This window comes from Epinephelus moara, chromosome 14 (assembly GCF_006386435.1).
Source record: "Epinephelus moara isolate mb chromosome 14, YSFRI_EMoa_1.0, whole genome shotgun sequence".
NCBI lineage: Eukaryota > Metazoa > Chordata > Actinopteri > Perciformes > Serranidae > Epinephelus > Epinephelus moara.
The window spans coordinates 14,747,559-14,819,647 of NC_065519.1; the positions used below are offsets into that span (position 1 = coordinate 14,747,559).

Sequence of the window (72,089 nt, forward strand, 5' to 3'; positions counted from 1 at the left end):
GCCCCTTCACTCTGACATCTCTCCACTTCGTGCATGTATAGGTCCTGTTTGTGCATGTTTGTGTCTTTCAGACCTGTGTGTAATTGACAAGCAAGAGTGAAAACATTAAATTTCCCCTCAGGGGGATTAATAAAGTGAGTAAACTTAAACTTAAACTTAAATGTAATGTGTCTGCAGGGTGATTGAGCATGGTCATGTTTTTGGTGAACCGTGAACTTAATGTTTCCAACTAATTGACATGGACGTGAGTGCTCACTCTTGCAACAGTTAACAATGCTCGCACACTTGTTGTCTGTTTTGTTGTGTTTTCCCCTAAATCTGAATCAAACTGTTTTCTTTACATAACCACAGAGGGCGCGATACACATTTTAAGAGGAAGGAAACACTATTTGACAGGGCAACAGACTTCGACACCTGTGTGGTTAGTGCAACTAGCAATTCAGTCAACGCAGCTACTGGTACAGCTAAAGTCAGTTTATATGAATATTTGTTTTATTATTAAAACAGTACCGATTCCAATGAAAAAAATCTCACATTTAATGCAAATTGTGACTGCCAGGTCTGAAAATAGAAGTATGACATCAGCCACATTGACCATGAATTAGAAACAACCCATCGAGTTAGAGCATCAAACTAGTCTTGGGACATATCTGCGAGTAAATAATGATAACAAGATTGTTTTATTTAAAAAAAGGGAAGAAATTAACATGAACTAGTCTTTTCAGGACTATGAATGTGGTTCAAAATTCTAATTGCGAACTATGAACGTGAAGTAATTCATTTTAATCTGTGTGAACTGACCTTTGAGCTAGCTCTTAAGAAGTGTGAGCGTGCACAACACTAAATAAATTGTAAATAAGGTTACAAATCATGTTTTATTTTATGTTCTTGGGATTAGTATGAGAGTAAAAGTGTTTACTTTAACAGCTAACAGTAGAAGGCACCTATGTTTGTTTTTCAAGTATAAAACCAAAGCCATAAAACAAAGATAAAGACCTTTAATGAAAGTAAACAAGTTGCTTTAAACAAAAATAATGCTGTAAAATCAACTTGCGAAAATAACCTTCCATGGCCTGTTAAAGAGAAGATGGGGATGAAAAGTGTTTTCAGCGAGTTGCTGTAGTGCTGGAGGGCCAGCCAGCACACCTGTTCAGTGGGAGATGCGAGGCGGGGGCTCTAAATACAGGCCAGAGGAGCGTCGGGGGGCCAGGCTGTCCAGCAGCCATCTTTTCATTAGCCGTATCTAATGAAACTGCACAGGGCCCGAGGAAGAAAGGCCTACTGCAGGGACACCCTGCCCTGCCCGAAATTACACCAGAGACTCGCCCACAAAAGAAGCATTCCGTCCACACAGCGACACTGGCACTTGACACCAAATTTTAAACCCACGGGTTGTTTCTTCGACAAGTGGAAATTTCCACTGCGATCCCTTCCCAGTCGGGGAGGCTCGGTGAGAGAAACGAGTGTCGAGGGGGTTTAATCACACAGTCAGTATGTAACCCCCCCTCTACACACACACACACACACACACACACATACACTCCATGCCCCAGACCCTCTGTTCCTGTACGCTTTGTTTGGGAACAGTTGTCAAGATGGAAATATCTGATACTCTTTCTAATCACTCAGGCAGCAATTACTGTTATTAAGCTTTCTTTGAGAGGCCTTCATTGTTTTTCTTCTAACACCAGTGACAGACACCAGGGGTGCTAACAGCCTGAATGGAGCGAGCAACTGCACATTTGTAACCGTGTACTTAAGTGTGCGTGTAAAGGCAAGCACACACACACACACTGTAAGTTAAAGGAAGCTCAAAGAGGGTGAGAATGACTAAAACCCTAACAACTGTCAGTCATAATCAGTGTTTTTAGTTGATGTCCTTTGGCTAGCAACAACAGTGTTTTCTCTGTCCTAAATGTGACCAAGCTCACCTGAAGAGGCAATGAAGGGCTGCAGCTAAAACTTATTTTCATTATTGATTATTTTCTTCAATTAATTGACTAATCTCATATAGGCTGTACAGTGTGAGACAACAGAGAAAAATCTCCATTTTGATGTCTTAAAATTGCACATTTGTTCCAACTTACAGCTCAAACTGCAGCTGGAACCATCAAATGTGTTGGTCTTCTTTTGATTGATAAATGACAATATAATAACAAACTACAACCACTACAGTATTTTTGTACACAAGCTCCAAAAATGTATCTACCTATTAAATTGTTTTTTGACCTTGAGCCCTTTTTATTAAAGTCTTCATCCTTATCTCTTTTAATTTTGCTGTCATCACAGTACTATGAAAAAGTCAGAATTAGTTGAAGTGATACTGAAACAATTTGAGAGAAGCACACACATTGAAATGTAAATGTTTCTTTCACCCATCTTTTTAAATTTATTTTGCAATTCTGTTTTGTTTGCACTGCAGTTCCATTATTCCGCCTGGTCGTTCTTTATAAATGTACGATTGTGGAATGGGGAGACAGAGTTGTCTTACCTTTAAGCCAGCAACAGAGGTAGTAACGGCGCCAAATCGACGTCTGTGTATAGCAACAGCCAGCAGGACAGGACGGATGTGGCATTTCTGACAATGTTTTATCTGTGCAACCAACTGCCAGGAGGTTTATTAGGCAGGTAGCAGTGTGAGGCTAACTCAAGGAAGAACAGCAGCCAAAAATGTCGGCAAATTGGGGAAACAATGAGGTCAGGGAGCTTCTTACACTCCGAGCGAAGGACGAGATCAGCTGCCATATAACAGGGATGCTAAATAGTTATTACCATATCACGCCATTGTTATTGTTTAGAAAGTGCTGCCAACACCTAAGTTATATGTCACACTAGAAGCTGACACTGTTGTGTTACACGTCACGCCTCTTGTTTCCGGAACACCAGTTTGTTGTCTCAAATCACACACCGGGGCGGCATGATGCTGCTGTTGTTTGCTTCTGTGTAAAAATCAAAAGCAGCTTGAAGAAGGGACTTTGTAGCGGCCCTATAGCACAATTACTTTGTAAAAATAAAATAGCTTAGGCATATAGAGACAGGCTTTCAAGTGTATTTTATTAATATTAATTAACTTTCTTTTTGAAGCACTTTCCAAAGTTACAAAGTGCTTTACATATGGCTGAAGCAGGATTTAAAACATTTCAGGCAAATAAAATCAGACAAAAATCCAACAGAAAGTAAATGGAATTGAATCAAAAGAACCCAAACAATAAAGATAAATGCCACCAATGAAATAGTTAAGTGACTGGAATTAACTGCCCTGAAGATTTTGAGCCTTGAGTGTAGTAAGTGTAGTAAACTACTTTTCTGTCAACTAAAGCAATGCACTTGTTTTATGATGAATTCACCTGTGTGTGAACCCTGCAGAGTGACATCCTCCTCTACTGTTACCATCTCTACATGCACTGTACTGCACCGCACTGTGTGTCTCTGTGAGTATGCGTTTTGTGCCTGTGACCCCAAGGCCAAAGTATTCCATCGATGACAGCCTTATCCCCTCAAATGCACCGTGTAGCGTCCCGGCTGCCATGTGCTCGCTCCGAGGTGTGTGTGATGAGTGGAGATGAGTCACAGACAGGGGTGAGAGGAGGTGTCACACAGATAACCCCTACAGATGGACAGCGGAAAGGGTCTAAGGTTTCAGACCTGTGTGTTGAGTGTGCGTGCGTGTCTTTGTGTAAAAATGATATACCCTGAAAAAGGCTGTAATAAAGAATGTGTGTGTGTCCGTGCATGTGTGTGGAAGTATGAGTGGGAGAGTGAAACAAGAGGCCGTGACCTGGAGCAGCACTGACATGAGCTATCATCATGATAGCCCCTCCTGATTCTCTACCAAACAGAGCAGAACAAGAGAGCGTCGACTAACTCTTTCCAGTTTGGGACTCTAGCGCGGTGCAGCGTGACGCATCCTGTCCTCCACACATGGTCCATAGACACTTGTTCTTGTACAGTAGAGTAACACTGCTGTTTTTTTGTTCTTTGAGGGTCAGTTCCACCAAACCACAGAGTATTTTTACCTCAAGTCGTATCTAGTCTTGCAGATAGTTTTGGTTTTATTTGTAGATGTTTTGAGATCTCCACAGCTGTTCACAACTACTGACGCCACCCTAATATGACGAAAGTGAGCAGAATTTCCTTTGTGGTGTTCAAGGCATTTAAAAATTAGATTTGAAATTTTCAAGAGCAGCATGTGCTTGCAGAGGCAGTGCCCCAGTTACCGACCTCACTCTTGACAGTTTTGTTTGTCTTCTGTTGGTATGTCAAAACTTTGGCAACAGGGATTGGCAGTAAATGGATAAAATATTAAATATTTCAGAATGCGTCATGCCGGCAGATTAAACCTCTGTTCTGTCTCTTCTGGGCACTTATTTCTGTTTCAATTTGACTTTCACTTAGATATCTCTTGGTTTTTGTTGTACATGTTATATGTTAACCAAGCTAAAAGTACTCAGTGAGGTACATTTGGATGCAATTAAATCAATATTTTATGATCATTAACTCACCTGACATGATAAAGAAAAAGTTGTCAGAGGTATCACATGGTTGGATGTACCAACAATAGAGCACAAAAGAAGTTGGCAGTGAAAGAAATTTTACAAAATTAGAAAATACATCCACACGATAACATGAGATAGCTGTTTTCCAGTTTCGACAGTATGGAAAAAAGGTTCTCCAGCTCCATGTTGAGGGGTAAAAAACATTATGGTTTAGTGTGAGAGGACCAAACCTGAGGGAAAAATGATTTAGCTGGCATTACAGCTGGGACAATTAGCCAAGTAACTGATTTGTGGATCAACAGAAAATTCAAGATATCGAGGGGGGAAAAAGCCAAATATTTGCTTTTTCCAGTTTTGAAATTAGAGGATTTACCATTTGTTTATATTTTTGATCATGTTAAATTGAATATCTTGAGAGTTAAGCAGTTGTGTGTGTTTTTGTTGTTGTTTTTTTACATCTCACACTTAACATTTAGAGGAATTTTGTGGCGTCTAGCGGTAAATGCAGATTGCAACTAGCAAAAACTTCTCCCAACTAAAATTTCTTCAGTACGCATTGTTGAGGAGGTTTTTACCACGAGTGCAATTATCCAATCAAATGATTTAAACCGGTAAAAACGCTGAATAAAGCAGTTTCACATTACAAATCTATGGATCTCTGACACAATTTGGCTCGTCAGTAACGGGCTGCTAGCCTAGCACCTGTAATATTTGCCCGCCTTTGTCCTTTGATAATTTAAGATTCAGAAATTCAGAGGTTTCTAACGGGATTTGAATTATCCACAGAGGTCTCCTCCTCTCCTAAACAAACTGAGTTGTTTGTTTTAAACCAGTAAAACCACTGAACAGATTACAAACCAGTGTAACTCCAACAATGCTAGGGGCAGATGGGGATCCAGCTGTGGTGGCCAATGTGAAAACACAAATGGCCCTACAAGAGCCAGTGTTCGATTTGTTTGCTCTGGGCTACTGTAGAAACATGGCGGTGCAACATGTTCCCTATGTAGATAGAAGTGGCTCATTCTAAGGTAACGAAAACACATCAGTTCTTATTTTCAGGTGATTACACACACCTCGTAGACATGGCCTCAGTCAAAGTACAAAACTGCTAACTTACGTACAGTAAAGACGCACCTTTGTTACTTACCACCTCTGGCTGCCATTGGAAAAACATGAACATGTGAAAGACCTCAATGCAGACTGACCTCAAAGTTACGCAGCAGTAGTTAACATAACCAAATTAAAATATTAAATGTATAGTGTGGATTTTTTTTACGTGAGGTAGACAGACTTAGGCTTTGGTCATTTACACCTTAGGTCCACACTAGCATTTTCAAACACCTAAAATGGAGACCTTTGAAAATGCTGCTAGTTTGAAAACTCCATCTGGATGGGCAGAGACTTTTGAAAATGATGAGGCAGACACCCATGTTGTATCATGTGACCCTTTGCAGGAGAAAACAAATGAAATCAGCCTTGACTACCAGAGGTTAATTCAACATGGATAAAGAATTACAGGGGTTTCTGACCTTGTTGTCTGTGCTAGCAGCTGTCTTGGTCAGTTAAATTCTGCATTTTATAGTGTTACTACTGCCTACATGTGCAGGAGGCAAGCTTTTATTAAGAGATGTGTGACAATTCCACATCTTCACAAGTGGTATCAGCCCTACATAGAACGGACACAGGCACACGCATGCTCAGTGTATGTGAATGTGCGTGTTATTTGGGATGGAGATTAGAGAGACTGTTTTTGTTTTTAAAAAAAAACCTCAGTGGATGTAGCCTTACTCAACAAAGATTTCCCAGCCAGTCAGCATGACATCATGTTAAAAACATAAAAGATTTACAGCTACAACACAATCAGGTTTTTCTTGCGGCTATTTCTTGTGTCATGTCTCTCAGAAAGTTAGAACTACTTTTTTGTCCAGTCGCATATCACTCCACCAATGAGCTGTCTGAGAGGGAACATGTAGCTGCCGGCTCGAACTCTTAAAAACAGGATTTACAGTCACCTTTTGTCAAAACTGAACTGTGCCTTTAACTTTACGGAAACACAGAAATCGAATTTTCATTGGTTTGTAATGTATTTTGTGACATGTGACTGGTTTACTCACACATTCAGATCTCTAACATCTGGTGACTCCGAGGGGGGGGGGGGGGGGGGGATTTCAGCGATAGAGGTATGGAGTGCACCCACTCAAACAAGGCAATGCGAGCGAGGATCATCTTCCTTTGTTCCTGCGGGGAGGTTTACTATCTATAAACACTCGGCTTTTACGGTGGATGGTCCAAATAAAAAGCTTTTTGAAGACTTCACCCAGTCAATTAGTCGAGCAGTGTCAATAGACCTGCTGCATAATGACTCACCTGTAATTGCGTGAGAACGAGCACTTACAGGAGACTGAATGGCACGTCACATAGGAATGACAAAGCCCTCAATCTGTTTTTTAAGGACTCATTCTGTAATAGACCCCAACCCCCCCCCCCACCCCGCCTACCTTCCTCCACACACATTTATCTCTCTATTTCCTGAGGTTCTAAAGACTCACGTGGCTGATGACACTCAATGAGGCATTTTGGGACTTGCCGTCAAACACAAACTTTAAGGGCTCGTTTGGAGGCTGGTAAACTGAACAGCAGGCTCACTGGGTGTGCTGAGCTTATATAAACGTCCCTCTCTGAGCCTTTTAATAAACACGCATCCTCTGTTTGTGTAGGGTAGTGGGATAATGAACAGGCCAGACAATTACCATAACTGGCTGATGGTATCTCGACTTCAGGAGGAGATCAGTTGAAATGTTGTAATTGCTCTGTCAAGCTGCTGAAAAGACACCCCCCCTTAACCCTGTTTTTCCTGAACACACACACACACACACACACACACACACACACACACACACACACACACACACACACACGTACCTTCCCCCCTTCAGCCCCTTCTCTGCTGCCTTCAGCCACTTCAAAATGAAATTCTTCTCCTTCTTCTCCTCCTTTAGCAGCCTCCCTCGTTTTTGATGCTGATATGCAGGCATCAAAGAGAAGCCCAGTGGCCATTAGAGGGCCTGAGGGTCTGTGCATGCTCCAGTAGGAAAAAAACTAACAAACCTGACTTGTTAGCACAAAAAAAAAAAAATCAGCTAATGTTGTAGCTAATGTTGACACATTATACCAGTCAAAACATTTTTAAAGTTTAAAAATACATTTTCTATCTTTGTCCTGTCACTGACACCAATTATTATGACCCTAAATTAGTGGTTTTAAAGTTTAAAAGAATCCTGTTAATGAATATACTGTCAGCTTTCTAATTATCTGCGCCCCTGTACATCAGACACGATGATGTACAGGGCACTCTCCACGAAACAATGCACAGCCAACGTCCCCCAGCAGTTCAAAGGAGTTCCTCTCTCTAAACATTATCATATAATTTGGGCCAGCCGTCAGCTTGTAAATAAGTGATGTAGAAGCCTATTGTGTGATGGGGCACAGGTTGGAGACAGGCGTCTTTGCTCTGCCGGCATGAGCCGCCGGAGACAAAGGCAGGAGACAGAGCGTCTAACCTTTGATTCTTCTGAGGACTCAGCCGCCTTGTGTCAGGGGCAGGACGCATCGGCCACAATCATGCCCCCAATGTGGGGACGTCAAGAACAATAGAATCACTCTCTCACAGTCGGGCTCAACAACCCGCCCCGGCTGCAATTGGATTAGCGAGTGTCCAACCACCACATGTTAGCCTAATTGACATAAAAGTGAAATTTGAGAACAATAAGGCCCTAACCCGAAGGCTTGCTAGCTTTGAAATGGCATACCATTTCTGTAACAGCTTCTGCCATTGAAGATCGGAGGGAAATTGAGAAAATGTGGAACCGCAGGGTGATCATTTCCACTATTTGTCTTTCTTTGATGGAGTGTGAATCATTCAAAGTTGGTGAGATGCCAGATAATTAACCAAACCAGTTTTATTTGGGAAAGTCAGAGCATCAGAAAGATTCCTCTGCTTTTTCTTTTGGCTAAAAAACGACTTGAACACATTTAAAAAGCCACCAAGATACGTTTCAGGCTCCGAATTTAAATCCAAATTGACTTAAATTTTTACAACCCCTTTAAGTATTGTTATTACAGATATTTTGCAAAGAAGTAAAAATGGATTTGTGTTAAGGGGCCTACTAAAATCAGATTGTTAATGTAAAGAGGTAAATTAAAGTCAGTGTACATTTCTGATTATTTCAACTGATATCACTGTGACACGTAGTGCTCTAATTTACTCACATAGACAAAGGGTGCATCTTGTGATCAGCTGGAATGTGTTATTGGAAACAATTCATGTTTTTATTTTTTTCTCCAAAATGTATATCATATGAATGCAATAAATATTACCAGTAAATAAACTTTACTTTTTAGATTGTTTTTACTATTTTCTCAATAAAAAAAACCTTATACAATCTAATGTACATTATGAAAAGTTGTACAGCTTTTTCATGTTTAAAATAAGGACTCAATTTATTTTTAATATGTAGATATAAATATATATATTTTGTCAAAATATATGATCATATTGTCAAAGAAACAAAAAAAAAGTGAGACAAACATACACGTCAACATAAAAGTTATAAATAAGGGTCCAAGTGAACATTTTTGGGAGTAAAAGACCTTCTGGTTTGTTTTAGCGTCCATGTTGCTTTTTTCATGTCCAAGTTGTTTAAGTCTGTGTGTTAGCGGCAGCCGCAGCCCTCCACTACCATTTCCTGGTAGTTTTTTAGGACCACCTTGTCATGTTCGTCTAGGTAGAGCATGGAGATGGCGCTGAGCTCTGTTGGCACGCAGCAGGCCTTGGGAATGTTGTTGTTCACAGAGTTCACCAGTGTCTGAACAATGGCGTGGTTGGTTGAGTTCAGATGATCCGCCAGAGGGAAGGGACATTCCCCGTGGCAGTAATAGGCCTGGTAACCAGGGGGCGCCACTATCCAGTCATTCCAGCCTACATCGCTGAAGTCCACATACAGTGCGTGGCGCCGGCAGTTACGGTTGCGTTTACGGCCCCGCTGCTTGGGGCTGCGCTTGGTCCGGCGGGTCAGCGGGTGACCCTTCCCGTCATGGCCAAAGGTAACCAGGAGGGGGCGTAGCTGCTCCCAGTCCTCGCCAGGCTCCTGGTGTAGCGAGCGGCTGACGCGGACGTGTCTGCCCTGGTGGCGCGGCGTCTGGTTGAGGTGCAGAACCTCCACGGCCAGCCCATAATTGGGGAGGCCTTCACGAGTCCAACGCAGCACTGCGGGGCTTACGTCAAAGCTCTCCCAGCGCGACGCGTTGTGGCGCACAAGCCGCGTATCCAAGAGCTGCGTGATTAGCTGCCCTGGCCGTGGGGGCTTCAGCACCTCATACACGTTTATCCGGTGAAGCCCCTGGTCGTCTGAGAAGGCGTCGGCGATGGCCTCGTCGATCTGATGACGGTAGAGCCTCAGTTCGGCGGAAGAGAGCAGCTCATCCTCTGGAATGCTGCTGAGGTTGAACAGGAAGCGAAGGGGCGCAGTTTCTCCATCGTCCAGTTCATGGACCCTCTCCATGTGCTCTGAAAATGAGAAATGAGGGACATTTCATTAGCTGCATAATTCCTTATTGTTTGGAACTTGTAATGCATTGTGTAGAAAGTAAATTGACAACTTTTCTTCATATGTACATCTTATAAATTCAGGTGAAGATACTGTATCTCTTGTATACCTTCAGACTTAAACTATGAAACTAATTTCACACTCTAATGTGGCTCAATTGACACAAAAGAATGTACATCACGCACACTTTTCAAGGCCTCTGGGATATTCAGGCATATAAATATACATCATCCACGCTTCCTTATCTATCTATAAGGATTATCCAGCCCTTCTCTCAATGCCTTTCCCTGAGCACTTTGCTGAAACATGCATTACAAGGAGGGTGGTGATTAACGTACCACAGCTACAGTATAAACACAGTGGAGGCTCCCTGTTCCACGCTCTGTCTGCAGATTTCTGGCAAGATCACCATTGTTGGGGAAAGGAATGTTGTGTCTACTATTTTCCTGCTCAATCCACCCCTGTTATTTCACACCCAGGCCCTAATCTTACCCAGGTGGTTCTCATTATTAAAACCTGCTGTGTTTTTGATTAGCTCCGCAGTTTGTTCACTTAAGACGTTTATCATTTTCATCATGAATAATCATTAAGGAGTCAGACAATACAGTAGAATCTCATTTACATGAAGCCCATGGGAACGGAGGTCTTGCAAGCAAATGTATTCAAATCCTCAACCAAAGCTTAGTCAGAATGTGAAAAGTGCACACCTTCTCAAATACTCCGCAGTTTGTAGTTTAATTCACAAAATCAGTGAAAAGAATGAAAAACAGGGAGATGTCACCTGTTGCACACGGCCAATAAAACACATCTTTCTTGCTGGGCTCAAGATGAACTGTTACCTACCCTGTAAACATGTCCCCTCACCTAACAGTCTGTAACTCACGGTATTTTGGACAGATCAGTCCACTGAATAACACTGTCGCACAATGGTGCTTCCATGGAAGCGAGCACTCCCACTTGGAGGGCCTCAAAGCATGTTATTAACATAGTTTAGCAAAGGAGAAGGAGGGTAAATGCCTCTAGAGAGCAGTAGAAACTAATATACACATATGCGTGCACACATACATTGCATCACAGGCGGAAGTTCCTCCTCCAATGGCGGTGCTCTTTCTTCTTATCTAACCTTGGTACGTTCTGCCACTAGTAGTGTGTTTGACAAGCCCCATTAAGGCTGACTCATCCCTCCTTCCTCACTCCTCCCCCTAAGGGCGGACATGTTCTGTAGCCCTAAAGCTCCACGGTTTGCTCAGTTCACCACGCTTGCTAAGTCCGGTACATCACCTCTGTCTCTCTGCCAAAGATTGTTCTCAAGCATTTACCCGACATGTTTCAGTCTAGCTTTCCAACCTCGACTTACATTTAACAGATCGGGTACCCTGGAGTTTCTCAGACCCCAACTGAAACCTCTGCGTTTGTCGCTAAAACTAAGCAGATCCAAGTCACAATAAACAGAAACCCTTCTAACGTTCCACTCTTTCTATCACACCAGCTCCTGAGACTGTTTTTCCATCTCTACAGAGAGCTGCAGCGTCTGCTTTCAGCACCCACATTGTTGGCAGTAGGGGCTTTATTTAGAAGGCTGCAGAGTAGCATTAAAGATAATTGCACGTTGAGGAAGGTCCTTCTAAAAGAGCCCTCCATATAAACTGGAGACATGAGAGAGGAGCACACTCCAACTCCAGGCCAAGACCGGGCTTTTTTAAGCTGTGTTCTGCTGGGTGGGGTGAGAAGTGTAAGTCAGTAATATGATGGTATGCTTTTCCTTCAGCTGCTAACCAAACATGCAGACTTTTGTCAAATGAGGCTCTTGAGAGCTTGTCTAGCAGAATTTTTTTTGCCCCTCTGTAGACAGTGTTTGGTGACCACATCCTTAGATTCCTTGGTTATGGTGAGATGGGTGGAGCTGCCTTACAATCATGTTTCAAGGGATGTAGGACATGTTTTTTTTACACTGAATACTTAGCAGTCCTCGCCCATGCTAATGAAATACATTACTACCAAAATCAATGGAATGCCTGGCGAGAATGAGCATGGCGTCATGTTTCTGTGCTGACATGATGCATTCATCATCTTTCTTTCTACTAAGGACAACATTTTCGCTTTATAGTTGTGCTTTTAATTCCCCTCTCAAATATGATGCCAAGATCCTCAATCCTTGTCCTTACCCTCGTGGTGGAAGCCCCTCACAGTGTTGGCCCGGCTGGCTGACCTCTCTGGGTACTCAAAAGCGATATCATGCGCCCCGGCCTCCTCAGCCTCCCCCGACTGTAGCCGATAGAGGTCCAGCAGGTAGCGAGGCACGGTGGCCGAGCGGCTGGGCCGCGGCCGCTTCTTGAGGCCGAACATGTGCAGCAGCGTGGCCTCGAAGTCCCGCAGCAGTTCATGGCTCTGAGCGGTCGAACGACCCTGCAGGCCCGGTACTTTCTTTTTCCCTTCTTCAGGTATCAGACTAGCATGGTTGCTCTCTCCCAGCAGGACTTGGCATATTAAAATGACCATCAGCATTCGATTACCAGGAATCATGATGTCTCTGGGGGGAGCAGCAGAGATAGAAGTTTAGAAAAGAAGAGGGGAAGAAAACACAAAAACAGAACAAGAAGAGCTTCCATTGTAACTGTCTGTCCCTGTTCTACATGTCTGCACCAGCTCCAGTACTCCTCTCTAACTGTTTCCACTGAGGGCAGACTCTAATTGGTTTAAATAGGCCAGTCTGTCTTGTTTACAGTAAAGCAGCCCCCGATCAGATAGACAACTTGCAGTTTATCTTTGGCGACATCCTCCAAAGGTAAACAGCTGGTTCAAGAACCCAACTTTTTTGAATGGAATCTGAGGGCCATTCCTCTTCACTCCCTCCCTTCCCCCCGCCGTCTCCTCCCTCCTCCAGTATGATTAGACAAATAGAAGAGGCAGCCCTGGGGTCAGAGCAAATTCTTAACTCGATAAGGAGTCTCCTCTGAACAAGCCATGGGGCAAACCAAAGAATATGTGCCACACATTTAACTGGAAAAAACTCTTCCTCATACAAGTGCCTTGCCCAACACCCCATAGGGACTTTCAGTTAAAGCCTGACTGCATAAATCAGTGACTCAGTGGACAGAAAGGAAAGAGGGGGGGGGTGAATGCGAGATGCACGGCAATGTGTCACATGCCACAAATTGAAATGGCATGGTCCACTTACTTACCGACAGAAAATAAAGCATGGGAAAACAGTCCATGTTTGTTGGGAGCGGGCAATGGACACGTTCTTCCAGGAAATGTTAGGTGGTGTTGGGCGGCAGCAGGAGAACGTTGGAGTGACCCTGTTCCTGAAAGACACGGATGAAAACACAGAGGGATTATATACTGAACACAGTTACAAACACTGTCACATGTTATTTACTTACAGAGTAGTAGAGAGTATTTCTGTGTCAGTGTGTGTGTGTGTGGGGGTAAAAGAGAGACCCGGTGTCTCTTTAAGGCTTATCATTTTGGCTCATGGGCAAAGCTAGCTATTTACTGTAACAGGAATGTAAGGAGGTATGTGCCACAACACAGACAGCAGATCCCAAACGCCTTACACTCACCTAAGACTGAAAACACACCTCATTACACTATTACATCTGTTCCAGGAATTGATAAGAAACCCATTTCATAAGCAAAAACCAAGAGCAAAAGATAAGTTTAAAAAAAAACGAAGTCTGAAACTATCCTCTCATGTTCACACACAAGACCAAAGAGCTGATAACAACACTTTGATCAGGAGGGGTAAAAATCTATATCCAAAACAAGAGCGCTGTTTGCTTGCAGGAATCAAGTGAACTCAGTCAACCTTTATCCCTCCAAGCGACTGAGATCACCCATTTCAGACAAGGAACTGAATACATGTATCTCAAAAGGGCCTCATCTCTTAGTAACGCTTCCCCACTTGAGGGATCACACAGGTTGAAGTGACGCTGATGACAGGCCTTCTGCTCTTTGACATCACTGTCATCAGTAGGAGAGTTGTACATGCAGCACTGGTGTATGTAGGTTTTTTGCAGGGCTCTCAATCATATATATAACCACAACAAGTCTTTGGATCAAACTCTCCAACTGAGATCGTAAAAACACCTAAAAATAAAAAAAGGTTAAGTCTTAGCCGTCTTTTTTTCCCCTCTGCTAGGTTTTAACAAGCACAGCAACATGGCTCTAATGACTCAATTCTTTTTACGCGTCATTAAAATGTGCTAAATGTTGTTGAATCATACTAATAAAATTACTGATTTTTTAACAGAGTGACCACAACAACAGCCCCACAGAGCAGACATTTCTACTCCGGAGCGACGTAGGTCTTTGGTCATCATTTGGAGCCTGTTCCATTGGAGAGCACCCAAGCATTACTACACAGTGAGGATGCACATTAACAGGAACATTATGTGTGTGTGTGTGTGTGTGTGTGTGTGTGTGTGTGTGTGTGCATGTCTGGGTTTGTATCTGTACGATTATCTTGGCCCCTGCATGGCTCACTGTACATGCAATCAAGGATCTTTTTCCTAACAGCATTAGACTTTGACCTCCGATTGACCCCCCCCTTTTCTCGGTCATGACACTAGATCCAGTGTGTGCGAAGAAAGAGTGATGTGTGCTGTGTGTGTGTGTGTGTGTGCATGAGCTAAACGGGCTTGTCCGCGTGCACGAGTGTGTGCCACCGCTTGCATGTTCGTGAGAACTGTGGCAAAGAGAGAGGAGGGTTCAGAACATGATCAGCTCTATTACCCATGGGGTGGGGGGATAACGTGTGTGTGTGCGTGAGTGTGTGCGTGCACATCTCTTACAACAAACGTTCATTGTACAGCGAGGGCCTCTCCCATGATTACAGGGATTCATAGCACTCAAAAACACTGACCATACAGAACATCTTGTAACTGTAACCAGCCACTGACAAAGCTGCAGGCTAAAACAGACAGACACTCAAAGTGGTGCGATGATGATGAAAGAAGATGTAAGGCAGACAGGGAGTAACTTTCAACTCCAGAAAAAAAAAGTCATCGCGTTCATTTTGTTGGCCTGTTTTCACCAGTTGTGGTAGAAAAAAAGCAAAACACTTGGAGCTACACCAAACTCTGTGCTTTTTTTTTAAAAAACAGTTTTCCATATTTATCAGCACTGTGGACTCTCAGATCCCAGATTGTGAGGTATTTTAAGAAGCTTCACACTCGGAGGACGTCCGAACCGAGCGACAGACAGAGGCACATTTTGCAACAACAAACGCAGACCAGGGTGCAATTAGGCCGGAGCAGTCAACTGCCCTTGGCTTTGCTCGATCCCCCTTGGCCTCTCCCTCTCTCTCTGACCAGAGATAATGTGATCAGACTATGCACATGGCTCTTCAGATGTGTTTCCTGAGGAATTTGACAGTGATGGTGGGAGGGAAGACGAGAAGGAGGGAGGGAAGGGAGGAGGGCAACAGGTTACCACGGGAACAGCCAAATCTCTGGCCTGATTTTTATCATTTTCGATGCCAGTAATCGGTTTACCAACACGTTTATAGTCATGGGAGTTGCGTTTTTGTGCTTCTCTGGTTTGTGCTTCTAAGCTTCAGATCACACACAGTTCATAGTGACTCTGATGGCTACTTCAAATAGCCAGTAGTTGCAAAGGAAAACGGACTTTAAATGGTCTGTTTAACTTCCTGAAACAAATGGGTTGTAACTAAAGCTGGAAGTATATTAAATATTAACTGTGGCTTCACGTTGAGCCAGCATGCCCGACCAAATGCAATATCCTCATTTGTGTTGAGAGAAATAAAACAGACCTGCAATGTCTCTTGTTGTTGAATAGTGCAGGTTTGGGATTTTATTTGCTCCCAGTGAGCAGTTCAACAGTAAGAACATTCACAGTCAGTGAGATCACTGAAAGCAGGTTAATGGTTTTGTTAGCTGTAGTGGATTCTAAGAGGCAACAACTCCGATAGAGATGATGAGCTGCATGAGTTTTATTTGAGATTTCATGTGTAGATCTTTATTTTTTTGCAGAAGAAACTAAAATAATCACTCTGGAGATAAATACTCTCAACTGATTGGCAGGTTTGAGAGTGTGAAATAATATAAACAGGCCCAAAATATCATCAACACCTGGGCCAATTTATTTTCCTGAAATGACCAAAAGAAATTAAACCCCCTTTGCCAGACGCACGTGATTTTTTAAAGTCATAATTACACGAATATAAAATGTTTTCTCACCCAGAGTTTGGCGAGTCTGTCTCTCTGCACTACAGCACAGAAACTTGAGTTGAAAAGTGAAGGAGTGTGCCAAGGACGCCATGCGCCTGCAGGCCGCAAAACGTTTTCTGTGCTGCAGCTTTACAGTATTAAATGACGCAATTCCACTTTATAATCATTTGTTAGAAAACATGTGAAAACCTGTGACTCCTTACATTACAATGCCGAGCAATTACAAACCGGAATAACATCTGTTGTGCTAATATAACGTGCTGGCACCGACTGTTTTTGCAGACTTTGTCATAACTTGACAGAAATGTGCCGTTTAAAATCTGGCTCAGTTACGCACGGTGTGTTCCTGAGAACTTTTATGTTACGCTTAAATTAATTGAAAAATAGACACAGATGTAATGTTTATTTTTAAACTTCTGGTTTAAATTCCGAACTGTGTCATCTCCATCTTTCACATTACGCACTGGGAAGACACGACGCACATACAGGTGTTTAATCGGGAAGGATCGGTGCCAAACTTCGGGAAAAGTTACGCATCGTAACAATGTAAATATTTTTAATTGTGTTGGAAAAAGACAGGCGTAGAGAAATAGGACGCTCTGTTTGAAAATGACCTCACTATGTTGATTTGTCAGTGCTCAACTCTCCGGCACAAAAGGCTTTAACCTGCTAAGAGCTCCACCAGGACTGCTGCGCTATTCGTCCCCAAACACACTTTAATTCCACTTTATCTGGCTTTCTGTGTCATGAGCTAGACTTTATGGTGTTTATAGACATGTATCCTTGCGCATTCCTACCGGGAATGCTGTCCAAACTCTCAGTGAAGTCCTTTAAACGCGCACAAACACCAAAGACCCAAACTAAAAAGTCACCAACTGTCAGCTTCCTCCTGTATTTTTCAACATGTTCCGTGTGTGCGCTGCTGGATCAGTTATGTGTGAATGTGTCAGTAGATGAGCGCTTACCATCAGTAGAGGTACAGGTATCCTCGAATGAAGTGAATATGAAAGGGAAGGTGTAAGGCAGTCCAGGCGTAAAGCCGAAAAGCGCCGAAATGAGCCTTAAAGGAGAAGCTGGGTGCCTTTTTGGCTCATTAATCCTTTAGCGACACCTCTAAACCGGACAAGAGGAGACGGGGTCGGGGTGAAGGCCGGCGCTCGGGGTCTGCAGCGGGGTTTCCTATCCGTCTCCAGTTCAGCTCGTGAGGGCGGGTGGTGCGCGGAACGGCCAGACTTTCCAAATGATCCAGCATCTATGGCCCCTTGCAGTTTTTATGTGTCCGCCCAATTTACCGTCCCTGCCTCCTCCTCCCTCCCCGACCCCCACCTCTCTCATCTGTCTCAAACACCTTGGATAACCCCCCTTCTCTCCTCCTCCACTTTAAATAAAGAGAGCTCATTGCGCGCACTATTTTCTTTTTCATTATGTGAAACTTTGTAATTTGACTGTGAATAACAGCCGACGAATCAAATGCTGAGTGGTTTGAATCTGCATTTAAATGCCAGGGTCCAGACAGTAAAGTACTTGCTGCAAAGTAACGTTGTGGTACGCTAAATAAAATGTATCTATAGATGTAAATAATATTCTGAAAAGAAATCCAGTTGCATTTATTGGCTACATAGGTTATCCAAATTAGTTATAATGTAAACAAGGAAGTCAGATTAAAAATATATCCGAAATTAAATTAGAAACACAAGACAAATTTTCAGAATTAATGTTTCCTGTGCAGCTCTTATTATTATATATCACCCACTAAAATTCCCGCAGTCACTGGTCTCTGCTCCGCACTAGCACTGACATAAAACCAAAGTTATTTTAAGAAAAAAAGTAAAATTAAAATTAAATTAAATTAAATAAGAAATAAATTNATGTATATATAGAGAGATATATATATATATAATAGAAATAAGATTTTGTCTCAGATGTAGGGGCATTTATTCAGGGATCTGGCGTGCATAGAGCAAATCGTGAGTGTTAATAAGCCCCTTGGTAGTTCTTCGCTCATTGTCACTGATATACAGAAATGGAAAAATGGAAGTGCTCTCTGTCACAGCTGCTTTGGTGATTAAATTGATGTGGTAATAGTCATTTTTAGGGAATCCTGAACCCAATACCACACCTGAACCTCATTTAAGAAGATGTTTGTTGTTGTGAGTTAGCACTATTAGATCCTTACACAGGTTCTGATGCTCATTAGGGTGTAACATAAAGTTTAAAGACTGGTCCAGTGGGCCCTCTTTAGGGACCCCCAGATCCCACAGGAAACCAATGTGCTTGAATATCTTTGGAGTTATTCCCATTGTACACATGGGGCTGTTAAAAAAATAGTAGAAACTTAATTAGGCTACTCTCTCAAGAGCTCTTCATAAAGTAAAAAAGACAAAATCAGTTAATTCCACAAAACTTTATATAAATATGTTGCCATTTATTAAAAAAAAATGCTGAAAGGGTTAGAACACACTATAATCATATACATTCCTCTTTAATGTTGCATCTTTAATAGTCTTCATACTTTTCAAAAGCATTTCTCAGATAATTGCCTGTTTGATTCTATTATTGTTTGACAGAAACAAAGAAATCTGTTTTCCCTTAAGATGTCTGAGAAATGGAACCGCTACTCTCTGTTCCTATTTATGTCCCACCGATCCAACAGCCAAAAGCATTACAGCATTTAACTATTTCAAAATAACAATTGCTGCTCTGTTTTGTGTTGTGCTTGCAGTGATGTCTCCCCTTGCAGCACCTCTCCAAATACCAGTACAGATAAAATGCCACTATTTATTGTTTGTTTTTGGTAGGGAGATCATTGATTTATAGATCATACTCAAAGTACCAAAATTGTCTGGCATTTAGCGAAAGCATGAGATACATATTTTAGGAATTCTTTGGAGGAAAAAAGTAGGAGACCTAGGGTGCTGCCCTGTGGTGCACCACGCTGTAATTGAAGAGGTTGTAATTGATCTTGTGCAATAATTTGATCTTCGAATCCTGTGATCAAAAGCTGTGCTAAAATCTAAGAATAGCAACTAAGATTTATTCTTGTATGCAGTCATGTATATTTTTAAGGCATGCTGACTTTCAAAAAAAAAAAAAAAAAAAAACTTCTTCAATATAATCCCGTAGACATTTTCACACTGCACTTGTCAATAGTTTATCCAGAGCTGGACTGCTATTGTTTGAAGTATAAAGCTTTTTATTGTCTTAATGAGCAATATGAGTCAAACTTTGCTTCCGGGTTCTTGGGAATTTCTGCACACGTAATGACCAATGTCGCTGAAGTGGATTAACATACTGATAAGCTGCATATCTCAGAAGTGTCATTGTCACAGCCTGTTGACTAACCCTCAGATAATGATTAGATTTAGTCCAAATATTTCTCCTGATTTTGTGCCCAATGAGAGAGCAGCAAGAACGTAACAGAGCTTTGGGTTGAAAATAGTTCAGAAAGAAACATTTAATGCTGATTTAGTCCTAAAGAAGGATTATAGGTCTGACACTTACTGCTGAAACACGGAGATAAATTGGCTACAGTGATTCTGTCATGCTTTAAATCTGCTCTGGATTGTTCCGGTTGTGTGAGAGACCTTGTGAGGCAACATTGACTGAACAGTGGTCTGTAGAGACCTCAGATGCAAATAATCTGACATTGTTTGTCGTGTTACATTTACTTACGTGGTTGTACTCTGATGCATTGTTTGCACTGTGGGGCCCTTTAAATCAGATCATTTATTTTGTTAATCATTATCGATCTCCTCAGTCACCCTTACAGACTTTGGTTCTTCTTTTCACCTCCCTGGGCTTTGAGGATAACTCTCGCTGCAAAAAGTTATGCGAGAGCTGCAGATTAGCAGCCTGTTGCGTGTGTGGCATTTGAGATGCTCTTTGTGACTCAGGCCACTTAATATTCCTCACCTTCCAGCGCATACCTTTTGCATGACTCGTGATGCTGGATCTCAAGCTGCGATTGTCTCATTACTAAAACCATTTGTCTCTTTGATGGGGGACCTTGTCATGCACAATTTATTCTTGGTCAAACTTGCAGCCTTTCTTGTGGGATCCATATTTCATGTTTTCACTTTCAAGTTCTAATGTCTGGGACTGATCGTGCCGATGACCTGATGTTGCACCAGCGCATTAAAAATGGATCAAACGTTCCCTTTTGTCAGCCTCATTGCATGGTTTGATATCATTAGATTATTGGAGCCACAATTTCATATTGAATACAGCTGAAGGGTCGTAAACAGCAACAAGTGTCGCAGCTCACTAGCACTTGATACTAGAAAATAGAAAGATTGATAATATATAGTATTTATGCAGTGTTTTTACAATATTATCACAAAGTGCCAGAACTGTTTTCAAGGTTGTGTTTCAGTGTAGATTTGTTTAATTATCTCCACCAACTGAAACATCGTTAGTATAATTGAACATTGCTGCATCTTAATGTCACTGAAATGTGGTTATACAACATATGTTAGTTGATTTAACACATTTGCGAAGTTGTTAAGACATGTGTGACACAGTGTTATATCACTGTGCATAAAACCCACGACACAATATAGGCACAGTGTTGCAGAGACACTATAATACCATGTTTGTATAGATAAACCAACAATGGCCAAATTATAACATATTTTACAAGGGTGTTTCTATTAATTAAGGGGATGGATAAGATATCGCGACGTTACGTCAATTATGCACGTAATCTGTAGATGTGTCAAGACAACCAGGCAAGACTACACCAGCATTACCTCAGACCACAAGATGCAAACTGCAGATAAGCTTCAAAAACAGTCACGTAAAAAAAAAACAAAAAAAAAAAACCAGACAACAGAGTCATGGAGCAATTTTGTGATGGACAGATAGCACAAAGATCATGTAGCTGTGAGATGGAAAGAAAAACAACAAAGAAACCTTTTTATGTTTCTGTTGCTTTGGGTTCATCAGTGTCACTTATCAGTGTCACTGATGACAGCAGCATGTAATTTTGTGGCAGCTGTGTGTTTGGCAGGAATACTTTGAGGTTTATCATTTAAATTAAGAAATTGCTCTTACAGGAAATCACCCTTATTATTTTCAATCTCATGTCACACTTGTATGATTATTTCCCAAGTTTGAATCATTAGAATATCAGATACCCCCTTTCCAACAAATTAGTGTGTTTATGCAGGTATTTTAAACGCGGGAAACCCCGTTCAAAATAGGCGATAGACTGCTTTCTCATTGTCAGTAGAACAGAAGATGAGTGCATTTCTGTTTTTCCAGACAGGCCAGAAACAGGGGCACATTCAATCTGAAATGGTGTGCACTGTTTTAATACAGTTTCCAGGTTGAACTACATCTTTGCTTGAAACAATGTGAAACAGTGTGGAGGGCTTTGAGTTATGTTTTCTCTTGTTTTTTGGTTGTCAGAGGTGTTAGCCAATCAGCAGCGACATATATAAATAAATGTCTGGTAGATCTTTATTTATTGTACATACAATATTTGTTCTTGTATCACTCTTGCTTTGGCAATGTAAACATATATTTCCCGCCCCCCAGCGGCGTATTAAAGGCACCAATACAAGAGGGTGTTCAAAGCACCACCAGTTCTGTTTTTGAACATTTTGCTGCATTTTGTTGGGGCTGATCACAGCTCAGGTTAGTAAACAGTAGAAAGCAGCATGGAGGCCAGTGAAAACATTATGGTGGTTGCTTCTTTTTTATATATCTAACTTATTAACAATGTTCCAGCGCAATTGTATTTTGTGGTGGCACGTCATTATAATGGGGGCATCCAGCATGCCAGTATCAGCATGATTGTACCTAATGCAAATCAATGTTTTTAAGGACTTGAGCGTTTTTCAGTGTCATTTTTTGAATGTCATTTCTCATTTCTTTACAGAATGTTTGACCTTTCACTTTCTTTCACTACTGATTTTTGGAGAAATCGATATGTTCCTATTAAGTTACGCCTTGTAATTTTGTTCTATCGACACTAAATCAAAATTTCAGCTGTAGATGTTCTCCAGCGGTGTTGCTTATAAAGGCCTTGAAAGTCTTGTTAGGTTTCCTCCGCACATGAAACCCCAGCTGTGTTTTACTTACCAGGCTGCTGTGAGCACTTGAAGATATGCTGTGGATGTCCCTTCCGAGGTGTTGACCAGGCTTAGCCCCTTTGAGCCCCTCAAGTTCCGATGGAGATTACCAACTACGGCTGTCTTAGACCTACAGGCAGCGACCGACTGACTTATTTCACCACCTACAATATGAACCCTTGGTCTGAAAGTGTGGGGCTGTGCATGTGTTGATGAGAAAAAAAATGTGAAAAGATCCAAGTATTTCGTGCCCCAAACCATCTATCTAGTTTTTTTTTTTTTAACTTTTTATCTTTTTGTACATAATTTGCTTGAAAAAAGTGGCTTTAAGAAACTTGAAATGTTCACCTGCCATTACTTTTCTTCGCGTGAGCTGAGCGTAGTCAAAGAGCTCACTCATCTTCTGACATTTGCCTTTTGGCCATTTGGGGAAGAGGTCAGCGGTGTTTTGCTGCTTTGACATTAGCTGCAAGAGTGGGGTGATTTCACCTTTGTGCCCATGTCAGTAAATCCTGCTCGGAGCCGCTCACCTGTGAACACCAGCCCTTAATCAGCAGCAGCTCAAAGGTGACCCGGCCGCCTGTACCCTGAGTCCCCATGTCATAACACACCTTCATTTTCTCTTTCTTCTCTTTCAGACACTCTGTGAAGTGTTCACTAGTGCAGACACGCGCCACAGCCATTGATCAAACCTCAGCTTTCACTAATGCTCGGACATCTCATTGGAACATTCTCCAGCACAGCCGCCTTGTGTTTCTTCGGGTGCTCGGGCTGCTTGTCCTGTAATCCCCTAACCCAGCCCTGGGACCTGAAAGCCTGTAAGTGGTGTGAGGGGTTAAGGGAGGGAGAAGGACAAGGGAAGTAGAGTTTGAGGATGGATTGGACAAACTATTTTAATCCCTGTAATGGAATTGGCATGTAAACTCATGAACCTAGAAGTAAACAGAAAGAAAATGGAGAGGGATGGATGTTGAATTGGTCTGAGCCTTTCCGGGGGAGCTGTGTTGAAACTCACATTTAGCCCCCTCGAAACTGCTTGCACCCCCCCTTCACCCAGAACAAAGATAGTCTTTTCCGGCCCATCTCCTTAAACAGACATCACTGTTTAGATAAACTATAAGTTTCCTTCTATAAAGAATGTTTAGGTTTCAAGTCGCAGCGGTTTTGTTCTTGCTCTGTGGTCAGAAATACATTTGTACAGAGACGTTTGGCCTGAATAGCGAAGAGAGTATCAGCTTTCAAAGTTATTTTAACAATAAGATAAAGGGATTATAGTTCAGAATAAAAAGCAGCCATCATCTCATATAACACTCTTGCTGGGGAATATCATCAGACCCATTAGAATGAGTAATCATCAGTGACACTCCAGCGCAAGCGATTGAGGTTTGGTCTGCCGAATGATGTGGGGTTACTCACTGCCTTCCTGCCAAGTGAGTGACAGGACTTTAATGTCCCTCCATCTCCTGCTGTCGCTGGTGCAAACCTGCCCCTGCCAGATGTTATCAAAGGGAGCTGGTCAAGTGAGTGGCGGAGGGGGCCTTTTTTTAGGCCTTTCTCTCCCTCTGTCAGGGTGCAAGGAGACACACTCGGGCTTCAACACTGTCCAGACGCAGCCTGAGTGGGGCAATGCCTGATGCTGGGACTCTGGGGGGTTACAATGGGAAACTTTGTCAATGGATTAAAAAGCTTTTTTATCACCATTTGGATTGGCACTTGAAGATACTCCTTTAATCTGAGAGGGGAATTGACTTTGCCCACACCGCAGTCCCTAAGAGGCCAAGCTAAGAGGCAGCCAAATGATTTCTCCAGCGCTGGCCTTTCTTTGTGATTAAGAACCTGTGACATGTTATGTAGAAGTGTTATGTACTGGTGCTCGAGAGAAAAACAGATTAGATTTGAACAGATGGAAATTGACCAGAATAGAACATAATTAAATCAAACGCAAGGCAGTAGACTGATACAGCGTCCTGAGAGGTCCTGTGACCAGAACTTCAAAACTTAAAGGTTAATATCTGTAATCGCGTTGTTATATTCTCAAAATGAGGTTATGAAGGTAGCTTAATGTAAGTTCCTATTCAGCTCATCTGATCCTCAAAAGTCAGAAGCTTAAGCGATGCTGAACTAAAAGCAGAAACGCAAAAGTGTCGCAATTAACCTTTAATCACTTAACCACTGAGAGTACTTTTGACCAGTTATGTGTGCTGGTCTATGGGTTAACTTTGCCTCTCTACAGTTTACTACACTGCCCAGCAGCTGGGTATAGTGGTAGTTAACGTAGCTAACAGCGATGCTCTTTTGGCCATGACAACGGGTACAGCCATTCTGACCTGACAGCGTTGCTATGGAAACATTATACCCACCCTCTGGTCTCCCCTCAGTTTGCCCTGGAGAGTAAGTAGCTCAATTTTGGTGCACAACCCCCTTTAGTATTGTTAACTAAGCTGGTTATCACTAGTTATAACTGCTAGTTCTGTTAGCACCATTAGCAGTGTCAGCACAGCTAGTGGTGCTAACATACGTTAGCAAACAATGCTAAAGGTTTTTGCAGCTCAAAATGAACTACTCACTAGAGGGTAGACCAGAGGTCGGCCACCATGTTTCCTTCACAACGCTGTTCTGGTTGTGGTACCAGCGGTGCCAATGAGCAGCGCCGCTAACTAGCTTCTAACTGATCCGGTTGGTGCACAATGCAGAACAGCAAAGGCTAACATTAGGTAGCCAGTGGAAACTTGAGGGTGGGCAGCGGGCAAGACATTTCCACATGTTGACGCAGCCAGCTGGCTGTCTGTCAGCAAAGCCAACAGAAAATTAAAATAAAAGAGGCACATTTGCATCACACAACTTTTAAATTTTATCACCTTTAAAATGACAGCACTTTGAAACCTGGGCTAAAACTCACTAAGGCAATGGAGTGCTTGAATACAAGGAAAGGTCCCTTGTATTTAACAAATTGCTTTTTTTTTCTTGAAAATTAACCAGTTAACCATTGGGAAATCAAAAATTGTCTGAAACTGGCATCCATAACATCATCACACTGCATGCACTCTATCAGTGGTGAAAAGTCTAACCTCATAAATCACAGACCAGTTCCAGCCACCATAACAAACCCCTGTGAAGTAAGATATCAACAAGACTGTACAGAGGTGGAGTACACTCTAAACCTCTGCCCTCATTTCCAAGCCCACCACCTCTCTATATTATATTTTTACTGTATCTACATCGTCCAAAGCTGTCATATCATTTGAGGCCATGAAGAAGGTCTTAAACGAGTAAGTGTCAACAGCGTCTTTTCGAACCATGACATTTAATACAGCATGTAAATCACTCCAGGGACCCGTTATTCCTTCAAGAATGTAATTACATACTTTCAAATAAAACTTGAAAGGACCCAACAAGTTTTAAAATGCAGTGTGTGCTCCCAAGACGGCAGGAAGGAATTCCAAGCAGTTGGAATATGCTAACATCCCTGTGTGGGCGAACCATGGGCAGCAGGAGAGGCGAGGAGAGTGTTGAAACAGACAAAAGGACAAAACACTTAACACATGAGAATCAAGGGAAATAAAGTGCTCAGTTCAGTTATATTATTTTGAACCTGGAGTCTATGTTACTGATTTTTGCCATCATAGTGTACCTACAGTTCACTAAGGAACAACCCTTTAGCTACTGTTGCTATGGCTGTCAGCTTTTTGCTGTCACAGTGCACCTAGTTGACAGTTCTTTTTGTCAATTTTGCCTTTACAGATGATAAACAGAGAGAGAGATGGGTGTATGACATACAACGAAGGTGCCAATACTGGAATCGAACCCTGTGTGTTGCAGTGATATGGCATGTGCTGTAACCATTCGGCTAGGCAGGCTAGGTGCTCTGCTACCTAGAGAAGGGAGAGTTATTTGGGTTTGAAGATTGGTCAAACAAACACAGTGCTTTCACCCAGTAGACTGGGGTTCATGTCCCGTGTGAAATATGAAGTCAGTGTTATTGTTACTATGTTATAGTAGTAACAAACATACTTATTTGAAGCTAAACCATGATTTTTTTTCTGTAGCTAACCAAGCAACTTCTACAAACTAGTGGTGAAGAAGGCCACCAAACGTCGACTGTGTGTCGGCCAAAAGGTTGCACTACAGCACACCGCAAAGACTAGAGCCAATGGCCAACTAGCAGTTGTGTCCTGCACCTGCGTGAAAGGAAATAGTTCTCCATGCCAGCAGGCAGCTGTAGTCTGTTTTTTTTCGTTCAAAAAGGAAAACAGTAGGACCAACAGGATAAATCTGAGTTGCTAGTTAGCCAGTTAGCATATTAAAAACACAAACTGTTATTGAAAGAACAAATTATATTTATCGTGCACCAGCGAACAATTACACAAACAATTACAGTTTTAGCTGAACAGCTCTTTTTTCTAATATAGCAAGTTTGTTTCAGTCTCACACCCTCTTAACTTTAATCATTTGTTTACTTACCTCACTTCCATTTCTTTTCTATTGCACTGAGTTGAACTGCCAATCGGACACATTACATCCACTGACAGACTCTGCCATCTCCGACGCAGACAATAAAAGCTACACTAGTGCCAATGGTGTGACACACTGTAAAACAGACAGACACTCACCGCAACCTGACATTGACCAACAGCCAACTTTCATCTTGTTGTGTCAAAGCCCTAACAAAACTGCTCCCAATGACAGGTGCTCTCTCTCAACTCGATGGTGTAGCAGGACCCTGCTTAACCCATATCTATGAGGCTGATAACCAATAATAATGCCCATTGAATCAAGTTATAACATTCAAAATGGGTGCGCAAGGATTCATAAACATGCACTTAATGGCTACGTACATATTGTGCTAAACAAATGAGACCAGAGCTGCATGGCCCAGGCTAAAAATTTTCACCCTCATCAGTTGAAAATCCATGTAGAAGTCATGGAAATAAAGAAACAGCATTGCTCTTCTACTGCAGTGGACAGCTACATTATCGTAATATCATTAGTATGGAAAAGACGAACAGAGTGTTATTTCATTGTGACGTAACCCTGTTTGGCTGCTTTGTTTATTTATGTGTTCAAGAAGTATGTTTTCACTTTTAACATGACTTGTTTGTAGCATAATCTGTAACCCCACAAATTAGATCAGGCCAAGCTTGAACGTGATCGTAATGACCCTGGATTTGGCTGTTTTGTTATTAAACTGCGTACATGATTCTCTGTGAATACACTGTTACCAACAGCTACAAAACCAATAAAGAATAATTCTGGGGATATATTTAATACATATATTTTGCCTTGCAACTACTGGTCAATAGTCACGGTCTTGCTTGCTTCAAGAGTAATCTACACATGCTGACTGATTATGTGCTTGACTGATACGTCAAAACACTAATAAAAGCAACATGAATTGATTTATTAGGAGAGACTGATTTGTTTATCAAACTTCGGGGTCTCTGGCTTGGAAATTTGTCAAAGTGAATTTGTTTGCAATGTCAAAACCGCACAACAGCTGGACGCAGAATTGAGAGGGGGCTTTTTGTCACAAGAAATATACTTGTGATTGATTGGTGTCAGTACGTGTTTGTCCCTCAGTGAGGCAAATTAAACTAATTTTGAACACATTGGGTCGGTGCAATGTAAAATGATGGCACATGTAATTACTCATGAGGCTATCACATAGCTCATAGATGTAACCATACGCATACATGTGCAACAGTTGTATACCAGACTTTTTTTCTTTATGTGAGAAAAAATGCCTTCAAGGCCACTTTTTGTTTTTAATCAGTGTCCATTAAATGTACCATAACATTTTAAACTGCATAATATGGCTGCCAGATATGACAAGTTTCCTTTCACTGATACGGTTTATTCACCAGCTTAATCCAGTCTGAGTAAAGCTCCTGTGTTTGTGAGTATGTAAAGCTGTTCTAACCGAGGCTCAGTATCCAATGACTCACTCCTGACGTAATATTTCATGGCGCAGTCGGATGTTACTCTCAGGGGTGTCTGGCCTGCTGCTTGGGATTTGGCACAGAACAGTAGGTGGTCAGGCGATTAGGTCACCACACTGCTCAGAGATCCAGGAATGCTGTAACCTAGGTTTTGGGATCCGCCGCGCTTCCGATCTCTCTGTGGGAACCGATATGTTGCATGCTTGTGCCATGGAAAATGCACTTATGTTGAAGCAGAGAGGAGAGAGTAGCCTCCAGGTTCCACCCAGCACCACATAATTAAACTAGGAGGGAATTTTACACACTTTAAAGAGAGAACCTCTCCACTTTGCTTTCAGGGCAGCGGCATGTAATTGCTTTTGCTGGAACGGTTGACGTTTTAGGAGTGGTCGGAATATCTTGGCGAAGCCGGTAGCAACAAAGCTCTCGTGCTTGGAAGAATGAGCCTGTTGTGGTTGTTTTGGGAGGAAATTCTACAAATATGACCAAGATGTGACATATACACTCTCAACCACCATGTGCTAGTGTGCATGGTAACTACATAAACGCTTCCACAGAAACTGAGGAACATATTTTAGGAGTAAGTCACTTCAAACAGCCAGGGCAGTATGGCGTTTTTAGGAAAAAAGGTGGAAGGGGAGGACTCCTGAAGAATTCCCTTTTGCAGGATATCCTATGATCTTTTTCTGGATGGCTGACTGAAAACTTAATTTCTAGCTGGGCTTGTAATTGTAGGTCATTTTGCTCTATGAGTGCAATTGCAGATTTGATAAACAAGGTCCTCTGGCAGTGCACTGTTTACTTTCAGGGCCTTGATTTGAGAGCTGAAGCTCAGGGGTGGGATACAGTTTACCCCACATACACTCACGCAGGCACGCTAACACAACATACTGTACAGTGTGTGCGCACACAGACATGCACACATGCATGTGGGACAAGAGGTCACCGTGTTAAATGAGGCTGGTGTTGTTCTATAGCTTCCTTATTGTCAATAAATCCCATGAAAATACCAACAAATTGTCATTTTCTTTCCGAAGCCCATTTGTTCCTGCTGAAAAAATCCATCTTTAAAAACTGGTCACAAATATATTTCACTGAAAAGAAACAGGCTAAATAATTTCCCAAAACAGCAGGGCACTGTAGGCACTATTTTCAGTAGTGGATTTGTCGCTCTACTTACTATGGACTGTAGCAAGATGGTTACATCAGATTAATCTCCATTAACAGATATCTGCATATGAAAGTAGAATCTGTAGCTGGCAGGACAAGATTTTGGTATTTGAAATGTTACGTTTTGCGCTTGTTGTCCGTTTATGGTCTGAGTAGTATTGACCAGTCACGTATGAGTTGGCTTTGGTTGCGTACAGGTAAAAAGTCGATATGGAGAGCAAAAGAGGCACTGGCCAAAGTGCAGTCTCGGAATCCATCAGCTGTCGTCTGACGGCGATTTAGCCTTTCACTAGCTTTTTTAGATTTATTTATATGCACTCATGTGCAAGTATCTGTTTATAGAATGTCATGACTCTGTGTATACAGTGTCCCAAGTTCCTCATTGGACTGCTAACAATGACTGGTGCACAGAAAAGGAAGTCTTGATGCAGATATCTGCATATGAATGCAGAATCTGTATGTACTTACTGTTTTTATTATGTAAGGCATCAGCACCAGTAACCTGGTCGCTTTACAAGGTAGTTATTGTGGATTTCATATTGCATTCTGTATGGTGCAGTATGTGCATACTGCTTCTATTATGTTAGGCACATGGATTTACTGTAGTCTGCATTGCACCTTGAATTTTTTTTCTTACTTATTGTACCTGCTTGTTATGTGTAGGACTACAGATTGAAATTGGCATTTTGCTAAATCTGGTGCAACTATGTTTTCATTTCTTGTAAATGATTAATGTCATTGCACACTGTCCTTTTGTAAATCAAATAATCTGGATACCCGCTGGCTACATTGGAACCCCTGAAATATTGGCTGTTGTCCCCAGATGCTTAATTGTCATCAGACCAATAGGCGATGAGTGCCAAGACTGATGTGGGATTGACTAAAATTGTGCCCCAGTTCATTATACTGAAGCAAAGCTATAGCCATGGAGTCAACATTTAGGGGAGAAGAAATCTGCTGGGGGGGTCTCGGGTTCTCCCACCCCCAGAAAAAGATTTAAAAATTTTCCCATTAGCCTATATTCTATATTATATTAGAAGCAAGTACAGCTCCATAGTATACAATAGGAATATGCCATTAATGAAAGCTATTGTTTGTATAAATTACACTTGCAGCACAACATAAATGACTGACACTTCAACACTCAAATTACACTTTAGTTTTATCATTCTTTTAAATACACTTGAAACAGAGAGACACTACAGTGTTTTACATTGATTATAATTACCCACAGCAATCGAGCAACAGCGCCTGCTGCAGTACAGCAACACCACACGCAGAACTGCAATACACTGTAATACTAGAATTGGTAATGATAATAATGGCGCTTCGTGTATTTACGATTAGGATTTATGATTGCTAATGATTATGTCAGATGGCAGTGCAGGGTTGCCTATCATAGCATAGAAATTTTCTTTATATTTTTTAATCAATATATGGCATTTTGAGCATATTTAAATATTGCTGGAATATGTACCCCACCAAGGAAATCACGTCACCCAGTACAGTTACAGTGGTGTTGGCTCATGTGTTTTTAATATTTTTTAGACACAAGTGGAGGTCTATGGCTCAAAGATTTTTTATTAGGATCAATTCATTATTGGATTTTTTTGTTTTTTTTAAATAGAGAATATCATCAGAATTACGCTATAATTTCATAAGGGTGCTGAGCTGAATGTGATCCGTGAGTTAATCCACAGGCCCGTTTTAATTCTCTCTCGTTAAAGTTATGGTGTGCACCTCTGGTGGGCTAGTGCAGATCCTAAATCAGATAGTTACGAGGCCAGATGTAACTCGAGTTGTTGACTGCTGGGAAGCTCTTAAAAGCATGCTTAGTCATATTACCTGTAATTCCACGTCAAATCAAGGTTCGTGTTGAAAGGCTGCTTTGGAGAAGAGAGTGTGTGACGTCAGTGCATTGGAAGTTACTTAGTGAGTACAATTGTGTCGTAAAAAGATGCTCCATTCTCAAAAAACAAACACGGCTTGAATACAAATAAAGCTAAATAGGGGAGGGAGAAGCAGTCAGATTTATCCGCTGTAGTTTCAGAGACGTGGTTACGGATCCAGCTAACTGAAGCCACATTTTTCTCCTCTCTGTGCTGGTCCCTGGGGCCCGTTGACATGACACAAATTTTCCGCTGACAATAAAATAAATAAATAAATAAACAAAGGGTTGGCGATTCCAAAGTGAGTCAGGAGCATTAAGAGTGGTTGTGCTTTTTTTTTCTTTACTGCAGGAGCATACTTGAGGGCTGCAGCTGGAGATCTTACACACACAGACGTCGGAGACGAGGCCAGGCCCTCGAGGGCCCTGCTGGGTCACAGCACCGAATGATACTGCTAACAGTAAGCGCTTGGATTTTCTTTTCCAACGAAGTTAAATGTCATGCACTCAAAGCCCTTTTCCCCATCGGAAAGTCTAATTTATAAAGTCTGTGTGTTTATAGGCACATCAATATCCCTTTATCATTCAGCAAACACAAATACGCCATTTCTGTATTGACGCATGCAAACAGCATATCGTTTTCACAAAGCTCACGAAATAAAAGTTTATTGAGAAAAAAAGTTAAATGAAAATACCACAGTTTTAGTGATATTAGCCAGGATAATGATGAATGTGTCCGTGTTATTCCAGTTATTGTTGTCTTTAGTGGTTTGGCGCACTTTAAATGGTATCTGAGGCCTCATTTGAAATATTTTGTTTATTTATATGTGGGGGGGGATATCCGGGAGCAGGATCTAAAAAGGATACGTATAAACATATTATTCTGAATTTGATCTTAACCAGAGCACAACAGAAAATACAAAAAAAGGAAAAGTGAATGTGCGTAACCCTCCCTCCCTCCACCCTCTGTATTCCTCCAACAAACACCTTCCATCCCAAGCTGCTTCATCTCCTCTGGAGCTGTAGGTGCGAAAAACGGGAGGCTCGATCCCTGCTGCGGGAGCCTGCCGGTCACCATGGCAACCGCTCAAACACACCAGTGGTTGGTGTTGGGGTAACTGCCAAATTTGTTGCGTTACTCCGCCGGTTTCCCCTCCAGCACTCTGCCCCACCCACAGGGAGCCTGGGTCACAGCAGGGGAGAGGAGGTGAGAACACCGAGCGGGGAGGGTGGGGAGTGAGGACAGGAAGAGGAGATGAGGAAAAAAGAGGGCAACCTAGTGACTTCAAAAAAGTCCCCCATCCCTCCTCATGCTGCTCTGAGGAAAAATCACACCACGTCTCCTCGTGGTTTTTCTGTTCTCTCTCTCCACCCATCACTGAACTTCTAGCCCACTGTTATTTATTTCACACATGATACACAAGAAGCTGACAGAAGGGGATGAGAGCAAGAGGTCATGGTTTTAGACATGTCCTCATACCTGAACAACAGAATAGGTTGTTTGCCATTGACTCCCAAAACAACGTAGCAGTGACAAGTGCAAGATTCAGCAATTTGAATCTCGTGGTTAATGTTGTGAAATGGTCGCAGTTATGCGCCAAAACTAAGTGGTTAGGTTTAAAAAAAGAAAAGGATCATAATGTATGTGACGTACTAATGGCAAGATCAGCGGTTCGATCCTCGGCACCCCCAGTCTGGATGTCGAGGTATCCTTGAGCAAGATACTGAACCCCATATTGCTCACGATGGCTGTTCCATCGGTGTGTGAGTGTGTGAGCGCTCAGCATTCTCTTGGGTGAAAGTCTGATGTTTGTTTGACCCATCCATTCACCCTGACCTCCACCTCCTCCTCCAACCAGACTTTGTTGCTCACACAGGGGTGATATACAACATACAAGAATAAAACACAGAAGATAAAGCGACTACCCCAGCCATGTAATTAAAATTTCAAAATCGTTTGCACAATACATAATGAAAAAATGACAGTACACAAAATAAAGAAAATACAGAGCTAGTGCGTGCAAGTTACCAAAATGCCTGTCTAAATAGGTGTGTCTTTAGCTGTCTTTTAAATGAAACAACAGAGTCAGCAGACTGTAATGGTGCAGGCAGAACATTCCAGAGTTTAGGTGCTACGGCCTAGGAAGCTCAATCACCATGGATCTGAAAGCGAGTGCGAGGGATAGACAGCAAATTGAATACATTAAAAGAGCGAGCTGAGCAATACAGGTGGTGTAGTTGAGCCAAATAAGTAGGACCCTGGCCGTGTAATGCTCTGTACGTAAGAATGACAATTTCAAACTGGAACCTATTTGTGACAGGGAGCTAGTGAAGATATTTTAGTGTAGTATTACTGTTATTATTTCATATTCTTTGCCCCAAAACAGTCTAATTCTATGATAATTTCCCTAAAAAAAAAATATCAGTCAGTCTTTAAAAACAGTAAAACAGTACATGTAATGCTTGAGTAACAGGTCGAATATAAACTTCAGTTTCCCACAAATATTCCTGAGCAGATGACCTCTCTGCCTGGAAGTGTGCTTTGTAATGTGAGTCACAGTATTCTAATGTGCAACCACGACAATGACTGTCACAGTCATCCTTTTCCAGATAAGTGAAATCCTGTGCTGTAGTATTTTAAATGAATGTGCAGTGATTGAGGAAGTATTCAAATCCTTTAAGTACAGAATTTGAGTAAAACGTATTTTAAAACTTTCCCTCACTGCCAGATAAGCTTTCAAACTTGGATATATGAATCAAACTTCCTGGATCATATTTGATTTTCTCCCTGGTACCTTTAGCTAAACACCCATGTGTTTTATTTTAAAGCTTTATGTAACATTTTCCCGTAATTGCCTGCTTACACTCATTCAGCTGGAGGCGTTCACACCTGGAGGATTTGTGTACAGCTGCGGTCTTTCTGTCAACAATTATTTGTTAGTGCCATACTCAAAGGCACTTCAGCAGAGGTTTCTAAAAGCAACAACAAATTTGTCTCTTTTCCCCCGCAATCAGTATTAAATACAGTTAGCTGGTGTGACTCACTCCCGGATTCTACTCATCCACCTTTGTGTCGTTTCGGCATGATACCAAATTGGCAAACACGTTTGAATGAAGGCTCCTGAAGAGGGGTTGTTGACAAAAGGACAACAAACATTTACAGAAGCTGCTGCACCCTTCTTGGCAAGACGAGCAGGAGATGACATCAGAGGAAAACACAGTAATTCACTGTTTACGCGGTTTATTTCGGGGCTTGATTATGTGTAACTCCACAGCGTTTTAGAGGCTTTAAGAACACTTCTAACCATCGGGGCCTCAGCCGTTGTTATTATTGCCTGCATCTGTTGAAAACCAAATAATGGCGGGTGGTCACCTTTCATCATGGAATGATGGGAATGGGTTCTGTAAGGTGAAACCGTACCACGCAGACATGGCTGTGACATCATTGCTTTTAAATTTGTTTTCTGTTCATTCGCTCGCAGTGACAGAAACCATCTGTTGGAGACGGCAGGATGATCAAGGGAGTAGCTGTGTGTATGTGTTTGTGTGTGTGTGTGTGTGTGTGTGTGTGAATCTGTGCTTGTGATAGCATATGTAGGACAGTCTTGAGCCCATTCTTACTAAACGCTTATTTTTTGGGTTTTACTGTAAGTTTTTAATATGATCACTGTGACAAAGCTGTTTAAGCCACCTTTAAAGACCCCCTCCAATATAATTCGAGTTTTTAGCCCAGTTGTTAATGTGTCTATGTGATGTCTTTTATATGCTAAAGAAGCAGTTAGCGCTATGGCTGAGCATGCTGTGGAACTGCAGTGTACCAACGACAGTCTCAAAAACACGGATTCAGACAGCCAGGGTTTCGTATATCACAAACCTAAGGAGCCAATCCCGTCAACATGTGGGGTGAAGTTTTCCATATCATTAGCGTAATGCCATAGTGAAACAAGAATTATCAGAGGAGAGACCAGGTGTAGCTGTGTATCGGTATTTTCAAGCTTAACTATTCTAATTTTATGTACTTATATCATGACAGTGTGAAAACACTCTAACATCGTTGCTGCTATTGTATATTTCACAACCACTGATGCTGTGTCAACCACTGCCAGTTAGCCCACAAGCTAACAAACAACGTAAACAAATAAAAGATGCTAACTCCATTTACAATTCTGATACGTCTGCTAGTCATTGATTTTGGTGCAAAACTGTGCTGTGTGTTACACCCTTTTCGCTTTTAAGGGCAGTGGCCTTGTGGGTAACCTGTGAGGGGTGACGTGTGCTGTATGTTTATGGAGGGAAGTAGCTCTCTCGGGATGTTGCGTGGGGCAAATAGTGATGATAGTCAGCAGAATTAAGTGTCTAGATAAGCTCAAAGCTACTGTTCAACCTCACGAGAAGGCCGTGTTTGTTGTTTTGTGGTGAGGACTGCAATAAAGCCATTGTTGGTGAACAGCACCCGAACGACTCGCCATCGTTCCTTCTGCAGAGTGGTCCAGACCGCTTGAAGCTAGTTATCAGCTGATAACGAGCCTAGCTAATTTAATGTTAAAAAGCCAGTGTGTTCAACTACGGTTCGGAGCCAGTAAGCTGTCATTGAGAGAGGTAACGTGTTCACACAACAAGCAACAACACGACAGCATGGCCAGCTACATTTTTCCAAAATCACGTTGATGTGTTGCTCAAGCAATTGCTAATGTAGTGCACAAAATGTAATGCACATAAAGCTAGAACAGTGTCCGCTAAATTAGCTAAATAACAAAGCACCCTAACCCTCCAGAAACGCTGCTCAGCGTTGCCACCAATTTCTCCAGGTGGCCACTCGCAGTATTCAGCAAAAAAATGTGACACACTGTGACACAAAACACATTTTCCCAATAGTCTACCGTTATAAAATAGAAGTCTGTAAAACTGTTGACAGGATTCCTCGAAATGCAAACAAGGTTAATTATGACTTCTTCTATTATGAATTTTTGATTCATGGAGGGTTAATATTTGTAAAGCCTTCCCTAAGCCAAAAAAAAGATTTAAATATCTGTGACGTCATCCCAATGTTAAGTCTATGAGCCGAGCGGGAACTTGTGGGCGGGGCCAGCGGGAGAAACACTACTGCGCATTTTCAGTGGGCCACATACCACGATAATAAAACCTGGAAGCTAGTAACTTTTTTTTGGTGAGCAACTCCATTGGATTGAATAGGCGCCATCGTGGGATTTTGTATCTTGGTATTATTATCCATCTTTGATAGCACCACAGCTAGTAACAAAAACATATGATTGGTTGATTCCTCACTACATCATTGGAGTGCTGAGAAAAAAAAGTAGGCCACACTTAATTTGTAGCACGTCACGCCCGACTCTGCTGTGGCTAATGCTAGCCATTTTAATGTGCACTGCTTCTTCAGAGGTAAACCTAGCGCAAGCAGTGGTAGTGGGCAGGGCACATGGTCAAATACAGAGTGAAGGAGAAAGAGTGTCTGCGTCCATGTACTTTTCACAGGTTTTTTCCCCCACTTTTTATGTGGAAAAAACACATTAAACAAAATATTAATTGCAAAAGAGTAGTTATAAATACTTAAAAATATGACTTTAGGGGAACTTTAACTTTGAGCTTTAAAGGGCCAGTGTGTAATATTTGGCATGGTTTATTGTCAAATCTGAATCTGAATCTGAATATTCTACCCATTAATATGTTTAGTGTATAATCGCTATAAAATAAAATTCGTTTGGTTTTCTTAGCCTTATAATTATGCTTTTATATATATATATACAGTATATATATATATATATATAGCAAGGGCCTTGCTTTAGAGAGGTCGCCATCTTGCGCCGCCATGTATGTAAGGCAGCCCAAGTGGACAATCCAGCCAGCCAGAGAACACGTTTCGCGTGTATAAATAAACCAACGAAGACAGCGGGAGGAAGGAAGACACGTTTCGCGTGTATAAATAAACCAACGAAGACAGCGGGAGGAAGGAAGAAGGAGGAAACAGCAGAGAGTGTTAGTAGTTCGTCGATGGCGAGTAGTGAAAAGTTTTTTTAATTATAAAGTTTGCGAATGGACCACACTTGCCACGCAACAGGAGAGAATGAACCCGAACCGTCATCTGCGAGGAAACGAAGACGCAACTCTCTGCGGCGCTTTTCCTCCTGATGATATATCTCCCCAACGATGGTAGCACCGAATCCCATTCTGTGCAACAAAATGGGAGCGGAGGATTCAGTCAGTGTGCGGGCTGCAGATTGGTGGAGCAGAGAGGGGAGGGTGTCCCCGCTAGGTATTGTAAACGAGTATGTGTGTATGGAGTGTGTGTTACGCTAGAAGAGTCAGAGTTTGGGACGGAGTCTTTTACCCCCTGGAGTGTTACCGGAGTTTCTGGAGTGCTCAAATAAACTGGCCTTTTTCCCGAACGCTACTCTGGTCTCCTGCTCGTGAGGGATTCATTACAATTTCGTAACATGGTTTAGATTTCTAAACAAACATTTACCTCGTCGCTAGATAGACCTACTCCTGAAAAACTCGCGTCTGCGCAAGGCTTTTTGTCCCTACGAGGCCACCGTCATTTACCCGACGGGAGGGGTGAGCGAGTGAGCCCTGCAATCTAGAATTTGACCACTGATGTCACTGTTTTCAACCCATTTTACACACTGGCCCTTTAATATGCTCACAGAAGAACAATGTGCAAGATCATTAGAAAAGGTTTCAGGGTGAATGTCAAAGAAGTGTGGAGATAACAGCGGCCTGGACTCGCTGGAGCACTGATGTACCTTGAAACTCTCTGACACTCTTCCGGTCTCTTCCACAAGGCTTATGCTATTTGTGCAACCCAGCCTACATTAAATACACGTATAACTGCACATACACACAACCACAGACACACACACACACACACACAAACACACACACACACACACACACACTGTTACCCATTACCGCCACCCTGCCCACACGCTATTTCAGTCTGGACTTTACCGTTCCAGGGACCACAGGCCCCGCCACATAGAGAGGACTGTGTTGGGCTCTCTAACCCCAGTCAGACCAGGCTATTCGCCGGGGTGGGGCGGGATGGTGGTGGCGGGGAGGTGGGGTGAAGGTGGTGGTGGTGGTGTTGGGGGGGTTGAGGGGGTGTAGTGCTATCTCACAGCTGCTTTGCTAAGGACGGCGAGGTCTCTCAGCATAAATTTCACTGATATCACCTCCATCAGAGGGCCATAAAGCTGATTTATTATAAATACAGCTCTCATGTGTTTACTGCGTGCATTCTTGGGCCTGCAACATCTTTCAAAGTGAGCACTTGCAGGTGCTCTGGCTCAGTCTCCGTGGGGCAGATTGGAGGAAATCAAGGGGAAAAAAGAGGAGGGAAAAAAACAAGGACTGGGAGACACGGTAGGAAGGGGGCGATGCACAGGGGAGGAAGAGAGAGCGGGATAACTGATGGTGGCGAGCTAGGAAAACATGGCAGCCATTACAGTGGTGATTTAACTGAGTCTGAGGTGATAAGGACAATGTGTGAAAATATAGAGTTTCTCTCTGCAGGTGAGATTCAAGCTAATCAGCCTCTGCTGCAAACATTCCTCCATTAGCTGAGATACTTTGGGCAGATAATGGTTAGTGATACACAACAGGCTACAGCAGAATTGTGATATAAGTTATAGCAAAAAAAATGAAGACAATCACAGATGAAGGAGAATTATGCACAGTTGTAGACTTTAAAGGATAAATTAGGTTTATGACAACACTGACACAACAACCTTAACTCTAGATCCACCTAATGCCCATCTGTACAAATATAGATTCGTTCATTTCAGACATTGTGACCGTCACTGCTCACATGCTTCCATGTGTCCCTTATTTTGCCATAGATACATCTAATAGATGGCACTAGAGGGCAGAGTCGAAAATTTCTTACAACAACCAGCAGTGAAAGAGGTCCTAATAATATACCTTTTAATGGATGCAGCATTGTAGACGATGACTAACTGTGAGCCCATTACATACACTGCGGCATGGAGACTGAAAATTCTTTGCAGTATATTAGCGATTCATACTTTCCACCATTTTTAAAATGTTTTTGTCGTATGCTATGGTCATATCATGCTTGAACTACGTTACGCTGCCCCATGATCTTCGGTGGTACTGCTCCGTTTTGTCTGTATCTGTGAGCTTTCAAAAAATGTGCACAAGTACCAACGAAGTCGGCGAAATCCAACGCTTGGGCAGTGATTTGCAGCATCAGACCCCAACGAAGAAAGGTGTCCTATAATGAAGGCATGATATGCAGCCAGTCGCCATTGGGGAAATGAGATGGGACAAGAATGAAAATAAGGCGGTGAAAGTCCGAGTTGGGTGGGCAAATGGGTCCAACAAACACTAACTTTCACCTGGGAGAGTGGTGTTTATGTCCTGTTCTTTTTTCCTAACTTTACCATGTTTATTTTGAAAGAGACTGTATGTAAACGTTAAATTTCCTGTGAAAATTGAAGTGTATTTTGAAAGAAGACAATGTATGTAACAGGCAGAACTTGACACTGTGTCCCAGAATGTCAACAACCAATGCACCCAGGGTACCTTGCACGTTGTGACGTGGAAAGTCCATGACCAAACGTCGATATGTGATGAGGTTAGAGTGAGAATGTGTTGGGACAAACTGAATGCAGATCACGAGCAGAAGACTCTACATTGTTTGATTGTTTGCCAAAGGCATTCATAGTGTTGCACTTAGTTGTACATATGAAAAGTGACAGAAGGGTTAAGAAAAAGTAAACTTGAGAAAGGTTTGAACCTGCATACTCACTCAGCTCTGCACACCTGGCCAACCTCTTTGTGAAGTGGGCGTGCTTTTTAAATTTTTGGAAATTTACAAAAATATTGAGAGCTAGGAATCTGGCAACATCACTGAAAAACAGTCTGCAGTCAGACGATCATACAGGTTTTTTAAAAATCTCTAAGGTAGTCAAATGTATTTTGAAGGGAAAACAAAAGTAAATGGTAAAATGATTATCCACCCACACTGTTGTAAAAATGTATTTATGTTTACAGATGGACTTGCTGGTTAAACTTTAACCTGCTAATCATGTAGATATCCTAGTTAAACAATCTGGTTTAATTGCCTATTTCGCTTCTCCTTTTTAGCAATGCTGCCATGTTTCAGATCTCAGCATTTACTTTGTTGGGTAAAATGTTATCATAGCTGAAATGCGGCAGATGTAATGACCAAAACTAGAAATATAACATTCCACTTACACTTACACCACACTGGTAGGAGACCCCAGGCTAGACCCAGAACACACTGAAGAGATTACATACATGTAATCTGGTTTGGGAATTCCTTGGAATAATTTGCAGGGACAGATTTCTGCAGGGCCAGGTCTGCCATGGAGACCAGGATAAGCGGCATAAAATGGATGGATGAATAGGCTAATAATATAGCAGAATTGTTTTTTAATAAAGTAAGTTTCTGGGGCTTTGACTTTAAATTAACATCCTCCAAATTCACTTAAATCACTCAAATTTATATTCACTTGACATCTTGTATAAATGGCAAAAATAAGTTATTTTATAAACCCATTAAATTAAAATGGTAACTCAACCGGTTTCCTGCATTTTAGCCTCAGTACCTCTTGCAGCCCCTCTTTTATCCTCAACTCTGCATCTCAACTGCTTCTGTTCTCAGACAAGCGGTGGGATAAAATCTCATCTCTCCACTTTCTGGACATGAAACTGTTTTTGTATACCAGCGCTGCTGTCAGAGGGCATGGGAAAAACACGTTTCAGTGATGACATCAAGTGGTATTTAATCTTGTTTATGAAATAAAGACTTGGCACCGGTGATGTAGCGTTGAGAAAATTAACAGTTCTCATCTTACAGGTCCTGTTTATTTTAAACACGTTAATCCACTAACATAACAGGGTTTCTTTCTCAATCTTGCCACTTTATTGTTTCATTGTAAAGCACTATGACTAAAAAGATAACATCTAAAGGAAACAAAATGGAGTCCAGATGACAGAGAAGGGAGTATCCTCCACCGCAGCTCGTGGATTTGCTTTCTCTTGATCTCACCTCAGTTTCCGACAGTGACACGGCAGAAAGGACGAGTCAGGAGGGAGGAAGGGAAGGAAGGAGGAGGGGAAGGGGGGAGCATCTTGGCTTGGAACCCATAAGAAGATCAGCAATAATTAAAAAGAGAACGGAGAGGGGAGAAATGTGAGTCATTCCAGAAATGCGAGGGAGCTGCTCGCTTTGTGGATACAACGGGAGTTTGACTAAACCTAACACCGGGAACTGTGAACACGCCGCTGAGCTGCATCATTGTGTCTGTCTGACCTCACACAGACACACACTCATAAATTTTCCTTTTGCAAAACATACCTGATGCAAAGATGATGCCGAAAGTGAAAGAAAAGTAGAGATTACAGAGATTACCTTGAGGATCTGCAGACAGAAAGCAGAACAGAGGGAGCTACCGATTTCTTGGCACACGACGAGACAGGGAAGATTATGAATAAGTCTTTCACTTTGATGGAAGCCTTTTAGCAAACCTGTCAGCGATGAATGTGTTCACTTCAGGCTCAAACAATCCACCCTTCTCTTTTCCTTCGCTTCAACACTTCCAATAAATCTTCTGCCTCATCCCTCCTCTCTTTTATTTGTTAAACACTTCACAGTAAAAGCAGCTTTGGTAAACAGTAACGTTAAGCTACCATTGTTTTAGAAGCACCTGCTATGCCACGGAGAGCGGTTAGGCTTGGTATTTATTTGCGAAGGCACACACACACACACACACACACACACAGAACAACATGTAAACAAATACCCACAATCGTCCTACCACTAGTCCACAATCTGGCTTGTGTTTGCTTTCCGGCATTTTTTCACAGGGTGGAAATATTTAGCCCTGATGAAACATGCATTTATCTAGCTTTTTTTCTCCCCAACCACAACCTCTAAAATCAAATAAACGAGGGAGCTCTATTCTTTTTTTTTCCTCCATAAAACCCCATCAAGAGGAATGCTGGTAATCCATGTCTACTCCTCCATCATGCCTTGTTCCTCTCATTACCAGCCATGTTGTTCCTATTACGCCTCAACATCCTCTGCTCTTATCAAGATAAATGCGCTGAGATATCATTTCATGTTCCCCCGTTTTGCTTATTGCCTGCCCAAACACACAACGCAGGTTCACTGCACTGAACCAATTTGCTGCATGGTTGTGGTGTGGGAGTTTTTTTTCTCTCTTCTTCTTCCATCCCTCCTTTCTCTCTTTCTTTCTCTCTGTGAAAGCTTTTTCCGCTGACTTTCCCGGCTGCTGCACTCAATTTTTTTCCTTCTTTAACATAAGGAGTTGTTTACTTGGCTCTTGTTAAAGATGGAACACAAGCCTCAGAGACTTGAGTTAGTTAGAGTGATGCTGAGAAAGAATGGCAACAACATGTACGTGACAGATATCCAGAGCATAGAGGACGGTCAGCGTGCATTAAAGGGGATTATGACAAGTTTTGACAGGTTCCACATCAGAGGAAGTATCTGGGGATTTTCAGAAAGTCATATTTTGAAATTCCCAGTTGTTTACAATTTTTGATCCCGTGCACTAATTGAACTTGCACAGATCATCCTAGTTTTCAACAACAGCAGGAACAGCTCAGTATATAGGAATTACATACTGCACGATTTCATACCTCGTGATTTAAGTCTGTTGCTGACATTCGGTTCCCACGCAGGAAGCAGTGTGTGCAGAAAGTATGGTAATAGAGGGGCACGTAGGGCATCTAACTTTTTATGCACTCCACAATAACAGCACCCTTTTTACTGCTAGCACAATTAAATCCTAACCTTAACCAAGTGTTTTAGTTGCCATTACCTAACAAAAACTTTGTCACTGACTGTCACCCCAAGTTTTGCAGAATTTTCCATTATCATCATTCCTGTGTGGAAAGGAAAGGAAGGAGGAAAGGATACTCCTCATTGAGAGCTGAAGTCCTGACACCACCTCCAGCCAATTCAACTAGCCTATGTTAGTCAGTAGCCCCTTTTAGACAGGAATTGTGCAAATTTGCAGGAAAGCCCAATCAGTCTTTTTTCAGCATTGGCAGTATAAAAACAAAATCAGAGAGTGCGGCAAAATGCCGCCAACCTACTTTTGTTTATACAGAATGCGCCTTTTTTCGGGGCAATGAGGGGCGTGAGCAAGTAACAAAACATGTAGCTCAGCGTGTGACGTAAACAGTGACGTGGGAGGGAAGCCGCGGTGAGTCAGTCCTTCGGAGATTCCCTTCCTAAGTTGGCCCGTTCCTCACCATCCCCGTCATCTGATGGTTAATGGCCTCTTCGTTTGCGAGGGCAAGGAGGGCGCGCAATTCATTGTCTCCGCAGTTGCTCATCTTTACAGTGTCTGTCAGGTTTGCGTTTCCCTCTTGCTACTAGCTGCTCATTCCTGCTATCAGCTGTTTCCTGTTTATCCACCGCCAGCGGGTCGCACGTGTGGCGTCATCAACAGCTCCTCCCACAAGTCTTCAACAGCCCCTCCCATTGCGGAAGGCCGCCTCGGTCTGTTTAAACTAAAAGGGTTCTGCCAATATGACTACCCTATGAGGCGGAAAATTGGGCACCTCTGATCAACTCGCCAGTCCGGCTCTGTGTGTCTAAACGCTCGCAGCTTGCCGGCAAAATGGCCCAACATTCGCGGAAAATCTGGCAGTGTAAAAGGGGCTAGTGCAACTCTTTAAGCTGCTTCCGTGAAAGACAAGTTCCTGACATTAACAACCTATTTTCTAAGATAGAGGGTTGAACCAAATACTTGGATAAAACATGTATCCAGCAGGATAATGTTCTTTTTATGAGTATCTTTTTGGTAGTTATGTTCAGTTTTGTGATCAAGAATGATCTGAGGCTCATTTCTGAGGCTGTTCTGTAAAAAGTTTGAAACCTATTTCAATGTCAGGCTTAAAATAACTACTGCGAGTTAGGCCCCACCCACTCCACATTAAGCCACACCCACTTTAATTTAAACAGCACCAATTTCAAGTATGGATTCAGGTTCAGATCATTTAGTTGGTTTAACAGATACAGATACAGATTATGGTGTGGTCACTCCTCCCTACTAAGATGAATCAGTATCTGCTAAAGCACATATTAAAAAAAAACAATAAAAAAAAAACACTGACACCCACTAATGTCATGCTGTTGGCTTTAGGGAGAAGGGTTACTCCTGGGACAAATGACTCTGCCGTAGTCACAGTTATGTATCGACTCCAGCTTCAATTTGTAGTGATGCAAGCATAACAGCCCTTTTCCGGCACCTCTGTCAGTACCTTCCGGGACTATTTGTCATCCCAGCCACAATTTTTTCCATCTCGGTCCATGCAGCGCTCAAACATCATCCCAATTGGGTCGGCACCAAGTTTGAAAAAGAGACTGAATAAATAACAGATACAAAGAGGTAACCACTTTTAACATTTTCATTGGCCTCCATGCTTCTTTCTGTTGTTTACTAACCTGTTTTCCAGTATGTTTGTGAAGTTGAACGTGACACAATAGTGAAATCGGGGTTGCCACAGGCCTTGAAAGTACATGAAAGTGCTTGGATGTAGCCTACCGGTTAAATGTTAAATGTTTGACTCTTTTCCCGAGTTTAAAAATCTGGCATATACATGGTCATTTTTGTGTAAAAGGGGTAAATGTAATTAAGCATCCACTGCTAACTTTTATTTAAAAATACTTGTCTCTACAATACCTGCACATGGCAGCTATAGGTGTGGTTACGGTCAGGGAAAGATTGTAGTTGCAGCAGATAAACTATGGTTGAGGTAAAGTTAGCCAACTGAAAAACTGGGCGTGGTTAGATAAAGATTTTGGTAATCATGTCTGTGATAGAAACAAACTCCTGCCTCCTGCAGTGATGGGCCTAACAGAGCTGTTTACTTTGTAGATACAACAGGAGATGAACTAAATCTAGTACCAGGAACTGTGAACACATAACTGATCATCACTGTTTGCTTCTCTCTCTTACACACATTTGGACACACCCTCACACTCATATCCCCCTTTACAAACTATAGCTGATGAAACTGTGATACTGAGGTAAAAAAAATAAAAAGTGTAGTGACTGGCTTCCGACTACGTTGGTGATGTTTAACTTACAGTAACAGTCTTGGCCTTGTGGGAAATGATGTTTGTTTAAGGCCACTATAATAGAAATGATGATAATAGTGCGTAGTTTTTAAAGAGTTACCGCCCCTGTCTAGACAAATGACCACATAACAATGTTTTCTTACTCCTGGAAAGTCCAGTTCCTCTTCAGTTCTCTTTTTTGTTAACCTCTATCATGTCTTTCCTCTCCACACAAACTGGTCATGTGCAGAGAGAGGACGAGAGACAGACAGCACGGACAAGAACGAGTACAATTAGCCAGTGTGTGAATGAGCTCTTGTTTATTGACTTTCAGGGAGAAACTTTATTAACCTGCCTAGCCTTGAATGGAAGACACCTGCTGTTGGCACTTAGGCTGTCATTACTGCAGCGGAGAGCCGCAGGGAGGGTCCTCGCCATGCCCTGCGCTGCCTGCTGTTCCATTGTCCGGCACCCCATCATCCAGCAATTGAGTGCTACAGCGTTTACAATGAGATTGCCCTTTGTTGGGTATCGTCGCTAAGCTGACAGACCTTTTTCCCCTCACTTGTCAGCAATCAAATTATGGTGGACAAACCCACCGACTCCGGTTTTGTTCCTTTTGTCTGTCGCTAAAAAATAGGCGCTGCCCGTGATTGACTGTTTTGTTGAGGTTGCCGTTGGTGAAGTGGGTGATTGCGAAAGAATTAAATTCACCGCGGTGCTGACAAAAACAGCCACTTTGGGTGGATAAGGAGCCTAAATGGGAGACACTGAGTCATTGTTAACTATAAGTGAGCAAGGTGGACACCATGCAGGAGATAAGACTGGGCATTCTGATTTCACACACTTTCCTGTCAAACCCAATGCACTTCCTGTCACTTACAGTTGCTCTAAAAAAAAGCAGCTGCATGGAGCTGATTTATTTCAGCTTGGGTCTTATCTTTTTACAGGGTGTCCGCGGAGTCTTAAAAAGTATTAAAAGTTGATAAATCAAATGTCGGAAAATTAAGGCCCTTAAAAAGTATTAAAAAGTCTTAATCGCGATTTTATGAAGTATTAAATTTTCTTGGCATTTAAGCTTTGACAAAAAGTATCCATGAATGTATAATTTATTTTCCTCCTCGCGACAATTACAAACAACGATGTGTAGGTAGGCACATTCGGACTGCCACTCGGGGGCCGTGCACGTACCTGTGCGACATCATGCGACGGCGCACATCCAGGCGCCAAACAGAGGAGCAAAAGACAATAAAAAATCCTTCTCATCTTGTCTGAGTTCTGTTGTATGTTTGTGCTCCATAGATTTAATTGCAAACTACAACTGTTTAGTAAGTTAAAGATGCGTTGCTGCTAACGACAGCTTGAAGTGGCGATGAGGTCTTAAGGTTTTTTTGGAAGATCTTAAAAAAGTCATAAAAAGTATTGAAATTAACCTCAGGATTCCTGCATATACCCTGTTTTAGTTTGGGCCACCAGCTTTTATCATGTACAATAGTTTTATTTCCCCTCCAGGTGTAAGATAATCTCCCAAACTACTGGACCTATCATCCTCATATTTTGTATGCACAAGTATGATTCTATGCTTAAGGACCTCTCGTCGTTGTGGTGATTAACGATTGCTTAAAAACTTGCTATATTGACTGTTTTATATTATCATTGACTACTGACTCCTCACTTCTCTTAACATGCTGGTAGTGGCTGCAAGTTTTTCAGAAATTGGCTAAAAAGCACAAGCCGTACCATCTTTTACAGGCCACATTCTGGCCTTCATCATGGCTCAAAAACTGACATCAGTTGAAAAGTTTGGTCTCATTATGAGTCGGAGCATCTGCAGATTAATTCCATAGCTGATATGTTATGATCTGTTAAAGTTAGGCAGGAGATGGAGTTAGTCCCCATTTTTGTTATCTTCAGTGCTATCTTGACTGTAAGGGAGGTGGGAGGGACAATTTCACCAGGCTCAGCTGCGTCCACACCGGGAGTGTTTCAGTGGCAAAGTGTTTTACCTCCCTGATTTTGCAAATCTTGCTGATTTGGTCATCTTTCCTTGACATTTGTGCTTCTATCTTTAGCAGGCTTTGTAGTTAGATGGTTTCTTCATTATATTTTTTAGTTGTGTTTATTGTTGCTATTTCCTACTTTGTTGTGGTGTAGCCTACCTACTAGGGGTGTGCCATATCATCTCGTTCACGATAATACCGGTATAATTTTTAGTATCACATGAAATATTCATATCATGATACTCGCGATATTTAGACTTGTTGACACTAATGTCATACTGTTACCACAGCAACAACAAGCATGGCTGAAAGCAAAGTAAACCTACATGATGCTCACAGCTTGACAAAAACTAAATATATGTGAATGTGCAATAGTTTTGGTATCATAGCAGCCTGTCACAGCTTACAGTGTGATGATTAGAGGAGAAATGGCAGAGCATAAAGGTCCAGGTGGAAAAAAACCCCAACTCAGTCATTTAGGATTTTACTAAAAGAAGGAAATCACCTGTTGATTTATATATAAGATCTCAGGATACATTTTTTGTGTTTGGGAGCTGTTTAAATTTGTAAAAAGATTTTATTTTGTTGAACTATTAATATTGTATACAGAATCTGAATCTCACTCTGAGTTACTGTTGTTCACAAACTGAAGAAATGATAATTTTTGTTTATTTTTTACTGAATATTTGAAGGCAAACTGTTAACATGTAAAACTATATCACATATTTTGTTGCTATTCTGTTTTATTAGATTAATAATACTTTTTTTTGTCATATTAAGAATAAGAATATAAGAATATTGTTATCGCAAAAATACTCTGAAATATCATATATGTAGGGCCATGTCGTCCACACTTACCACAGCCAAACCTTATACCGTTAAAAGTCCAGCTATGAACGAAATGCATCATAGATTTGTAGCTGTGCTTTACTCATTAAAAATACATTCATCCTCATAATTGAATTGTATTTCACAAACAGTGCCCTTTAGCAGTAAAACTCAGTCTGCTCTGTGTAACACGCCATGGCTCTGTCTAAAATAGAGAAGTCGTGTAGTTTTATTAGATGGTGCAGCATGTCAGCTGAAATTATAAGAACTGTCTAGAGTGAATACGATCAGAGATCTGCACCCTTCTTGGTGCACTTTTCTAGTTACCAATATAAATGGGAATAAAAATAAGACCTAGGTTGTATGAAACCATAATTTTCCTCTGACATCTGTTGGACAGAAACAGGAAAGCATCCATAATCCAATTTTACACAGAATATAGAATTTTGTAGTGACAGTGATAGATTTAACAGTAGCAGCTGTCAATAGGACCCTGTCTATATTTCCAACCGTACCACAGAAAGAGGAACTAACTGTCACTGAGGAGATGAGAGGGTAGATGGGCACTCCTACTGAGTGATACTTCCTCTAAAGTGCATAGTGTCAATGGCTGACTTTCAGCAGAGCAGATAAAACCCAGCTATCCTGGCTTTTATCGTCCTGCACGGGCTCAGGGAGCGCTGATACCGCCCATTACAAGGACAGCACTGAGGCGAGCCTGGATGCGTGGGCTTCGGTATGTCTGCAGCTAAAAGGAGTATCTGTGTGTGTGCCTGTGTGAGTGAGTGAGTGTGTGTGTGTGTGCTCGTCCGCTAACTGATGTGTAAAAAAAGAGGTCAGGAATTATGCCGATAAAACCGGAGTGTGCTTAGTCGTCTAAAGTCTCTTTATGCAAGTGTGTTTTTATTTATTTGTTCTCATTCAGGAAATGAGGTAACTGGAAACCAAGAGCAGTTTACAACCAAACATCCACAAATATACAAGCTGTGCACATCCAACTTTTAACCTTACCGGGGCCAACATGTACTCTGTGGACCCCTCGGGCAAACATTATGTTGATGATCACAGCTCAACAAAAATAATGTTGCAAAGTCAGCCATTGGCTTGTCCTTCCGTCCTCCCGGTGCCCAGCAACAAACTATTCACTTGTGTATACAATGTTGGAAGAGATTTGATAGCAGACACCAAGTTTCCTGCTTTTGCTTCTTTGTGTGCAACTTTTGCTCTCATTCCTGTCAAACTGGCCCACAGTTCTGAGCATGTTATGAGGGCTGAGGTGATTAGCTGTAGCAAATTCCCAAGGATTACCAGCCAACTAACAGTTACAGGTCAGCCCCGCTGCCTGCCTTTTAGAAATACCAAACTGTAAACAAGTCAAAGCATGACATAAGCACATGTTTTGGTCCACCTTTTGCTGCAATCTGCATTCTACTGTACCCTCAAACAGGCTGACTTTATTTAAAGAAAATGCATCTGGCGCAAATGAGGTGTCAGTGTGTGTGCGGAGTGTTAATTAGGTGTGGAATGATGACCTTTGCCTGGCCTAAAGGGACCTTTATGCATAGCAGCCATGGAGAGATTAATAGGTATTGCTAGGCAACATGAACGAGCAGTCTGCAAATTCTGTCTCAAGTCATTAAAAACACTTCATTTGGCCGTGCCGACACCAAAACTACACGCGGTGTTTAGATGTGGACTGTAAAGCTATGATTTAAACCATATAAATTATCTGCATGGATTTTGTTAATGCTAGGCTACCCAAAATAAGCCAGGCTCCACACAGCGAGTGATAATTTGTATACTTCTTAGTGACCAAATTGCTGACTAAAAACCTGCGACATGTTAGACAATGCAAAGATAACAGAAGCTATTTGTGCAAACGAGGAATGAAGAGTATTATTAAAACTTTTGTTCATTGTTTTCTCACTCAGCCTCACACCAGGAGAAACATATATCTCCGAAGCACGTTAGACGGATTGATGTCTGTATAAATATAAATGCATTGTCCTCTACTAAAGGCATTCATTTCGTGACTCCCAAAACCTCCATTCCATCCTCCGTCTGCTGCTTGTTGGCCAGACTCTGCTAACCAGCGGTAGAAGAAGCATAGTGGGGTGGATAGACCCGTTTAAATAGAAATTATAACTAAAAAGGCACCGCCACTTTCTCTCCCTCTTTGCTGTATCTTCCTCTCTGCCTTGAGCCGCTCAATCTGCTCCCTTATGTGTCTCCTGAAGCCACTTTTGTGGTGCTTTTCAAGAGGAACCCCTTTGAGAGGCAGCTCCTCAGGGACTGGGGACAGGCAGTCGGCCAGCTTCCAGAGTAAACATATAATCATCCCTCGGACAGCTATAATTATATCTGGGACGTGAAGGAACAGAAGCAAGCGAGAGCCAGGCAGATACACAGTAGCAGAGGTAAAGTCAGAAAGCTGTGCACTTAATATTTGTTTTCTGCCTCGAAATAAAGCTCATGTTGTGTTCGGGCAAACAGCGAGGAGAGGAGGCTGATGGAAAAGCAGCCTGCCGTTGCGAGTTCGGAGTTACATTCAGGGCCGTGGCGGTTTTTTGCGCAAGCGTTCATACACAGACGTTTAATGTCAAGACACGTCTGCGTCCATGCAAACACACACAGGCACACACACCTTGTACGCACATCTCCACCCACATGCAGTTGAACCACACAAGGAACAGTGGGTGGTTTCAGGGCCAGTATGGGGAGCTCCCCTCAGGCCTGTTCTTTAATCCAACATCTCTTAACAGAGCAACTTTAATGCGGTTAACTAACTTGCAGGCTTTGTGGTCAACTACCATTCCACCGAGCCACGCTGAAGAGAAATTGATTACAGCGCCTGGCTGGAAAATGAAATGACTTCCAGGATGTTTTTTCTGTAATTAAAAATGAATTTGTCGCTACCGAGCAGCAGAAATGAACCCAGCCGGTGAATACCTGTTTTCCTTTGCATCACCTGACTTGAAACCAGCCAAGCCTTCGTCTTTTATGTGAAAGTTCCCCTCTAATTTTCCTTGTCTATGGTGCCCCGAGGCGGGTTGGATGGGGGTGGGGAAGGGTGACATCACACCATTTAGTCAAATTCCATATGAAAGAAAAAAAAAGGAACGGCTAAAGCTATTCTCTATAAAACAGTGGAAACACTATAAAGTTATAGGAAGCGATTAGCTGATAATTAAGCAACCTAAACAAACCCCCCATCGTTCTCACACATCATTACTGCCTCCCCAAACATACAAAGCAGTGCACATGTGCACAAACACACTCGGCGGAGGCGGAGGCTTGTCTCTAGGGCCGTAGGTTCAGGCATCAGGAGCAGCAGGGACCGAGGAGGGAGGGCTGAGGGAGCAGGCGGCAGCTGGGGTCAGGAGAAGGCACGTTAATCACCGCTATCCTGTCAACAACAAAGAGTGGGCCTCACCCAAATGCTTTGCTCGGTAGCCATAATAACACCACATAGGTATCACTGTGAGTCAGGCAGAGGTGTCACTAGAGGACCGAGAAGAAGGAAGTGAAGACATGGTGTGATGATGCAATTACAGGAGTAAAACAGGAGAAGGGAGGAACAGAGAGTGGGACAGAAAAAAAAAACTCAAGTGGTTCCTTTTCTCGCTTAAGTATCACTTACAACCACAGGGGTTTTTTTGGAGAGGGATCCCACACACCCGCTCACCCCCAAATTAAAACGCTATAAATTATCATCATTGGCTGGTGTCTGACAAGACTTATCGCTTGTATGCCCCACTCATCCCCATAAACACAGCTACTCTTTTCACCCGCACAAGTCAGACACTAAACTTGGATACATGCACTACTTCATTTTTTTTTTACTTTATTTCCATATCTTCTGTAGTGATTTTTAGGTAGCCTACATCTTGAAGAGTCTCCCAAAGTCTTCCTCACCTCTCTGCCTGCCTACACGCATATGCACGTACACGCTTTTTAGTTTCACCCTGCAAATGTGCAGAGGTGGTTGGTAACACATGACAGGTAACACACAGGCATGAGTACAACAAAGATAGTTTTTTAAAAGGCACTAGTACTTTTCATGTTCCTATATTTCTACTCTTACTCATATTTTTTTTGACCCAGTAGTCTACTTTTTATTTCCCTTCATTTGTCATTTATATCTTCATTACAACAAGTCTGCTCTAAATGTGCAGATGCCAAGTTGCAGATGCCTGGTAGAAAAAGAAATACCACCTGTCTTTTGACCACACTGCAATGATGACGGCAGCTTCTGGCAACAATCCCTATCTGACCACACGTTTTATACCAAAATCTAAAAAAGACAACAGCTAAATGATAAAGTGTGTTGTGTCTCCAGAAAAATCAGCCCAGTCTAATTGTCTAGCTTATCAAATACCAACATTTACAACAACCTAAAAGTGATTTTTTTTCCCTAAGGTCTAAGTTTATTTTGAAAAAGACTGTATGCATGTAACGAGGAAAAACTGTACATTTCCTGTAAAAACAGAAGTTTATTTTGAAAAGAGACAATGTATGTAAGGAGCATAAATTGACAAGACAGCCCTGAATGTTTTCAAAACTTTTTATGTGATCAGTTTTTATTGAGTTGAAAGATATGCATAGATAATGACAGCAAGGATACACATTGATACTTAGCATTACAGTAAAAAACGAAAAACCAAACAAATCTAATGGTTGTGTATAAGAGTATTTGGAGGACTCCAACGCAATGTCAGCTTTTTTTTATACTGCAATTAAACCAGCTAGTAATATTTGTTTTTGATGTTGTGAAATATTTAACGAAGACAAGTCATTAACAAGCAAAACAGTGGGGGTAATTCTTGTCAGGACAGAGCAAACTTATTTCCAAACTAGAGCACTCGGAGAGCGCAGACCTCCGCCAAGCAGCTCGGATTTCCCACCATTTTATTATTTTCTGCGCTTCGCTTCAACTGATCACCATCAAAAATTATCATCTGTTCCTTGTGCCATTATCAACCTTTCCTGAAAATTTCATCAAAATCTGTTCAGTACTTTTTTAGTTATTTTGCAGACAAACAAACAGACAAACGCCGGCGAAAACATAACCTCCTTGGCGGAAGTAAAAAGAGATACATCCTAACAAAACCAAAACACACAGAAAAAAACCAACAAGACCATCCGTTCATAGGGAGCATATTGGTGATGAATTGAGCTTCATCAAGAAAGGTTTCTTGGGATTGAGATAGGTTCGATGTAAGATGTTGAGGTGGATCTGCTGATGATTGGGATATTTGAAAGTTACAGGTTTACATTTCTAGGTTTATTAGAAGATACAGAAAACAAGGAATACAGTTCTGAGATTAGTCCCCTTGTATGACCTTGTATAGACAAAACAGAATGCAGTGTTTTCAGTGGTTCATTCAGTGGAACATCATATGCTGTTAGTGATTATCTTAATTGTAGAAGAAATGAAGACCCCCAGCAAGTCTTAGGTCACACGAATATCATTTAAGGACCTAAGTCATACTTTTTCTGTAACCACTTATCCTGTTAGGGGTTGCGGGGGGGCTGGAGCCTATCCCAGCTGACATTTGGCGAGAGACAGGGTACACCCTGGACAGGTCACCAGACTATCACAGGGCTGACACACACCACAGAAACAGACAACCATTCACACCTACAGCTAATTTATGTCGATCTCGGGTTCAGATCAGGAACCCTCTTGCTGTGAGGCGACAATGCCAACCACTGCACCACAGTACAGTATCACCCCGGTGACTAATAAACAGTTATTAAAAAGTTGGGCTGTAAAGATGACATTTGGACTGGTTTAAGTCTCCTTTTCTGCACTGAATGTTCAAAACTGATGCAGCAGGGTTACCTAGCACATCATTTTTTGATGTGATGGACCATTGACCAACTTACTGTATTTGAGAAGATGGGAGTGAGAATGTGCTGACTGAGATTTTTTTATTTTTTTTTATTTTATTATTTTAAAACCTCCTCTTCTAACCTCCACAAGCATATTGCAGTAACCTGTACATACTGTGGGTGAAAACTGTAGTTGGCTAGCGAACGAAATTTCAATCTTTGATGTCATGATAAGGGAGACAGGGTTAGAGAGAAAGAGATGGGGAGACAATGGGAGATTGTTCATATCTTAGCTGTATAGACCTTACTTATTTGGGGGCTGCTTTTTTTCAGTAGTTTGCACTGGTCCGCACCCCCTTGAAAAATATTAAAATGGAAAGTAACTTTTACTTTGAGAATTCTGTTAATCTGGTACTTTTTTTTACCTTCACTTGAGTCGTATTTTGTGGAAGTAATTGTGAAGTAACTCTACCCACCTTTGCAAACGTGTTGTTTCAAGCTCCAGTAATTGAAACACAAGCCTTTCCTGCAGTGACCAGACTGCAACCCCACATCGGGTCGCATTACTGAGCAATGGACATGTTTAGATTTTTCACTCCAAAAGAAAACATCATTAGGATCTGAGAGTGGATTTCACTTTTCCCTCATGTCCGCAACTCAGAGGGAACGGCGGGCCTCCTCCCCCAGCAAGGACCGTGGCCTTAGACCTGACCTTCAACCTACTGGCCCTCCACTATGCACACATAAACACACACAGACTACAAACTTCTGCATTTAAATTTTAAAACAGCATTACCACTTACACGAGTGCAAACTGTCTCCAAGTGGTCATTTTTTTTCACTCTCTCTTCCATCTGGACTGTCTCCGCTCCAGCAGTTGTCTGATCTGACACTCAGCCTGATAATAGGGTCGGGCCCAAGTGAAACCAGAAACAATTTGTTTTGGTCTGAGCTATCATTCCATTTCCCATAAGCCATGCCTCTCCCTTCTCTCCTCTCAGCCCCTCTTTGTATCTCCTGCCAAGAATTAAAAGGAATGACTTTAGACACAGTTACAAAAAGCAGCTGCTGAGTAACTTTCCTCTTAGAAACATACTAAAGGCCATTCCAGATTTACATATCTTATTCCAAATCACAAACTGCATGCCTTTTAGAGAGCCCCAAGGCCTGAAACAAGGCCCTCCGCTTGCTCGGATGGAGCAGCGTTTCAGAGCCCTCCTCTGGAATGAATAAGGGAGGAAGTGGAGAGGCCGCACTCACCCTAAGGCAGGAAGTGACATACACTCAATGACGCTAGGCAGCAGTTGTTTTGAATCTTGTAAGACAAAAAGAAAGTTCTTAAGAGCAACGATAGACTGAAGGGGAGAGGATGAGGAAAGGAAAAAGGTAATTTGATTAAAGTCGTTGCCTACAGCAGCATTTCCAATTCTAAACATGTCTGTCCTAAACCCACTGATGTAAACACAGCGTGCTCTCTGACCTTTGTGGTAAACATCTGTTCGGGGATAGGCTTTCACCCGCATTCGAGCACCGCCTGACATGACATTGATGAATACACTTTTAATCACCAAAAGCAACACATAAAATGAATCTTCATTATCTACTTAAGTAACTAAGTAAACACTGCTGTCTTGTGAGCACCAGAGTCACAAGTAAAGCTGTACAAGCAAGCTTTATTGATACAAACAAAACGGGGATTTCAAGCTCGTGATTAGTTTGTTGTGAAGTCCCTAATCCATGAGGGTTTACACAAAGTTTTTAAAATATGAGTCTTGGATATCAAATCACTTTGGGGTGAAGGGTGTCAAACTTTATTTCTGAGCCCCTCTTCATCATTTCTAATCCCTCCCTCTATCCCCAGTCCCGCCACCAAATACGCTTCACATGTCTGTACAGTTCTATTGATATCATCTGAAAATGGAGACAATTGGAGCGTCTGTGCCTCGGGAGACAGAGGGACATCCCTCAGGAGAGAATGAAGACCCTTGAAAGGGTGAGCAGCAGCCGGTGGGTCCGGGGCCTGGACCTCGTAAAAGAGCCGCAGCCGGCTCGGCCGAGGGGGAGGAAGGAGGCAATTAAAAGGCCCGCAAGTGGCCTGAGCGCTGGGCACCAGCTGACTTTTATCGTGTCATGAAATAACTACATGCAGGGGCAACGGCAAAGACAGGGAGAGAGATGGAAAAAGAAAGAAATGGAGATGGAGGTAGTGGGTGGTGTGACTGTATGCTGCATTGAGGCTAGGCCTGGCCGGACCACCGCTGAGAAAAGGGGCAGGCTATCAAGACAGACGACTTCCTACTGGAGTCTGATTATCCCCTGGAGGCCCAGGGAGAGCCCTATAAAAGCCTCCTCATTAAGACCGGACCATTTATAGACGGCTTAATGAGTCTAGGCTACTAAAAGAAGAGAGGGAAAGAGAGACTGATAAAGAGAGTGTCCACTTACTACTTTGGGGTTCCTGTCTCTGCACCTCCCTGCCCTCAGAGGTCTAGTCGGAAAAAAACACAACAGTCACCTCTGTAGGTCAAAATCACACACAGCCAAGGAGACAAATCCAAACAGAGCATCGTCAGATAGAAATTAAATTTTACAAAAAGCCAAAAGAAAACTTATTTGTCCTGAAATCTTTGTCTGCCTCAGTTAGCACTGATGCCTCACAATGGAGGGATCCTGGTTTTTATCAACCCTTATCCCCTAGTGCCTTCAGTGTGGAGTTTGCTCATCCTGTATTAGAAGTACATTACATAATAATCCATATTATTTATACATGTCTGCTTTTCAGGGCAATGAGACTTTACATATGTTAAAATGATCATGAAAGACACGGATCACACATCAAAAGCATCTGAAAAGATGAGTTTTGATAAGTGACTCCAGCAGGGACAGATTGTTGTAGTGTTGGATGCATTTGGGGAGAGAGTTCCAGAGAGAGGGGGTGGGAATGGAGAAGGCTTCATTGCCCCAGGTCTGATGTTTGGTCCTGAATGGTGGAGACAGAAGGTTTGCATCAGAAGCTGTGGGAGGAAGGTTGGTGGTGGAGCAGGTCGGTGAGGTAGGAGGTGGTCTGGTTATGGAGGGCTTTGTGAGGATGTGGATTGTGGACTCATGTCACAAGTGTGTGTGCGTGCGTGTGTGTGTGTGTGTGTGTGTGTGTGTGTGTGTGTGTGTGTCCACAGTGCTTCCGTTTTACCCCAATGTATGTTGGAATGTGCTGAAACCTCCCCATGACCTTTAATACGATTATGGAGCAGGATAAACGTGCTACTTGGGTAACACTGGTCTCTGATCACAAATGTACATCCAGACCACTGATTGCTGTCTTAAAGGATTTTCCTTACGAAAAATGTATTGACTCATATTAAAGTAATCCCTCTCAATCGTCACTTATGACCCACTGTGGCAGTGTATTTATGTGCAGAGACTCTGCCCTCTGCCTGTATTTTCCATAGACTGTTTAAAATAATGGATGTAGCCACCGTGAGGTCACCCATTGGTTTGTGGACCAATCCTGTTTTGAAGCTTCGGCATTTTGTCTGTCACCATCTTGGATTTTTGGAGCCTGAAGTGACCATATCTGGATGCAAGAGTGGAGCCATGGAGGTGTGAGGGGTGGATCTGACTCAGAGACTGTGGTGGCGCCTCCCAGACAGGCTGTCACATTGAGTGACAGCCTGTCCGGGAGGCGTCACCCTTAATAATTAAAAATAATATTAAAACTTAACATAATGTGATATAAATGGGTGAGTTATAAAACAATTAACACTTGCACTGTTGTCATGAAGGGGGAAATTAACTATAGAGACCATAATTGTTTTTTGTACCAGGCTGCAAACATGTGTCTAGAGGGAATGACTTGCTCTTAGAGCCAGCCTCTAGTGGCCATTCAAGAAACTGCAGTTTTTGGCACTTCTGCGTTAGCTTATTTTTCAGCCTCAGAGGTTGCCGCTTGTTTGTTTTTTTGTCTCCTTTTATTTTGCTCTGTTCAGGATGGTTTGTGAGCGTGTAGCCCCCAGCCAATAACAGTGTGCAAGTGAGGATGGGACTCAAGTGAGGTAGTAGCACCACACATCCAAGAGGAAGCCACAAAAATCGCAGACACCGCACTAAAAAAACGCAAATAGAGTGAGGCAAAACGCCAAGCCAACAAAGCTAATTCTTAATGTCAGTGAATCTGGGTTGGCTCGGCTTTCACTTTCAAAGGTGAGCACTGACAGAGAGCACTGAAATGAAGAGTGACATGGAGTTGGTCTGTTTTTCCAACTCAGTCTCGCTCCAAAGTTGTCGAAATCCGGTGCTTGGGCAGTGACTTGCAGTGTCAGACACTGACGAAAAAAAGGCCATCCTTTAACGTCAGCATGATATGCAGCTGGTCGCGGTTATACTTTAACGGCACTTGCCGGCATCAGGGGTAAACGCAGCTGGACAAGAACCAAAGTTAAGGCGGCAAAAGTCCATGTAGGGCAGGCGAGGGGGTTGGAAGATGGGTCCAGCAAACACCGACTTTCGCCTCAAAGAGTAAGATTAGAAAGCCAAACCCTGTTCTTTTTCCTAAAACTAATCACGTCAATTCGCATTGTTTTACTGATGCAGTGTGTTTATTTTGAAAGAGACTGTGTGTAAACTGTAAATTTCCTGTGAAAACGGAAGTCTGTTTTGAAAAAAGACAATGCATGTAACAGGCACAATTTGACACAGCATCTCAGAATGTCAACAACCAACGCAACCAGGGTACCTTTGACGTCGTACCTGATTGTGGTAAGTACATGACCAAACGTCGATATGTGACTAGGTTGGTAAGAATGTTTTGGTTTTTCATTGGATACGTAGATGCTGGGGTTAGCTTACTTAGCTTGCAAAAGTATCGGCTCCTCCATTACAACAAATGTAATGTTTTTCAATAGTAGAATGCTTGCAGTGTATGTACAAGCAGAGTAGGGAGGAGGGGTCAAGTTTGAAGATTGTGTTTACAAACAGTAGCTAACTATTCCTGCTTAGTTTACCTTTAAGTTGCAACAGGTCTTGCAATTTTTACATCTTCACTGAAGTCATCACTCATTGATTTTTAATTAATCATTCTCCAAACAGCCGGCACAACAACCCACACTTTTTTCCCTCAGAGGCAAAAACTAAACTCCAAACAAGTGACTGGATGGGCCCTCAGCATCTGATAAGTCTCACAGTACAAACAGGTCTCTGAGCTCCTATAGGTCGTTCGTCATACCACTCCCCTTCAAGCTCAGTGCATCCTGGTCACCGCCCTCCATGACTGATAAACCACACTGATCCTATATGTCCCACTGAGAACAACAAGCGCTACATCTTGACACCAGTCACCTAAACACACATGCATGTGCACGTGCGTACGCTTCCACCTGTGGTAAGTATGCACAAGTATTTAGAAGCACAAACATTCACAAACCACATACTGCTGCTATAATCTTAATTAGAACCAAATGCTCCTGGATATTTTGAGAATAGTTCATTCAACAAGTAGAAAAGGAGAGAAAAATATCATAAAGGCCTTCTCATTTACACTTTACCCAACACCATCCCAGAGACCGCATTGTAAAATCCCAGTTAGACTAATCATGCAATACTTATAATAATGCAATGCCCATAAATAGTGCAATAAAAGTGCTGGCAGTAGTCCTGGAGTCCTTTCACAGGGCACTTCTAATGACTGCAGATGGATTGGTCTCTCCACCTCTTCACTTGCTCAGTGGCACACTGGGTGTTATTCTCCCCCTCGGAAATAAAGAGGCGTTTTGTTCTGTCAGAAAACGGCTTTGGGGTGGTATCAGTGCGCCACTTTGTGCCAAAGCAGAGAAAAAGGAAGTGAGAGTGAGTAAGGCAGTTTGAGGAAGAAGAGGTTTAGAGGAGTGAATGGTTAATGACAGCGCTGCGAGCCAACAGCAGTCAGGAAGGGATGAGACGGCACAATAAGACAGGATGATTAGAATCTTACAAATTTAATTAGATAGTTCGCCTCCTGCAGATCTCTTTAGCATTTGAATCCAGGTCACAGCATAACACTGCGACACCCCTGCAAAAGGGATATCATAAAGAAAAACAGTGTCCGACAATCAAAGAATAGAATTCAAGGGAACTTTTTTTTTTCTTTCAGCCAAACCGTGAAGCACCTTGGAGCATGAAATGTGGCTCCAATTGTTTCTCTGTGTGTGTATCCACCCATAGCGCTACAGAAGGGTTATTGGCAGGCAGGAGGAGGGGAGTTTCGGGAGGGGATGCTGAGCTGAGAATGCCAGGAATGTCCAGCCCTGTTTACAGCCCGGGCCGGTTCACACCTGCAGGTCAGGGTGCTATCACCAGCCCCGGCCCCTCCTCTCCCTTCTGCCCTCCTCATTACAAGAGGGTCAAGCTCAGAGGTGACCTAATTAGAAGCTCATTACATCACAGACAATCTCCATTAGCATGCCAAGCTGGCCTGTTAATCCATTAGCACCACAGAGGCCCCCAGGGCAGCCTTTACATTCCTGCCCCTGTGGCCATCACCCGGGGCCCCCGCCACACACAAACACACATTTGTGCACACACTTATATCTATTTTGATGGGGGACACTAAAACAACACTGTTGTTATACTACAATCATGAACAATAGCACAAATGTTAGCACAATGCTACCCATAGCCTTATCATAACATTCTAATACATATGATGCCAGTGTGCTTCAAGATGAACGACATCTCAGTCATTGTCTCAATACCGTTAATCTCAGTTGAATATTGGTGTTGATTTCAGGCAGGACGCAGGGGACATGTCCCCCTCAATATTTACAACATGTGCATTGTCCCCCCCTAATAAAAACATGAAAGTAACAGAGGACTCTTATTTTGACAAAACTAGACGTTTAACAATTAAATTAATGTAAGAAAGACACAAACTGATGGAAATTAAGGGTTTGATGCTCAAAATCTTCTGGAAGACGACCCTCAGCCCCCCTGTTTCATATGTGTTCCCTCAAGTGTTAAAATGAAACCTAAGCCCTTGCAAAACACAAGGTATTTTTGTCAAAAATAGTTTTGATTTCTGGTTTTATTTTTAATAAATCATACTTCCTGAGGATCAAGTTTCTCAATTTACAGTACAGTAGATGCTGAGGTCAAGCATCTCTCTTAATGTCCTGGAACATCAAGCCGACGGTTGGCCAACGTCGGGCCGTGGTTGAGCGTTTGTCAACCTAGTTTTTTGTGGTGTGCCCTCACCGTTGGTAGTAGTTGGCCATTGTTGGCTTTTTATCGGCCAATTCAGCATGTTGAATTGGAAATAGAGCCGACGGAGCCAGCAGAGCCCATCGGTGAGATGGATTGATGGTTCAATTCAGTGCAAGAGACGAGAAAGTGAGCAAGTGCAAGTGAGGAAAGCAGACAAACAGCTAAAGTCACGAGGGAGTGAAATCGAAACAAACTTGTTACGCTAGGTACATTTTTTTTTTGTCATTGAGCTCTTGAAACTGTTGATAATTGTTTGTGTTATTGTTTGTTAGTACACGTTTAATATCAGTTGTTCTTTCAACATCAGATGTGTTGTTAATGTGCTACCTGGCTAACTAGCATCTTGAATCCCTCCTGTTGGTCTTCTGGTTTCGCATTTTGAATGGAAAATAGAGACGACTGCCACCTGCTGCCATGAAGAGTTATTTCCTCTCACACAGGTGGAGAATGTATGTGCTAGTCGACCATTGGCTGTGTTCTTTGCAGTGTGTTCAGTGCAACTTTTTGGCGGAGACCCAAGCGATGTGAGCCAATTCAATAGTTGTCCTTTAGTGCCACAAGTTCTTTGATGCTGGTTTAGTTTGTCTGGGCCCTCTAACGCAGCGTGTCGTTGTTAGGTAAAAACGGCCAACAGATAAAGTTGAGAAAACCGAAATATGTAGAGCACTAACTTTAATTTTCTCAAGTGATACTGGTGCTATGAAAGCTACCATTCAGAAGAAAATCACCTTTTGTTTTTGGTGGAACCTGGCCAACATGAAAGTTAGCCATTTCGATGAGGCGGTGATGTCCTGACACTTCAAGTTCTTTAGGCACAGTGGGACAGGCAGAGGAGGGGGAGTGAAGTGTCAGCTACTTCTGGGCTTTTATACGACTGTGGTCTCCGAGCAGGGCTCCACCTGAGTGTTTTGGCCAGAGAACAGGCTGGAGACAAACTCAAAACATGTTAGGTCTACTCTGTCTTTCTACATCTGCTGAAGAGCATGTGCAGCTCCAAGATAAATCCTTTCCTCCCCCTTTTGACCATTAGAGAGAAATGAAGAAAAAAAACCCACACAAAACTGAAAGTCATATTTCAGCAAGCTGTTTTTTTGGCACCGAAATTGCAAAGTTACAACCCTCTAAATACTTTTGTGTATTTGCCCTAGGTCTGCTTGTCATTACACTTCCAAGAGAACTTTTAAAAAAGTGAAAAATTACAGATCCTCTCACAGTAAGGTGCTGAGGTGGAGTCAAGCATGTGTCAACGAATTTCCCTGCTCCTTTTTCCACTGTTTACCCCCATAAATGAACTTCCCTCTCCGTGCCTTTGTTGGATAAGGCCTCTAAAGTGCTGGGTGCAGCTGTGGGGTTGTGGCCCAGTGCTGCGGACTGAAAGAGTCAGTATCTATCTCCTCACTAGGGACCTGGGAGACACTGAGCCCCACTACCTTCCCTTTGAAACCTCTCCCCTCTGGTGACTGGCAGACCATACAGCGCTCAGAGCTTTGTAAGTGACTCCATTGTCAGGGGCAGATTGAGAGGAAAAAAGGGGGCTAGCCCTAGGGATAGAAAAGCAAGGTGAAACAAAAAGGTCTGGCTCTGTGGTCTGAAGAGGGCAGGAATGGATCAAAGGGCTGGGTGCTGACCTGCGGCCTTTGTCCGTCAGACAGCCCTGGCTTCATTTAACCTCTCTCTGGAGGCCGGCAAAGCCCACTGGGATATCGTGCTACACAGAAGCCATGCCCTATGGGGACATTTCAGTGCCTCCTCTGCAACCCCTCCACCTATCCCTCTGTCTCCTCCTCCACCGCTCCACCTGGGACAATATCACAGGTGAAAGTGGATGGGAGGGGTTGGTCTGTGCTTCGCCCCAACCTGTCAGGGATCCACCACAAAGGGAGCTGAGCCCTCTCTCCGGATGCCCGCCGGCCAAGTCTTACCTTACTACACAGCGTTCACATGGCCTTGCTGCCTCCCTGCCCTGGTTCCACAGGGAGAGCCGCAGCATGGAGGGAATCAGAGCAGAGAGGAGCTCTCAGTCGCTCACCTGGGGATGGTAAACCTCAGCTATGTGGCAAACAAAGGTGAACTTAGTGGATCTCTGCTGCATTGTTTAGTTGGGGAAACTTAAATCTTCTAGCCTTAATGAAGTGTTGAATGGAGAGGATTTTCTATGGTTCAAGGGGCCATGTGTGACTTTTAAAAACCTGTCCATCATGCTTTCTATAGGGGCAGGCCTGACAAACAGGCTGTGCACAATACGTTCTGGGATCTGTTTTGAGACAGTCAAATTAAATTTTCAGCAGCTGCAGTAAAAGTGCACTGTTACTACACTACTATACCTGTTATCACATGAAGTGATATTGAGAGTCATTCACACGTGAGAATAACTGCAGGTTTTAAGTGAAAGCCCTGCTCATCTCACTCATCATTAAATCAGAATATTAGATGCTACAAGCACCTATAGAGAAGTTGTAGTGGCATTAAAGCGACAGGTGAGCATTTCCACAAGGTTTAAAAGCAATTAGCGAGATTACTGGGTCACTCTGCCCCAAAAGGGAACCAGAGGTCAAGGTGTGGAGCAGCTGAAGAGGAAGAAGGAAGCTGGGAATAGGAGGCAAATGGAAGCAGAAGGAGTACCTGCGCTGCGATGGGGATGGGGGGTCTAACTATGTTGGGAACGAAAGCGGCCAAATCGTCCTGCTTTCATTAGTGCGCTGAGTGAAGCCTCTGCCGAGGCCTCGATTCCCAAGACTCTCAGATAACAAGTGGCTTCCCACACTGAGGCTTTCTGTTTTCTGTTTCCTCTCCAATAAAACCAGGCGGAGAGTGGGAGAGAGAGAGAGACGGGGGAGCAAGAGTGATAGACGGGTGGGGAAAGGAGAGAGGGGACCCCCTTGGTCTGCTGTTATCTGTCTAACTCAGTCATTTGGGGGAGGAGGGGGGTGCAGTTTGGTTTATTTTCCCCAAGCCCAATGAATGGCTGCCGACAAGGCATTTCTGATGGCCGTGATAAGATATCCCACCCCCGGTGTCCAGCCCCTCTAGCCCCGACCAGACCTTCAGCTCCGGCCTTTCAAGTAACCAGGTTAACCATCCTTCCAAGAGCTGGTACTGAAAGACAAAGTAAGGTGGTCTCGCGCTGAAATGCACAAATGTAGCAGACTGAGTGAAAGCGGAAGGCAACGAGTGGAGGTCACTTATACGACTCCCCACACACAGTAATGAAGAGAACGAGACAAAAGCATTCCATAGGCAATGCCAGCCATCCTGTTAGTGATAGGCTCGAGATAGGGACTATATAGGACTCTACTCCACGCAGCTGGCTGCTGTATGCAGAGAATGTTGTGTTTGTCTGAGGCCCAGCCACGGTCATATGGATGCAAACATTTGGGATGTACAGAGGTCAGTGCTGTTGACTGTTTAACCAGCTGCCAGCTGCTATCGTACTGTATGATCAACATGTATACAGCAGGAGTGGAAACAGTAAACGCATTAAAAGTCATTCATGCATTTGTGATTTGTTTCACATGAGTGAAAAGAGGGTCCTTGTCCTCCTCAAGATAGTAATGCAGAAACTGTGAAGACTTGGGCCCAATATCATGTCTTGTTTTTACCCCTACCCAGTGGCGTGAGATAGTTACGATGGCCCCCAGTGCATGCTATCATGTACATATCGTCTCGTGTCATGATCAGAGACTTGACACTGGATAACATCAGCGCCCATGTTACCCAGCAATCATCATTACATATCTGTATATAACAATAAATACCAAAGAATAAAGATTTAACATTTAAATAGTTTATTTATAGTAATAGAATATTTGATTAATAGAATTGTTCCTCCAGAATAGTTCCATCCATCCATCCATCCATTTCAGTCTGCTTATCCAGGGCCGGGTCGAGGGGGCAGCAGGCACCCCAGACGTCGCTCTCCCCAGCAACACTTTCCAGCTCCTCCTGGGGGACCCCAAGGCGTTCCCAGGCCAGACGAGATATGCAATCCCTCCAGCATGTTCTGGGTCTACCCCGGGGCCTCCTACCAGTGTGACGTGCGGTACACCTCCAAAAGGAGGCACCCAGGAGGCATCCTGATCCGATGCCTGAACCACCTCAACTGAGTTAAAGAATAAGCTTATCATTTCGTTATAGATGCTATTGACTATTTTACAAAAAATAAACATGATGGGGATGGTTTTCCCTTTTTCAAGGGCATATATAGCAAATGGCATAGTTTTTAATTTAATGAGAGTTCTTCATTGAACACAGACATATGTTCAAGGTGGCAATCACTCATAAGGGCCCATTCTCTGCCCAACACATTGTTGGAGAGCCCACTCTCTCTATGGGTCCCCCATCTCATAGGCCCTAGTGCAACCACACTGCCTGCACTGTCTACATTTAACGCCTCTACCCCTACCCCATGTTTCCAAGTGCCATCTTGTACTTCAGAACAGAGTCACAAGGGCTACAGTTGTTGAAATCTTCCTCTATAAAATAGGACAACTCCTGAAGATCCTGATACATACGTAGTTATCGATGCTGGTGTTTGCGTAAACAGACATGACGTGTGTTGCCGGACATTGCGAATATACTGTCTTCTCTTGTGGTGATTTCTCATGTGGCCTATAGGCATCCATTTGTGGTTGTCAGGACGCTTGTGGTTTGTCCACATCTTAGGTTTCATACTATAAATCGAGCAAGACTTAATTACCAGGCCACTAGCAGTGCTCTGTAGGCTAACGTTAGCAACCCATGCTCCTACTCTGCCAGTCTGCACTGAAATTAGAGGAGCAGTAACAAGTGCAGCAACTTAGCTGCTGGTCTTAAATTAAAATTGCAGGTGTCACAGGCAAAAAGGGGTGAACGCCACATGGAAATACATCAAACTCTGCAATAACAATGTTAGCTAGCTAGTTAGCTACCAAGACATGTGCATACTAGGGATTTTTTTTGTTATGCTTGTTATAAAGAAAATGCTTTTATTGGTTTCTTTTGTTGCTTATGCAGCCATCTTGCCGATGATTTCTCATACCACTCGGTTTGGAGTGTGCCTCTGAAAAACCATGTCGCCCTAATACTTCACGCTACCCCTCATTCCCAACAAGAATCAGGACACCCCAACCCTAGACGTGAACCTGCAAAACAGAGGGATAAGGGGTGTATTGGGATTGGGCCTTTGGTTAAACACAATGGTAAAACTTTTGAAGGATCTATATATGTGGTACAGGTGCCGTCATATGAGCCCAGCATGGATGGACTGTTTCCTCCACTCTGTAGAGCAGGCCTGTTTAACGCCACATAAAAGGAAGTTAGGGGGAGGCCAAGAAGGGAAGGCACAGATGAAATCCAGTGGGGGCAGCCTTATTACTTCCTGTCATACACCCTGTCATCCCTCCTCCTTCACAGATGATATACACACAAATACAGACACAAATGTGTATTACAATGAATTTACTCACACAGACAGAAACCACATACAAAAAGCCAACATAACAGGCTGAAAGCAAGAACTTTTCATGCTTTCTTGTCAGCACCTAGCCTACAAAGGATGGTATTAAATCTGAGACATAGAGAGATGAGAGGCAGCATGGGCACAGAAGCTAAACACATGTACACTAAAACACACAAACACACAGCCGCAGCATACTGATCCAAGCTGCTTCTCATTTAGGGGTTTCGCTACAGAGCATGCACACCACCAAATGGTCCTAATCGAACCTCCCCGCTTTGCCCTGTGCGCTCACCTCGCTGATAGCAACTAGAGGATGCGGTGGAGGGAGGGAGGGGCGGCGAGGAGAGCAAGCGGGTGTTTGTGTTGGAGAGGCAGGGTGGCAGGGGGTGATAAACTGTGACCTTCTCCTCATACTGCAACATGCCTAATGGCTGCCCTGAGTGCTCCAGCTCAAGGTGTCTGAGCCTCTAAATGGAGGGGTATTTTTATCCTACTCACTCACACACACACACACACACACACACACACACACACACTCACATATTAACAAACACTGTATAGCCATAGCTGACGTCCGGGTGCACCACAGGGTGAGCGAGGGCTGGCGAGTTGGCACGCAGCGCTGGCAGTACTCAAGTTCCTGATAGCTTTCAGGGGCCTTTGATGTTCTTTGCATCCCCCGGCCCCCTCGCCGCTCCATCCCCCCCGGCCTCCCCCTCGCAGGAAATTGCATTCTGTCCGCTGCCATAGTAGATAAATGAGGCAGGAGAGGGGCTGCACACTGTCACCAGCCGACCTGGCCTGTCTCACACTGCAACCTGCAGTGTGTTAGCCGCGTGTGCTTCTATCCGGCACCCACGGCTGGCTGGCCTCAGGGAGAATGCATGTGCACGTACACGTAAACACACAGGGACAGTACACAGAACTGTAGACAAGCATGCTGTTGTATAATCTCACATACACTCACCCCTGGCGTAGATGAAAACAAGTGATATTTTGCAAGTTCAACACATACATGAATTAAATAACAATAATATATATGCACTCATGCAGGTGTACAGAGAAAGTAAGTAGAACAAATCAACAGCAGTAAAAACATACGACATACATCCTCACATTATCTCTCTGATATTAGCGTAAGCATCAGACAAGGATAACAACACTTTTCACGCTTGCAGCTAGCGTGTCACATCTGATTACATCATGGTGAGATTCCTGCGATCCCTCCGTAGACATTGTCTGGGAATGTCAAGAAATAATACAGCTAAAAAGGGCTGCTCACGCAATGGGGACCCCAGTGGTACTTACGGGGCATGGAGGCGACTAGAAATTTACGGGACGTTGTTGCTTATGAGCATGTGTGTGTCTGTGCATGTGTGAGATCATGCTTTGTGGTGTTTGAGATTGTACGTAAGTGTGCACATGTGTGGCTATAGGTACATGTCTGAGATCATGGGCGTTATGTGCGAGCGACTAGTCTCAGCCAACAAGTATGTTTGATTAGTGTTGCACTACATGCAGCAGGGTCCACTGTAGCAAAATGAGTTACAGCTACAAGGTGATGTCAGTCCTATTGGAACCCAATAGTACAACCCCACCCTCCATGCTATAGGCTCGGAGCCCTTATACTAGGGGGCCACTACAAACTGCACTAGTGCTCTCAGATGTTTAAATATTTCACATATATATACATAAAGTATTTCAGTCATATTCAATTTCCATGTCCAAGTAGTGATACACATGCCGTTGACCTTGACTCTTATCTTTCTGAGGCTTTATCAAGTTGTTTCAGATAACTTTAGGGTGCGCTGCCACATTTCCAAATGTAAAGTTTTATGTAATGTATGACTCACGGAGGTCACGACCATGTTCATTACATAGAACATTTATTACTTTAATATATTGTCGTTTATCTCCCCACTCAATAGCCCCTTTCTTTCTCTCAGTCTAATGACTGAAGATGTTTGGCTGAAGCTGAAGGTAATCTGCTCCATGTTCCCATCTGTGTGTGGCCTGAACCAAGAGAGGATGTACCAGTCTGCTTAAGACTGTCTTTTCTTTTCTGTTTCTTGTTATCCTTCACTTAAGGGATACTTTGCAGATTTTCAACTAGCTTTGTATTGGAATAATGTGGGTTTTGTTTTCTACCTCTTGTGCAGGAGTGATTGCCACAGCCCCTTTTCTCTGTTTTCTCCACTCATATAACACCAATTTCAAAAAGATTTGTGTCTTTCTACGGCATAGAGAGCCTAGATTTATAAAAAGATTATTTTTACTGCAGTGAAATACTTTTTAATTTTTTTTCCCCAGATCATGTCCCCATTGAGACAAATACATTAGAAGAAATTTGAATGTTAAGTTCTATCCACAAAAATCTCAGATTGCTACACATTAAATCTCGTCTTCTTCTCCCTGTTTGGATTGGCTAGAGGTAGGCAACCTGTGGTTCCAGAACCACCTCGGCTCTTTTGCCCCTCTTGATTGGCTTCCTCTGGCTTTGGCAAAAAATTATAAAGAAATTAATGACGGCTTTTTTTTTACATTTTCATATTTCATTGCCCTAGGTCTTGAGTGTTTCTCACATTTTCCACTGTAAAAAGGTGTAGCCTATTCACAGGGGGAAAAAATGTTTTAACATTTCATCAACTAAATATCCGTCAAACAGCCTATCGCCTTTTACTTTAAATTTCGCCAAACCTCAATAGCATTGGCTTGTCTTGGATCTCCCTAGCTAAGCTAGCCATGGATTCCAGATCAAAAAAAGTATTGGAAGATAATAGAAAATTTAACAGTATGTGGTCATATTCTTTGCTTTTACTGCCAACCCTGCAAAATCAAAGTACCCAACAATTATCAAAAGCCCACTGCGGAGTAGCCACCTTGTGGTAAAACATATCAACAAAGGCTCATTTAGACGTATTAGTAATGCTAATGGGAGAATTTGGAGTTCCTGTTACCTTCATTTTAATGCTCAAATATGTTTTGCAGCTCCAGGCAGATTATTTAAGAGCCTTTTTGCCCAAAAATGTCTCTTTTAATAGTAAATGTTGCTGACTCTTAGGGTAGGCAAACAAATATTATTGTGCATTACCACCTTCATATGATAAACCCAAGGTATAAAGCCTAGGTATAAACTACAGTAATGCCAAACTCTCTTTCTGACGGCACAGCCCATTCTCACTTCCAATTCGTCAAATACCAATGCTTGGTCAAGCCCCTCAGCATCTGATACTGACGCATAATTCAACCTTTAGCGTCTATATGAGACACATCAGGCTTTCAATTAACTCCAGTGTAAAACCATCTGTGGCAGTATTACACACTCAGATCAATTGACATAAAGGGAAGAAAGTTGTTGTAGGGAGGAGGTCGGGTGAACTTTGACCCAGGAGACTGCTGTTTGTTTCCCATGTGAAAGATAAGCCAACATACTTTTAACCCAAACCGTGAATTTTTTCTGAACCTACACAAGTACTGTTGTTGCTTAAATCTTAAAGTTTATTTTGTATGCATGTAACGAGTAGACACTGACACATCCAAAACTGATACTAGAGGGGTACCTAAGGTGTCATAGTTTGAAGCCTAGGGCCACTGATTAAGTGGCTTTTTGATGTGCTGGGAGTAAGAATGCATTTGATCAAGTCATACATGTCACCTATAATAGTCATTACGGTTACGAATTATTAATGTACAGGTGCATCAAGACCCTCTGTATAATCACAGCTTTATTTTTGTGCCATGTTCCGGCAGCATTAACATAAGCCATATTGTATGTCAATGCTTATGTTCCCATTAAAGGTTTGAAGCAAATTTCTAAAAATTTCTGCAGACCAAAATATGAATCTGTGTTTCCATCACCTACCTTTATGCAAACATTGCCTTGCATTTTGTCGTTTTCCCTCTAGAATGACATTTTTATTTTTCTTAATGAAGAGATTTGTCTCTTCTGGTCCATGTGTACTTTATAGTGTTTATTTTAAACCACTGTTCTAATAGGAAGAGGGGGCATATGCGACAAGTGCCCCTGTCTGGACTAGAACTGAGGCCACTGCAGTTACATGCACCCCCCAACAGCCTGCTCTTTATTTGTATTTTATTTTCTGGTGCAGTGGAGGCATGTAATATGACTTGAATGTATTTTTCGGAAGCAGAAACAACACCGATATGTACTTGATATGTGTTACTTTCATACATTACTGCATCTTCTCTTTTGTGATATGGCAACTGCTTTTTTGCAAAACATTGGCGGGACTTTTTCAGTTTCTGGTGTTTCCACTCAGGTATTCATGTGCAAAGTGGAAAAAAACAGGTGTCTGGAAAAGTACCTTATGACACCACTTGTACTGGCATATAGTATCTGTCACATTGACAAATTCTAGAGAACGATTACAGACAGAGCTGCAGGTGACAGAATGTGGGATTCACGACATTGCTAATTTATTGAAGAATCCTGCCATGTCAGTGAAGATAAACCTGAGTTTTCAAACAAACTGCATGAACTCTGGACTGTGTGTTCCAAAACAAGTTTTAAAAGCCAAAATGGAGAGAAAAAGATGCATTTTTAATAGCAAACATCCCCAAACTCCCTCACCCCCTCTCCCCCTTCCTCTCTGCAGCGACACTCCCCTCCTCTACAACACTCTCCTGTTGATGGGAGTGATCCTGCATGTGGTGAGTGAGGAGAGCAAGGACACCATGTGGTTCTCTCCTGTGTAACACACACACCAAATGCACGTACACACACTTGTGTACACACCGACCCCATTACCCACCACCACCACCACCTCTGCGACTGCCCCACATGACCCTTCATGCTCTCCTGAGCTGTAGCAGTGCGCCCCTACACATCAGCGGGCTTCTGATTGACAGGCCGTGAAGATACACCAACATGGTCTCCATTTAGCTCAAGTACCACACCACCATCACCTCAGAAACCCCCACCCGCCCTCCTCAAACCGTCCCAGGAGAAAACACACTTGAGCCAAAGTGTTTCAGAGCAGGATGTTTCCTGGGGAGAAAAGGTTTCGTCTCGGGTCAGCGTGCACTGCTGTGATGGAGGGTGCTTTTTCACGAGGGTGTGGGAGGGGGGTCGGTCAGCTTATGGTGAGAGGATGGAGGAAAAACCAAGAAGAGGAGGGGTAGTGAGAAATGGAAACAAGGCGTGTGGATGTTTGAAGAAGCGAACCATGGCATAGGTAGGGTGGCAGGAGTGTGTGTGTGTTTGGAAGGGGCTGGAAGTGGAAGTTGGGTGAGTGGGTGGTGGGGTAGCGTGGTGTCTGGGGGTTAGAGAGTTT

General features: G+C 42.7%; 1 protein-coding gene across 1 annotated transcript; it reads right to left on the reverse strand.

Moving 5' to 3' along the window:
- Positions 1–8,934: 8,934 nt before the first annotated feature.
- bmp4 (bone morphogenetic protein 4) lies at positions 8,935–17,552 on the reverse strand. The gene is made up of 4 exons (XM_050061654.1): positions 17,259–17,552; positions 13,285–13,407; positions 12,268–12,632; positions 8,935–10,062 (listed from the first exon to the last, which is right to left on the reverse strand). The coding sequence occupies exons 3-4, from the start codon at positions 12,623–12,625 to the stop codon at positions 9,209–9,211; spliced, it is 1,212 nt and encodes a 403-aa protein (XP_049917611.1). The 5' UTR covers positions 12,626–12,632; positions 13,285–13,407; positions 17,259–17,552; the 3' UTR covers positions 8,935–9,208.
- Between the last annotated feature and the right edge of the window lie 54,537 nt (positions 17,553–72,089).

Coding starts and splice junctions, on each gene's coding strand:
- bmp4 (XM_050061654.1), bottom strand. CDS start 12,625: ATGATTCCTGGTAATCGAATGCTGATGGTCATTTTAATATGCCAAGTC. Junction 10,063..12,267: donor GAGGGGCTTCCACCACGAGG/GTAAGGACAAGG, acceptor TCTCATTTTCAG/AGCACATGGAGAGGGTCCAT.